Source organism: Quercus lobata, chromosome 7, assembly GCF_001633185.2.
Source record: "Quercus lobata isolate SW786 chromosome 7, ValleyOak3.0 Primary Assembly, whole genome shotgun sequence".
NCBI classification, from domain to species: Eukaryota; Viridiplantae; Streptophyta; class Magnoliopsida; order Fagales; family Fagaceae; genus Quercus; species Quercus lobata.
This window is the reverse complement of record NC_044910.1, coordinates 13,025,655-13,086,602: the sequence shown is the minus strand read 5'-3', so window position 1 is coordinate 13,086,602 and position 60,948 is coordinate 13,025,655. Positions and strand designations below refer to the sequence as shown.

Here is a 60,948-nt window from a genome sequence, read left to right as displayed (position 1 = left end):
AATATAACACAACCCATTTCAACCTGCATAATATTAAATATAACATCCATCTAGAAATTTTTTTTTTTTTTTTTTACATCCCAAAAAGCAGTTCATACACCTCAAGTCTTCAACCCACATTTAAAATAATATAGTTCAACAAAAATATAATATTCATCTATAAATAAGTTCTTTACACTCCAAAAGAAGTGCATACACTTCAACCCAAATTCAAAATAACAAAATTTAACAAAAATAAAATAGTATAGTTCAACAAAAATATAATATCCTTGGAACTCGCTAGATGCTAAGTATCAATATTGAAAGAATTTGAGCAAACAGTAAACTAATCCTGACTATGACCACGATTATCATCCATAGATTCTTTGTTGATGTCAAAATTCATAACATCTTCCACAAGCTCATCCAATTTTATTTGTGCAAGTTCTATGCTAAAATATATATATATATATATATATATATTAGTAGTTCTAGGATCTAAAAGTTTCAATTTCTAATTATATCCCTTGTAAATTTTTGTAATTACTCACTTTGCTTTTTAAATTTAAAATATATGTTGGATATAAAAGGTATTTGACAAATCTAAAATAAAATAAATATTTATTTGTTATACAAGTTAAACGGGTTGTGTTAAGTGGGTCATTTCGGGTTGACACAAATAAATTGGCGTGTCAAACGTGTCTATTGCGGGTTACACGGGTTGACCCGCTTATGCCATGTTTCTTATCGTGTCGCTTTCGGGTTGACCTGTTTATGACCCAAACCCATTAAGGCCCAACCCTAACCCGAAAAAACCCGTGTTGGGTTCGTGTCGTGTTCGCGGGTTGGGTCAAACATTGACACCCCTATATATATATATATATATATTAGAATACTCAGCTGGAGTCACATAACAAATACTGTAATACATAAAAGGTGACAGATTTAATACATAGATTGCATCTAGTTTGCATCTAGTTCGAAATAATAGAAACTAGCCAAGTATTCAAAAGTTCAAAACAAGGCCATATGAGCATTCTTTCAAGTATCAACTTCATCTTTTCTTTAAAAAATAAAAATAAACTTAAATTAAGTTTTCCATTATCAACCTTAGAGCTCCAACTTGAATTAGAAATCGAAGTTCCTAGCTACTTCTTCAGCAACCCATGTCCAGCAGACCTGCAATGGTATTGTTGCAATTTGGATTGAACTTTGCGTTTCTCCTCCTTTAGTTCCTCCACTGTTTTTGAAATGCGTTGCAACTGACACTCCTCATTTTCAATCTCACACTCCAGCATTCGTAATTCAGCTTGCAACTTCAACCTTTCAAGCTTCTTATTATCAAGAGATGTCTTCTTTGATTTGAGCAATTCAGTGGAATTTGCTAAATCAGTTTTCAGATCTTTGTAGTAAGGAATGTTATCCACAATAATCTCCCTAATTTCATCATGATGGTCACGAAGCCATTCTACATCCAGCCTTGCAGCATCAGCCAAAACTATGACATCATTAACAGAAGCTAGATGGTGCTTCTTGAGATTACTAAATGGTATTTCCTGCAGATCATGAACAACTGTGCAAACTTTCTCCAGTAAGTAACTAATCATCTTTGGAGACTCGAGCCTACAATTTCTAGCAATGTCACCATACTTCTCAATTATGGCAAGAAGAGTCGGAGCACACTCAGCACTCACACAATATGAACCCACTTGTTCAAGTGTGTTATCTGCCGAGCTTGTTGCATCAGAGCTAATGTCATAGAAGGCGCTTGTCATGTGAAAAAGCGATGGAGCCAAACTCTTACAGCTCACGTGATCTGGACTGTATGTACCCATTCCTTCATTATCTCCTTCAAGAGCAGTGTCCAGGGAAACAACAGCTGCATCTCGGACATCTTGTTCTGAAGGCGTGATGGTTAAAATGGCAGCAGCATTGGCACCGGCACCATCAGCAGTCTCCTCAGGAATGTGTGTCTCAAATGTTTTTTCCAGGGCACCTTTAAGCTCTTGGTTTGCCAATGTTATACTTCTTTCTCCTGCAACATCTACACAGATGTCATCTGAGCTCGAGGATTCTAAAGAGGTACTTGAATTTTCAAAATGTGATGCATTAATGCCATTGCAGCTAAAATAATCACCGTGTCCATCGTTATATCCTCGAGGGTCATTATCAGGGGATACAACTTCTGCACCATGGACATTTTGCTCAGAAGCCATTGATGTAAACATGGCAGGAGAATTCTCACAAGCTTCTGTAACAATGTTCCTAGAAGTTTGCACTTCAATATCTTTTCTGGTGACACCTGCTTGTTCATCGTCTATTGCACCTTCTGCTTCTTTATTTCCTTGAATTTCTTTGTCAGGAGAAATAGTTTCTGCATCACAGAAATTCCGTTCGTAGAAACAATTCAAATAAAGAAGCAAAGATAGCTCATGTTTAAGTAGAGCAAAAACACGCTCCAAAAAAAAAAAAAAATAAAAAAAAGAAACAAGAAAGAAAAAAGCAAGACACATTACCCTGATTCAATGTGGCAGCATTCGAACCCCTTGGTGAAACAGCTCTCTCCCCAAGGAATGTTAGGGAATTGTTGCTATGCATATTTCTTCTCTTCCGCTTACTCAACACCTTTGGGGTCAAACTGGTTTCACTTCCTTTACGCATTGGCAATTTGATCTTCAGCCCCTTCATTTCTGCCTGGTTGTCTATATATTTCCAAATTTAAATAGTCAAAACAAGTAGGATTCTTGGAAAGAAAAACACAAACAAGTCAAGTTACATGGTCAAGGCAAAGTGTCTAGCTTAGGGTGAGATACTTTCCAAGTAGAATTCTTGGAGAGAAAGAGATATGTACACAAGCAAAAAGATTTGTTTAAGAGACAAGTATAAATAAGTTGAAGTAACCTTCAAATGATGCACTGAATTGAATTTGGGGCCTAGTCATTTTAGGTTTATAGTTATTACCAAACTATAAGATTGCAGATGAAAAACGTTCCAGTTCTGAGTTAAAACCCAAGAAGAAAAGATGGGAAAGTGAGGGGAAATAGTTAAAATTTTCCTGGAAATTTATTATTTATTCTACAACACACAATCCCGTTAACAGTTTTGTGTCTTCGCTATTCATATACAGCAAGAGACTAATGATCAGGCCTTGGACAGAGGGGGGGTAATTTTTAAAATTTTTTTTTTTTGAGTGATAGAGGGAGTGATTGTTAACTATACTGAATTACAAACAACTCATTTTTGTAATATTATTATTATTATTATTATGCTCACATCCAAAGTTGAAACTTCTACCCTGATATGCTTAACAGTTAAAAACTATCATTCAAACAAGCAGAAGGCTCCCTAATTAATTATTGTTTCATCCAACAAAATACAAATTTTGTCTTTATTGGAGTTTCAGACCCAAGTGCAGAATGTTGGAGGAAGAAGGATCACCTGAATCTGCCTCACTGTCCTTCCATATATTTTTTGATTTTTCTTTTTCACGATTTATTGATTGTATACGTGCACTTCTCCGGGATGGGATAGAACTCCAGTTTGCACGCCTAGATACTTTTGGACTTATCATATACTCTTCACCAGAGCTTTCCTGCATTTGTTGCAAGTGATGACTGGGAACAATAAAACAACAACAACAACAAAAAAAGAATATAAGTAACAGGCAATTCCATAATAAGAATGAACAGGAGGTGTTGGAGGAAGGACTAACGAACTAATTACAGTGGTATACCTACACCCTGCACAGACACTTACTATATTAAAATACATATGTGTTGATAGCCTTTCGCAAAAATCCCCTTTCTTTCTATCTACTAAATACAATGTTTTTCAGGCCAAACAATAACAAGGTATAACAAGATGGAATAATCTAAGTTGCTTACCTTCAATAAGTGCATCAGGTCTTTCAAAGGGATTTGGCAAGCGTTTGATATACATAGAATGCTTAATGAGTATGCTTTGAATTGTGCTTCAAACAAGATAATTTTTTTTTTTAATTCCAATGATATTGTTTAATATTTTGAAAAAAATGTCCTTCCAAAATTTTTACATTAGCTACAAGTCCATCTCCTTTAAGATTGCAGGAGGAAACACAATAGAGCAATGCAGTTCTGTGAAATGATATTAATTGGGCGTTATGCAACTTAATAATGCATTGCAGCAACCTGATATCTGAGTAAATCCAAGATTTGGAGTATCTGTTGTTGTAATTACATTTAGACAAACTATGGCCTAAAAACAACAAAAAACAAGTAAGCACAGTATATTGTACTCTGTCATCATACTAAGCCACACAATGGGGGTTACTCCTCACCCTCCCCATATCCCTTCCCTATAATGACAATATCTATTAATCATTAAACAAATAGCTTAAAAATCTTCAGCCAAAAATAAGATCTAGAGCAAGAAAGGAAAAAAAAAAAAAAAATCCCTGAATAGCAACTGAAATTAAGGGATGGAAAATTAAAAGATGCAATAGTATAATAGAAAGTTTTTTTGTTATTGTAAATTAAAACAGTTTATGATTTCACCACTTCCATCTTAAACACTTTCCCAAATCTTCCATATTAAACACTCTTTCATTCCTCAAGATAGTTCTTGGGGTTGGAGTCTTGGAGAGCTATTCTTAAACTTCAAGAGGAGGCAAGGAAGCCTTTGAGCTATGAAATTGGTGATGGCAGCAAATTTATTCTTTGGCATGATTCATGACATCCTGATGGAGTACCACTTACAGAAATATGGGTACAGCTGTACAGGGTCATATACGAGGCTGCCAGCATCTATGAAGCTAGAGTTAGCTCAGTCCTTAAAAATAAACTATGGTCCTGGAATCCTATCAGATCAGATAGTTGGTGAGCATTCACGGGAAGCTGCACCTTGTTGTTTTGAAGGAAGATGATAGAGCACTATGGGCCAATTCCTACAAATTTGATTTTTCTGGCAAATAAAGCAGAGTGGTGGCAGTTAGTGTGGTTTAAGTTAAGCCATTCCTAGACACTCCTTTGCTGGATGGATGGCTATTCTTGATAATCTTCCAACCAAAGCTAGGATGCTGCAATGGGGATTTTCAGTAAATGGTTTATGTGTTTACTACTTTACTGCAAGTCTAGCCTTGAGTCTAGAGAGCATTTTGATGAACCTAGGTACATGCTACTCCTCTATCTCTAAATAATATTTTACATTTTCTTTTTGATTGCCTCTTAATAATGGTCCATTTGTAAACAAGGTTAGCATAATTTTTTACACATAACCTTTGTTAATCCTATCTATTACAAAAATGTATTTCAGAGTGAAAATAAATAGTGTTTTGTTGGAAAATTAAAATCTTGAGAAAGGTGGAAGCTTTTTTTATTTTTTTATTTTCTTTGAAACGAGTGTATTTTCAAGTGAACCTATATTAAGCACAGTATATATTGCATCATTGACACCATGTAAATGCTCAAAATAATGAATAGTTTACATGGCGTCAATAATGCAAGAATGAAAGATAATTATGTTAGTCCTCAAAACTGTAAATTACCAACCAAAAGAAGAAGAAGAAGAAGAAGAAGAAGAAAGGTAATGTACACATACCATATTCACATCAAATCATTTAGCTCTGTTTGGTGATTGAGAAAACTCAGCAAGAACAAAGAAAGTTACAAGACATAAAATTTAAAGTTGTCTTATGTCTTCTGGGATTTATAAGGGGCAAAAAAAATTCCCCATATCAACAGATCCGAAATATTTGGAACCCCAATATGAAAGGTTTTTCCTTTCTTTGGTTTCAAGTAACAAAACAATCTAGACATACCCAACTAAAAGATTTCCTTCCTTTTCCTTTCCTTTTCCAAAATTTTAAAGCAACCCAAACCATCAGAAGTTCATACACATCAGACATCACACACACACACATGTATATGCAAGAGAATGAACAGAAACAGTGGAAACAGAAGTGAAACAAGAAAAGATTGAATTTTTTTCTCTTACTGGCTTTGTCTTCCTAGTGTCCCCTTTGACCAGTACCATACACGGTTTGCTAAACCAGAGAGAGTGAGTGTGAGGGAGTAGTTTTACAAGAGAAGAAAGTTTGTCTCTTTGGTTTAGAATGTGTGAATTCTGTGTATGGGACTTCTTTTTTATTTGGGTCTCAGAAAAAAGCTTCTCATGTGGTTTGAATGAGGAAATAACAGCCAATGAGTACAGGGCATTTGTTATGCCAAGTAGCACAAGGGGTACTCTATCTCTCTCTGAGTCTGAGATTTTGATTCTTACTGATTTTTTTTTTTAATGAAAGCTATTCTTAACGTTAAGCATTTCAATTTTATCCCACTTTTTTTGCCTATTTGTTATATGAAATTACTGAATTCTCAAAAAAAGAAAAGAAAATGAAAACCAAAGTTTTTTTTTTTTTTCGGGTTCTTTCTATAGATAGAAGTTGATGAAGACAGTCATCTTCTACAAAGCTTGCCATGCCAGCACAGTTTTGGAATGAATTTTCTGCTGAAAGGCCACGCCCTTGACACGCGGAAAGAAAAGGTGGAGATTTTAAGGGTCTTTTTGTATTTGTCTCTGGTTTTTGCATGGTGGGAGGGTTTAACTTTTTTTTTTTTTTTTTGTGATTAGACCAAGACACCAATCAGTTTTTGATGTAGGCGGGGATTGAACCCCAGATCTCTTATACAACTATTAGAGACTCTACCAGTTGAGCTAACTGAAATCTACATTTTTTTTTTGAGAGAGAGTTTCAACTTATGACGTCCGCTCCTGATAATAGCTATTTATCATTAGACCAAGACATCAATCAATTTTTGGTGTAGGTAGGGATTGAATTCCAGATCTCTTATTCAACCATTAGAGACTCTACCAGTTGAACTAACTGGAACCCATAGTGATCATTGAAGTTTGAACTGCAGTTATTTGAGGAAAATAATAAATAAATAAATAATGCATTAATTTCCAGCAAGTTTATATATATACTTTTATTTTTCTAGACTAATTTTTAATTTTGTAGGTAAGAGCAAAGTATAAAGATAATTATTATTTCTAATTCCATTGTGAAATGTTTCATGTAATACTTACACTTTTGTATCAGATGCCCACATTTTATATATGATGTGAAAGATAGTCGACATTGTTGAATGTGAAAGTGTAAACAACCAAAACTCATCATTAAAATAATTAGCCTAAACCTTTTATTTCAAAAATCATTTATAAGAATGAGATAAGATTGATGAGCTTTATCTCTCCCTCCCCTACTATTTATTAGTATTATTTGTTATTATATATTCCTTTAGGGTTGTTTTTTTTTTTTTTTTTCCCTTCAAATATCATAAGATTTGAATCTATGATTCTATTATTAATAATATATTCTTCTATATATATATATATATATATTATTTAGATTAAATTTAAACCCTCGTTCTTTATTCACTAGATTTATTTGAACTAATGGAAACCCATTGAGAAAAGATTTTACTATTCTGATATGCAAAACTATATTAGTTAAAAAAAAATTGCGGGATTAAAAAGAGTGATAGTGTTTCAAAACCATCAAAGTGTTTCATTTTCATAACTAGAGTCCATTTGGGAACAGCTTATTTAGTTGAAACTAAAAACTTTTTGTTGAAAGTATTGTAAATAAAACTAAAAGGTAGCTAAAATAGTACAGAAAGACCCAATCAAAATGTTTCATTTTTATACTTGGAGTCCGTTTTAGAATAGCTTATTTAGTTGAAACTGAAAACTTTTTGCTAAAAGTATTGTGAATAAAGCTAAAAGGTAGCTGAAATAATACAGGGGGCTAAAGTTGCAAATAAAAACACTCATCAAGAAGAAAAGAAAGTGGGACTATTTGCCAAAATGGACAGAACTAGTTTTATTGCGAGCCAAAATTGTTTTGCAGACCTTATAATTAGTACACAATATATCCTCACAAATAACTTGCCCAGGTCCCATGCAATACCAAGTAACCTACTTTGAGTACAAGAACCAATGACTCATACAAAGTCAAATGGCCCTCTTGAAAATATTCCAATAGAAGGGTTACACAAGAAATCCTGTGGTTATTTTCCGGAATTGTTATCTATAGAACCCAACAACTTAATTGTATCCTAGAGAAAAATTTGTAATAACCCTTTAGCAACAATAGTGTGGGGGCAAATATTTTTTAAGGATAACAATTTTGTGTCTCCAAGTTATCTTTTCTATTTGTCTTTTGTGTTATCCTTGTTCTTCCTTTATTACTTTGTGTATTATTCCCAACAGTCTTAGACAATATTCCCTACGATGGAAGGAACAAGTGATGTTTCAGCACTGAAGATGTTGAATCATGAGTTGGTGAAATTGGATCGCTTTGATGGAACCAATTTCTCTTGGTGGAAAGACAAGGTGATATTCCCATCCATTTGAAACAACTCCAATCATTCAGGAGAGACATGTGAATCTTGTTGATCTTAAGGATTCCTTCATTCTTAGCTGTTTTGAAGGACGTGGCTGGGATAAACTCCTTGGTGAACTCTCCAGAGTCTGTGAACCTTTGATTAGAGAGTTCTATGTAAATGCATTACTCAAAGAGGTTCACATAGAATGCTGGGTTAGAGGACGTGCATTCTGACATGAAGGACATTGATGATATACTTGGACTTGAAGAACAAGATCATGAAGGGTTCATTCCGTTCATGGACAGAATGGTCTCTCTAGAATCTATGCAACTCCGCATTGGTGGCTATAGGAAAGGAAGATGCCTCAACACAACCTCCTTTCCTTTGGATTTGAGATGCCTTGCCTATATCATGATGTTCAACTTGTATCTGGTAAGGAAGTTGTCAACCATCAACCATGCTAGAGCCATATTCCTCATGGAGCTTCGTGAGAAAATCTACATTGACATTGGTGCACACTTGTACAACATCATTGTCGAAGCCACAAAGACAACCGCAAGGTCAAAGCTTGTTGTTCCAAGTCTTATAATGAGGATTCTTCATGAAAATGGTGTGGAGACTCCACAAAACATAAGCCTAATGACTCCATCTCCTTTCTTTAACACTCAAACAATCCTAGGAAGTAGGATTCAAATTCCTGGAGATGAACAAGCTGAAGAGCCTGAAAAGGCACCTCTTGTTGATACAAAGACTGAAGCGGAAGGACAACAACTTACTCCAAGACATGGTGGTGGTCGAGGTAGGAGTGGAGCATCATCGTCTTCATCAGCTTCTCCCGATGCTTTTCAGATCATACTTGAGAGGATTGATGGCCTTCGGGATGTAGCAATTGAACACTCCAACAGCTTTATAGCTATCCAGGACCAAATTAACTTGTTGGCTACCGAGTTTGATAGCTTTACTCACCAACCTTAGCCCTTTGGCCATTTTGGTCAAAAAGGGGGAGTAGTATTGGGTAGCTCTTGATGGGGTGCTTATTTTGAAGGGGAGAACATGGCATTAGTTTTCATAGCACTTATGGTTTTTACAGTTTTTATGGTTTTCATAGCACCTTAATTTAGTACTCTATTGGTTTTAGTACTTTGGTTTTAAAAGATATTTTGTGTTATGAATACTTGGATGTTTTAGCTATTTTGACTATGCTTATTATGTACCTTTGCTTATGTAGCTTAGTACTTTTAGTTAATATTTTGCATTTTCTTTAGTACTCTTGTGCCCTTGTTGGATCTTGTATCCTTGATGCAATTGCTTTAGTGTTCTTGTATCGGTTGGGTGTTGGGCATGAAAATGATATTTTGCATTGAGCTTACTTGCTTGTATGTCCAGAAGTTCATTCATCGTGTGAATGTTCATTGTAGCCAATATTTATAGTGATTGTCCTTGTATGGTCAAGTTATGTTTCATTGTCATATTCATACTTGCTTGATTGTATTGTGCTTGCTCCATATGCATTCTAAGTTTTCCACTTACAATGAACTTAATGAGTGCATTTTATAATATTTTTTTCAAGAGACTTGTTTGTATGATTCAAGAGCTTCACAGATCTAGAATTAGGTGTGAGTGAGTTTTGGCAACTATTTCCAACTCATATTTTTAAGTCTAGAGTCTATTTTAGGATTTTGTCACAGAATAGCCAAAGGGAGAGATTGTAAAGTTGATTTTATTCAACTATGTGTTGGCTTTATTCCTTGCCAAATTTGCTTGTAATTCAACATTTAAAAACCCTGTGTTTAGGTGGGAATAATATAAGGGTTGTGTGTGAGAGAGTGTGAAGAATTGATCAAGTGTGTGCATCAAGAGGCAACTCGCAAGTGGTGACTTGCCAGAATCTAGAACACGTGTGGAGCATGTAGAAAGTTGAAGGGTCAGGACAGCTGGATCACTACAGGACAAAAAGTAAAGTCTAGCCTTTATATTAACTAGTGACTAGAACTTGCGACTCATCCCAGTCATGAAGTGACTCACCAATGCACCCTGTTTTGCTGAAAACTAATTTTTCACATTCCATCTCATACCCTATTGGATGTTCACTTGGTGTGAAAAACACTAGTGAATGTTTAGACCCCCAATCTCAAAAATACCAACATAAGCTTATATTCAAACAATGTATATGCGGAATGATAAATAAAAGCTATACCCAAACAATTAAACTACTTTAAACCATAATTTAATCACAACACAAGATAACACCAGCATGTGTTCTTGAAGAAGAAACTGAAGAACTCGACGAAAAACTTCTCCGCCGCCTTCCAAGCGGTAAAATAATCGACTAGAAATTAGTTGGGATATATGAATAGCAATAAACCCTCTAAGCCTAATCTACCTGATGAACCTAAGCCCTCCAAGCTTCTTGCTCTAATAGGGTTAAGCCTAACCTTGTCTTTTGTAGCTTACTGGATCTCGCAATAAACCCATTGCATCAACCAAATGAATTGGTCCTCTTTAAACTCCTTCCCAAGCACCAAATAACCTTTTCACTTATATGAATATGGTGAGGTAAGGATTTCGCTAAAGCTCCTTTCAAGGGTATGTCAATGGAAATAGTGAGAGTAGAGAAATTTAAAGAATCAAAAGTATAAGATTGTGGATTGATGATGCCGAAAAACCACCAGTAAGCTGCACAGTCCTCACATACTCGGAACAACACCTGCACAACACAAAAAGAGAAGACCTCACGAGAGCACCGGAGTGGCGCCGGCCAAATATCCTCCGAAGGTCAAGTTAGAATTTCTCACAACTTTAGAATGCCAAAGCGGGTAAATTATGCGTACCTTGATTTGTAAGGTTCTTGGGTTTTTATAGTGGTAGGGGATCGACCTCCTTTCCTTGGGCTAGAAGTCTTTTCCTTATAGGAGTCTTCATAAGCGTATTTGGCGAAACCCTTTCCTTGTAGGAGTCCTTTTGGGTAGCACTAAACGTGAAACGCAAAATATTTCCTTATATATGTAAACGTGGGGACCAAGCTAAGCTACGTCAGGGTCGTCAGCTCCACCTAATCCCCTCAACTTTCTTGTTGTCAGCTACCCGTACCTTTTACCTAAGGTCATCCCATCAGCTATGAGGCGCGCTACATGGCCTCTTTAACGTCGTCGTTTTCCAATGAATCCTAACGGGCTTAATTGGACTACCATTTTATACCTTATCAAGGGAGAGTACTATTATTGTAATTTTTCCCCTTATCATGAATGAATCGATCTTGTTGTTCTCTAGGGTTTATCTCTCAAAATTCTCTCTAGAATCTCTCTACATTTTTTGCGTATAAGGGTATTTATAGTAGGGTATGAAAAGGAATGTGAAAAGTCATTTTTCTGCAAAACAAGAGGCTTTGGCGAGTGACTCGCACCTGGGATGAGTCACGAGTTCCAGTCGCCAAGAAACAGAATGGCTAGACTGTACTTTTTGTCCTGTAGTAATCACCTATATTAACCCTTCAACTTCCTGCATGCTTCACACATGTGACACTTCTGGCGAGTCACCACTCGCAAGTTAGTCACGAGAATGCTCTTGAATGCATATACTTGATCAATTCTTCACAGTCTCTCGCACACAACCTTTACATTATTCCCACCTAAATACAGAGTTTCTAATTTGGTGTTTAACTTATGACTATATTTTTTATTTTGATACTTCTTTTTCTTATTTTATTTTTTATTTCTCTCTCGAAAAAGGTGATTACTCTCTCTCTCTCTCTCGCTCTTTATATATATATATATATATATATATATATATTATTTATTCTTTTTTGATGAATCATTGTATTTTTGTATATAATACTATTTTGAGTTAATACGATTTGGTAGTGTGCTTGATTTTTTAAATTTTCTGTCACAAGTCTTCTCTCTCCCTCTTTTAGCTTTTGTTTGATTTTTTTTTTTTTTTTTGACATAATACTTAGTTATTTTAGAAGTGAGCTTTTGAATTTATATCAAAATACAATGTTGGCTATGTATTTGAATGTATTTATCAACTATTAAAATTAAACCTCCCAAGATGAATACGTATAGAAAATATTTTAAGGGGAAATTACAGTAAACCCACTTGTGGTTTGTCCCATTTTCACGTTACCTACCTGTGATTTAAAACTTAACACTTTGCCCACCTGAACTTCAATCCGTTTGCTCTTCGTTACCCACCTCACCCTCAGACGATAGAAAAACAACCTCTTATTAAAAATCAGAACTTAACATTGATAAAAAACACAAACCATTGAATCTTTTCCTCACGAGCTCTAGAAACACGAAAAACCCTTGTATTGAGTTGGGGTTTTGATTTTTCTAATCGTGGTGCATAACACTTTCATGTGAGGGTGAGGTTTTGACTTTGGGTTGTCTTGAGGCATTGAATATTCGAAGATACATCATCACCAGGTACAAAATTTCTATTTTATATGGGTTGGGGTTTCAACTTTTGATGGTAGTTTTGATTCATAGGAAACTTGATTCATGTGAAGTTGATAAGCGATGCCTTCTTCGAGTGGAAATTACTTAGGTTCAAGTGGGCATATGTGTACATATGAGACTTATGTGTTGAGAACAAGTTTGACAGTGGATAATTTTGGGAGAAGGTTTGTGGGTTGTAGCCGATATAAGGAAAGTATAGTTTTTACTTAATCTAGTTGACTTAAGTGAGTTTGGAATGTGATGTGTTCAATTTAATTTATGAACAGGTTGGTCCCAAGTGCCCTTTCTTTTAATGGATTAATAATCTCACTTATATGCATGAGAATGAAGCTGCCCCTTTGTTGCAACAAAAGCTGCATTTACTGTAGAGTGAGTTGCAACTTGCAAATGAAAGGGAAAAAGCAGCTACCTAAATAGCAGCAGAAACTACCCAAATGGTAGGAATTACTCAAGAAAGGGCAGCAAAAGCCACTAAGAGGGAGAGAAAGTTTCAAGTTTCTGTTAAAGCCAAGGAGATAGCAATGAGAGCTTTAGAGCAAGAGAGAAAGTGCAGAATTGCACTAATTCTGTCATGGTTTTTTTTTTTTTTTTTGGTTATGTTGTTTTCATGTTTTGGCTCAAGTGAGAATGTTGGAATGATGAAATTGAGTCTACCTAGTGGGTTGTAAAGTATAGGCAAGTCCTCAATTGTATTGTAATAAAAATATGTAAGATGGTAGATGCTGTTGGCTTGAAACCACTTAATAATATAAGCTTTTTAAAGATAAAGTGTTATTTATGTTAAATGTTGTTGGTGTTTTTGTTTAAAGTGAATTGGTAACTTGTGACTTGTTGTTTTGTTGGATGCTGTGAGCTGTGTAGGTTTGTGCATAAAGTGCATTGCGTGAAGATAACTGTGTTGAAAGTGAATTGTTTAAAGTGCATTGTGCAAAGTGTTTATGTTGAAAGTACATGACAACCATCTTTCAACTTGCAAGCAAAGACAACAAATGCACACATAAACTTGCTATTCAACATATAAGATACTCCAATAAATGCACATATAAGATACTCCAAGAAAAGACAACAAATGCACACATAAACTTGCCATTCAAAAGTGACTGTTATATTCAATACATACACACATAAACAAACCTATATATATTCAACTGCAATAATCAACCACATAACAACAACTAGTCAAAATAATAATTTTGAACATCTGCCATTAAGTTGGGAAATTGTATACACATTTAAGGTGGCATTGAATAGTCTTTCATCAACAATCAGTAAATATAGGGCATTTGGTACATCAACAACCAAAATAGTTGCACCTGCCCTTATTTACAAAACTTACAAAAATACAAATAAATCCCAACAGTGTTTTAACAGCATATATAATCAACAATTATCTGCCCTGCCATTGTCTACAAATTACATATAACCCTAACACTACATAACACAAAACCATATTGCCCTAACACTACATATACATAACAACAATATTGTCTTGATATAGGCTTCATTTATTGCCCCTGCCCCTACCTCTCCCACCACAGCTGACCTTTCCACCTCTTGTTTTACATTTCTATGTCCTAGCTGCATTACCCCTTCCTTTCAAAGCAGCTCCTCTGGTAGCAGGTGGTCTTGTGGGCTACAAAGTACAAGAATTCACATGTTAGCTACCAGTATCACAGTTTTATGAATAAAACATCAAACATAAAACTACAGTACCTGTGATAATGGTGCTCTAGTGTCCCATGTTTCTGCAGGGGTGTGTGGTGTTGTCTAGCTTGAAGAGAACCAATGAGCTCATCTAACTGTACCTGAAGTCTGAAGAGTTCCACTGACTTGGTTATTGTGACTATGGAGTCTGAGCTGGTGGCTGTGACCCTGCTGTCTAGTTGGATGAGGCCATAATGTAAGCCTGATGTGTTGGTAGGGGCTGAGATGATGCTAAGGATTGAGATGAGGATAGGGCTTAGGATGCAGATTGGGCCTGTGATGAAAATGGGGCTTGGAATCTTTGTCTGCATATAGAAGGCTTTCCACTTGCCTGCAACCAAATATGAGCATGTTTACAGTGTCAGTTATTGGCATTTTGCATATGATAAAAAAAATTTGTATAAATTTACAGATTTCTCTTTCTACAATCTCTTCCTTCTCTCCTATGGCGTCTCACCAGTGACATTGGCCTTGCATCCCCTTGCATTATTCCCTTTCTTTTGACACATTCCACACCTCATTGGCTTGTTTGCTCTAGACACCTTATATGGGTTCCTTGGCTCATCAGCATTTCTCTTCCACTTTATGGGTGGTCTGCCTAATGGCTTATAGATAGTAGGTGCAACAGGCTTAGGTTGGCCATTTGAGATCTACTCAGATTGGCTAGGCATGGGTGTCTTGTATGTCTCCACAAAAGCATCCTTGTAGTAGCATGGATGGGTGTAATCCTCTAGTTTCTTACAATTAACAAAAATGCTACAACTCCATGCTTGTAAAGGATTCTTGTCAAGTCCCATACTCTACAACTGCATGTCCTCCCTACCAAGTCCACCACATGCCTTTCCCTCTCATTGTCAACTTCATACACAAACCTCCCAGATGGCATTACACAAAAGTTCTTAGACTCTAATTTCAACTTCTCCAATTTGTCCTGTATGCTTGGACACAACTTGCCACCATACTTTTCTACGCCAATCTTCTTTATATACATCTTACTTATAAACCTAACTCTAATCCACTCTAGCATCGATAATATTGGATATTGGCTTGTCTCTAGCCTTTACAATCATAGAGTTAAAACTCTCACTCAGATTGTTTACCAGACAATCTATCAAAGCCCTTGGAAAAAAGTGGGATTTGGACCACTATCCAGGCTCTATATCTACAAGGTACTTTCAAGTTTCTTCATCCAAACTCTTAAGATGCTCCATCCTCCTATCAAAATCTCTGATTGATGTTGTGCTAGCACACCTCCACAATACACTCTTCAACTCCATGCTTTTGTGGTTAACTTTGAAGTTGTTGTATATATGTTTCACACAATACCTGTGTTCTACAATTGGGAATGGAGTCTCCATTGTAAGCAAAAGGCCCTAAGTATTGCAAGCAAGTAAGCATTCAATATCAGTAAGTAAGTATGTAAGCATTCAAGTAAGCAACTATACAAGTAAGCATTCAAGTAAGTAATGAAGTCATAAACATGAGCTAGATGATAATACCTTCTGCCTGTCACTGATGAATACTAGATTAAGATCCTCTGGCTCGCCAATGTCATCTGCAAACTGCTCCAAGAACCAAATCCAGCTGTCCTTGTTCTCTTGCTCAACCACATCCATTGCCACTGGGAATATATTGTCATTTTCATCCTTGGCAGTGACAGACAATAATTTCCCACCAAACCTACCCTTCAAGTGGCATTCATCCAACCCAACAAAGGGTCTACAACCACCTAGAAAGCTAACTTTCTGAGCATTGTACCTAATGTACATCCTTTTAAACTTGGGTTCTGCATTCTCATTTTCTATCTCTGTTTGCAGTATCACCTTGCTTCCTACATCTGTCCTCCTTATCATTTCTGCATAATCTCTAAGTAAGCCATACAGAGCCTCTTCATTCCCAATGATCAAACCTTTAGTTGCCTTCCTTGATCTATACATACACCTGAGACCTCCCAGTTAGGATTCTTACTAAAATCCTCCAAATACCTATTTGCCACATAAACTGATGTAACTTGCCCATTTTGAAATGTTAAGGGGTAGGTACACTTAGGATTAAGTGTCTTGATTTCAAATATGCAATCTCCAGTCACCATTAAGGCATAACACCTCCATCCACAGTTGTTCTTACAATGTACATAAATCTTTTTCTTCTCATTCAACTTCCACTTGATATCAATGTGATGCTGAATCACATACTCCCTTAAAGCCTTCCTAAAAACCTTGGAGTGTGGAAACTTCATCCCTTTTACCAACTGAACATTTGTCATATCAGTCCTCTCATTGAATTTTGGGTTGTCAGACCTCTGCTCATCATCAGAACCATCCATACTTGCAATATTATCCTTTAAAGCTAGTTCAGCCCACTCTTCATCTAAATCTATGTTTGGAGGTGGAACATTGCTTGGCTAAGGTGTATCTGTGTTTGGCTAAGGTGTATTAGTGTTTGGCTGAGGTGTATCAGTGGTTGGTTGAGGTGGAACAGTATTAGGCTCGGATGGAACTCTGTGAGGTGGAGAAGACTCACCAAAAATATCATCAACAAAGTTTTCTCCTTCCAGACCTTCATTCAAACAATCAAACTCCTCCTCTACCCCCATACTAGGATCACCCCCTATAGCAGCCCCTGTAGCAGCTCCTACACCAACTCCTGCACAACCCCTGCCCCCCCTGTAGCAGCCCCTGCACCACCCCCTGCATCAACCCCTTGACCAACACCATCAGGAACTTCAACTGCAAGTGGAGCTTGACCACTCTCCACATACAATATGATGGTGTCTCTTGGCCCTCCCTCATTAAGCTTACACATGAACACCACATCCTTATCATCTTCTATGAGCCTCAAGTCTTGCTCTAAGTTACCCCCAGGAGCTAAATAATGAACCCTAGATGGTTCATCAATCTCCAATTCTCACATATACCTTCTATTTCAAAATAACTAAGCCTATCAAGATCCCTATACACTATTTCAACTTTCCCACCAAAGTATTCTAAACTTGGGTTCCACAGAAAAGTACCCCATAATGAACCTCAAATTTCACTTCCTTATCATCCATCTGCAATAACAAATAACCATTTGATATGTACACAATTAACAATTAAAGAATTGTAAACAACAAACACATAAAAAGTAAACATTTGTATGTTTCTGTTTTGTTTTTGGGATGCAACACACACATTAGAGGGACCACATTTTCTGATTCGCTTTTGTTTCTGTTTTACTAATAAGCACATGCAAACACTAAAATTTAAACCTAACAGAAGCTTGGGTCTACGGTGAGACATAATGACCACGACAAACAAAATGGCCATAAACAAACACAAATCCAAACAATAGGTGGTCACATTTTTCATAAACATCAACAAACACAGCCAATATTTTCATTTCGTTACATGTAACATTGACCATTGACTGATTACTCAAAAAACTATAGAACAACCACAAGCCCAAATTAAAAACCCAAATAGTGACTGATTTCTTACCAAGATTTTCGCCCCTCGAACAACCCGTTGCTCGTCTAGGTTTATACTTGCAGCATGATTTCAATATCAGATACAGAATGGGATTTTTCGTGTTTCTAGGGCTTGTGAGGAAAAGATTCAATGGTTCGTGTTTTTATTCGTGTTATATTTTGATTTTTAATAAAATGGTGTTTTTCTAACGTTTGAGGGTGAGGTGGGTAACGAAAAGCAAACGGATTGAAGTTCAAGTGGGCAAAGTGTTAAAGTTTTAAACCACGGATAGGCAAAGTGAAAACAGGCCAAACCACAGGTGAGTTTACTATAATTTCCCTATATTTTAATTTTAACTTTTCATTGATTTATTATTTAGTTATAACATCAAAATTAATGTAAATGAATATGTAAAGTTAAAACTGTCTAAGAATTTTTAGAGCCAATATATTTATATATTAAATATTGTCAAAAAATTAAAAGTAAAAAATAAATAATAAAAGAATAATAATGTGGCCAATGATGTGACGGATGAGAAGGCTCAACAAGAGCGTAGTAACAAAAATACGATATAAAGATCCAGTTAAAGACAATTAAATCTTAATAAATAAAAGTGTATGTAGTCAAAAAATAATTTTAATCATGTTCTCTTTCTGTTTTTATACATATTATTTTCTTTCATTTCGATAGGTGAAGTGTTCAATTTTAGATATAAAGTCTGCTTTTTTCCTACATATTATTTTAAATATTAAATTTATAATATGGTATAGTCTCTTAGGAATGTCTAAGAAATATGCAATTCCTATCTCATGTATCTATATTAGTAAATAAAACTCAATCAATAGTTCGAAACTAGTCCTACAATAAGGAAAATTATAAATATAGTAATCTATTTTTAAGAGAATGAAAATTTTGAATAAAATATTTGAAACCCAAATAGTTTAGTTGTACAAGAAAAACAAATTAGGAAAATATAACGAACGATAACATAATTTATCAAAATATGGACTGCCTAAAAAATGAATAATATCAATCAAATAAATCCAAATAATAAAATGAAGATATATTTTTTGAGATAGATAAATGAAAAATTATTTTAAATATTATTTTCCACAAAATTTATAAAAAAAATTTTATTTAATATCATAACTAAAATAAAATTATCTATTTCCATGCATCGCATGGGCCTGCGACTAATCTATATAATACTAAATGCTGAAACGTAGCAATTAATGTTGCTATGCTCACATTGAGCCATGTCAGCAACCATGTCATTACCATATTTTTTTCTTGAATTTCTCCCATAATTTTAAAATAATTTTTCTAAATTTTAAAATACTAAAAAAATGACAATAATTCTCAGCCTTCTCTCCAATATAAAGCCCAATCTTTATAGCCTTAATTCCACAATAAAGCTCAAGCCCAAGCCCAAGCCCAAGCTTGTCTCACGGTTTCAAATTCCCTTTCTGTCTCCTAACCTTTTGGTTTACTATGTTTCACGATTTCTGTCTCCCCACTTTTTAAACGGCAACCCTTCATCAGCGTTAAATTTTTAACGGTTTCAATTCCTCAACGACAACCCTTCAGCTTTTGCTAACGCTAGCTTGTAACAGCAGTCTCTCTGTCTTCCCTCCTTTGTCTCTTCCTCTCCTTAAAATATATTAATACTAACAAAAGGTGGATGATTCAGTTCAGGTATCTGTGCTCCATTCTTGTGACTGCCTCTTTCGTGCTGTGATATATAGATGATTGTTATGTTGATTTTTCTTTGTATTTGATTTTTTTTAAGATGTTGAATTTTTGATTGCGGGGTTTTTTAATTGGAGCTCTATCTCTTTTGTATTGTGGGTCATATATGGGTTAGTGTGATTCTGATTTCTTCGTGTAGTGCTGTTGTGTAGATACGCCAACTGGGTTTTTTAATTGGAGTTCTACCTCTTTTGTGTTGTGGGTCATATATGGGTTTATGTAGATATTGTTTAATGAGAGAGGCTGAATAGTTTGCAGACTTATTTCCCATATGATATGAGCGGTTGCCCCAAATTAATAAAAAGTGAATTAGAGTGGTCCAAAATTTCCCATATTCGATGTTTCAGTATTGACGCTATTAAAATTCGTCCCTAGCTGCGCAGGTTGGTCCAAGACAGATCCCGGCCATAAGTTTTCTCATATTGAATCAACCAAACAATTATCAAAGATTGCCAAATTCACTTTCAGTTTCTCTCTCTCTCTCTCTCTCTCTTAAATTTCCAGTTATACTTTAAGAAGTAATAATAAAATAGAATGTTCTGTTCTCTTCAGCTATAAATGATCGAAATTCAAGAGCTGCATGTGATGACAAACCAAAAAAGAGAAGCTCCAGATTTGTTTGCGCAATGGTAATACAAAAACAATGTGGTTAGTCCATCTTCTACTCTCTCTTTTCTTTTATAGATTTCTTAATTTTTTTCCCTGTTTATTTCCAAGTGTAATTCCCAAATTTTGAATGTGCCTGTAGGGTTATTTGATGATTATCCAATTGGGGAGTGGTGAGAAATTTTTTTACCTGCAAACAAGTTCAGGTATTTAAATTTCTCCTTCTGCCAAAGTCATTATTTTCTTTCTCAGCATAACACAATGCAAGACTTATGCAATGATATATTTCTCTAGCTTAGATTATTGGGAGAATTTATGTGAAACAATCTTGGACAATATTAAGGGTCTACTTAGATCCATAGGAAATTTTAGGAAACATATGCATAATTTTTCAGATCTAAAAAATTTTCATTTGCCCAAACTCAAACACTAAAAAAAAACCTCATACAGTCTAAGTTTCATAGACTACAAAAAATCCTTTTTTACAAATTCCTGATGCAATATGCTATTCTTGATATAAAGTATGCATAATAAAAGAACACCAAAATCAGCTTAAAATTATGCAGGGCAAGGATTCTATTATTATAAAGAAAACAAACTTTTCCTTATCCTAGCTGCCTTGACTAAGTTAAGTAGGAAGTATCATATTCTTTTTTCCTTTTCTTGTCTTGGATTTTTCCATTTTGCATGATAAGCAATGTCTATAATTTTGTTTATCAAAAGCAAAAAAAAAGAAAAAGAAAAAAAAAGTCTCTAATTTCATTGTTTTTCTATTTCATTTTTCCATCTACTCTACTTAATAGAGTGGAGAGTGGCCCCATTTATGATGACTCAATTCTTGATAGAGCCTTATGCAGGAATTGGAGTCTCAATTCTAATATCCCTTTAAGTCCAAGTAATGGAATGGATTGGATTCATCTGTATAGTTTTGTACAAGTGATTTTGCTGTAATTTGGGTTTTCATTTGTTGTAACAGTATCAGTCTTTGTGTTGTATATGGAGGTTGCAATTTGCAGCTTAAGCTGCAATATGCTATACAGAATGATGCAGAGCTTGCTCTGCTGTCTGGTTGTTTGGCTTACGCCAATGTTTTTTTTTTTTTTTTTTTTTGTTAGATAGGGATTAATTTAAAGATTTTGGGTTTATTTACATTGCATGCATTATGTGAGCCTAGATTTTTGGGTTGGGTCTTCTCCTGTGTGATTTCAATGACTATTTGTGTAGGTATGTGTAAGTATTTTCTGTCACTTTTGTGTGTAAGTATTAGGGTTGGGTCTTATCCTGTGTGATTTCAACGAACATGGAGTTTAAAAGTATAACTTTTTCTGTCATTTGTCAACCACTTTGTTTTATGGCCATTGAAATTGTTGTATAACTTAATATGGTCCTTTGAATTGAATCTGTTGTGGACCTATTTTTACGTGTAATTTAATAATTTTGTAGAATTTGAGTTTGATTCATTTCTATTTGTTTAAAAGATTCAGTTTTTGGAAATTCTGAGAATTGGGGTTTTATATATCAATTTTTTTTTTTTTGAGATGTGGATTTGTTTATAAATCAATTATAGGATGCTGGGTCTTGTATATTAATATTTGAATTGTTGTAATCTAAGACTTTTTAGGGATTTTTATAGGTTTGGTGTCATCGGGAAGATGGGTTTGATTGAATAAAGAAAGGGGCTATTTGGCACAATATATGTGAATTCATAAGATTTTAGCAATAATTATGTTTTGTTTGGTTTTTGAGATAAGGTTGGAATAGAAAATTAATTTGGGTTTTTTACTGTGGTTTGATTTTGATGGTCAATGTAACAGAACCTTGTGCTATTAGGGAGCTTGGTACAACTTTTCATTTTAGTCCTAGAGTGGTTGTATAGCTTGGGGATTGAAACAAAATAAGTAGTAAGATTAAAGATTTTGTTTTGTTTTTTTCCAAGCTTTTTTCTCATCAACCAGAGAGTTGTTGTAATTTGATTCAATGGACCACCTTATGCTGGTTGATGACACATTGGGCGATAGTTTGGATTTAGAAGTTGATGACTTAATTAAACTGTGACGACATAGTGGATAAAGATGTGAGTGATGAAGAGATTGAAGCAGAAGAATTGGAAAGGTGAATGTGGAAGGATCGTATCAAACTCAAGAGGCTTAAGGAAAGACAGAAGATTGCAGCCTAACAAGCTGCAGAGAAGCAGAAGCCCAAGCAGACCACTGAGATCAGGCTCGGAGGAAGTAGAGCATAGGATGGGATTCTCAAGTATATGCTAAAGTTGATGGAAGTTTGTAAAAACCAAGCAGACCACTGAGATCAAGGTCGGAGGAAGTAGAGCATAGGATGGGATTCTGAAGAATATGCTAAAGCTGATGGAAGTTTGCAAAGCTCTCAGCTTTGTCTTTGGTATAATTCCTAAGAAGGGTAAGCCAGTTAGTGGTGCTTCTGACAACATTAGAGCTTGGTGGAAAGAAAAGGTGTAGTTTGATAAGAATGGGCCAGCAGCCATAGCCAAGTATGAAGCGAAATGCCTTGCCATGAGTGAGGCAGAAAATAATTAGAATGGGAACTCTAAAAGCATTCTCCAAGACTTGCAAGATTCTACTCTTGGGTCACTTTTGTCTTCTTAAATGCAACACTATGACCCCCCTCAAAGGAAGTACTTGCTAGAAAAGGGAGCTCCGCCACCTTGGTGGCCAACTAGAAATGAAGATTGGTGGGTAAAGTTAGGGCTACCCCATGGTCAAAGACCTATTTATAAGAAGCCACATGATTTGAAGAAGATGATGAAGAAAGTTGGAGTATTAACATGCTGGATCTAAATAACACATGCTGCAATCTTATAAAAAAAAAGTTGTGCACATCACTTTCAAGGATTTTGCAATCACATGCTGCTAAATGCAAATTAAACTTGAAATGTCATATTTACATGTTTGCATGTACCAAAATAAAAATGTCACCTTAAGTTTGATTGCTCATATGAATATTTATTCTTGATGTGCTGCTACTTTAAAGTTTAAAGTAGTGAGAAGGGAATTTGAATTGTGCATGTCAATCTATAGAACAAATGGGGTTTGATGGATAGCTTAGTGATATTGTTATGTTCTGGTCTTTTGTAGGACGGTTGAATAATAAAAGTGATTGACTTTGCATGAATTGTAGAAGGATTCACATTTCTAAGATATTTCTGAATGCATTTTTTAAAAAAAAAACTATTTGCTTTGTCTTTGCCCATTAAACAATAAGTTAGATAAGAGTTGCACTTATCAAGTTAAAAAAAAGAAAAAGAAAAAAAAGATCAAGAGCTGTATATTGAGAAATTGATTCTTTCTATCTTTGATCTTAAAAAAAAAAGAATAAGATTCAATTCCAATTGCATTAACAAATTCTATTATTTTATATGGATTGTAAATAATATAAAATGTCTTTTTTAATGAATGTTTTATGAATTATTATTTATATTAGTTTAAAATATTATTGATTGATGATTATGAAAGGGGGTTTTTTATTTTTGCTTTGTTTTATGCTTTGTCAATGGGTATCATGACAACAATCTAAAATCGACCTACCTTTGCAAGTAGAAAATTTGAATGGAAAAACATTTGTCTTCCAAATATAATTAAATGAATATAATCTCAAGTTTGGATGGGAATTCTACATAGTTAAGAAAGTTTTTGACTTTGTTATAGAAACTGACAAACACATTTAAGCTTGAGAAGTGCATATATTTTTAATATAGCAAAATTACAAATTTGATATCTAACTTCTACATGTCGTAATACATTTCTCAACGTGTTTTATTGACGAGCTTATATTAGTGGTACTTCAAAAGAATGTAAGAACAACAAAGGAAGAAAGATACAAAAAGTACTTTAAAGTTGTCTTTCAATTTATTGGAAATTGAAATTTTAGCATTTATTGGATATTTGAGGATGTAGAGGATTAAAATCCTAATTTTAATTTTAATTTGATTTATATTTTCCATTTCGTGATTTTATGTTTCATATCAAGGATAGGAATCCTAATGTGAGATCAAAGATGAAGTTCTATATATAATCTATATGGTTCTCATAATTATTCAAACTATCTCAGCTTTGGTATGATTAAGTACTTCCACGTACATTATTGCTATCTGAAAAAGAATCAATGTTAAAATCAAATTGGAGTACCTCAGAACTTGTTAACTGGTCATGGTGAACATCCATAGGGTTTTCCCATAACCAGGAAGCAGATAGGTCCCTCATTTTCACCCTACTAATTCGAATAGCACCAGACGTATCACTGTATGTCACAATGATGTCAATATCCTGTATGAAATGTATAAAAATAAGCATCACTGCTATCTACTGAGAGAGGGGAAAAAACTCTATGAATTACCTGTTCATCTGGATAATTGCTGACTCCAGTAGCAGAAGCAGTATCTTGCACCTGCTTAGCAAAGATTTGCCCATACAATCAACAGATGTAAAAAAATTTAAAATGTAATTTTTTTTTTTTTACAGAGCTAATTATTCTAAAATCATAAAAGAGGATGAAGGTCTGTTTGAAGAAGATGATGAAGAAAGTTGGAGTATTAACATGCTGGATTTGAATGAATGCAATCACATGCTGCAATCTTATTAAAAAAAAAGTTGTGCACATCACTTTCAAGGATTCTGCAATCATATGCTACTGAATGCAAATTAAACTTGAAATTTCATATTTACATGTTTGTACGTACCAAATTAAAAATGTCGTCTTAAGTTTGATTGCTCATATAAATATTTATTCTTAATGTGCTACTACTTTAAAGTAGTGAGAAGGGAATTTGAATTGTGCATGTCAATCTATAGAACAAATGGGTTTTGATGGATAGCTTAGTGATATTGTTATGTTCTGGTCTTTTGTAGGACGGATGAATAATAAAACACTGCATAGTGATTGACTTTGCATGGATTGGAGAAGGATTCGCATTTCTAAGATATTTCTGAATGCATTTAAAAAAAAAAAAAACTATTTGCTTTGTCTTTTCCCATTAAACAATAAGTTAGATAAGAGTTGCACTTATCAAGTTAAAAAAAAAGGATAAAGAGCTGCATATTGAGAAATTGATTCTTTCTATCTTTGATCTTAAAAAAAGAATCAGATTCAATTCTGGTTGCATTAACAAATTCTATTATTTTATATGGATTGTAAATAATATAAAATGTCTTTTTTAATGAATGTTTTATGAATAATTATTTATATTAGTTTAAAATATTATTGATTGATGATTGTGAAAGGGGGTTTTTTATTTTTGCTTTGTTTTATGCTTTGTCAATGGGTATCATGACAACAATCTAAAATCAACCTACCTTTGCAAGTAAAAAATTTGAATGGAAAAACATTTGTTTTCCAAATATAATTGAATGAATATAATCTCAAGTTTGGATGGGAATTCTACATAGATAAGAAAGTTTTTGACTCTGTTATAGAAATTGACAAAAACATTTAGCTTGAGAAGTGCATTTTTTTTAATATAGCAAAATTACAAATTTAATATCTAACTTCTACATGACGTAGTACATTTCTCAACATGTTTTATTGAAAAACTTATATTAGTGGTACTTCAAATGAATGTAAGAACAACAAAGGAAGAAGATACAAAAAGTACTTTAAAGTTGTCTTTCAATTTATTGGAAATTGATATTTTAGCATTTATTAGATATTTGAGGATGCAGAGGATTGAAATCCTAATGTGGTCTGTACTCTGCTGTAGGAAGAGATGTTACTGAACGACCGTTGTAGAGAATTATTTGTAGCCAATTTTTTTTTTTTTGGCTGAAGATTATTTGTATCCATCTACTCCCTAAGGTAAATTCAACATATATATATATATATATATATATATATATATATATAATATAGGGCCTGTTTGGTACATATGTTTAAACAACAGTTTTCAATTTTTTTTAGACATACGTGGGTGAAAAAGTGTGTAAAAATACATGTAATGTTGTTTAAAAACTAAAAATATGTGTTTAAACTTGCGTACTAAATGGAGTTTAATAGCTTTAATCTATGAAGTTTCATACCCTACAAAGTAGAAACATTATTGAGATTCATCCTATGAACTTATCTTATTATATATTTGTTTGAACTTTGAACTCGTTACAAAAGATCCTCCTTACAACCCATTGAAGGTTTATCTCTCTATTGTTACTTCTACCTTACAAAATGCTTTTATACATTGGACATTTTAATATGAATAATGCTTTCATTGCTTTTTAATTATTACACTTAGTGTTAGCTCGAAGATATGGAAAGCAAGCAAGGTAATATGATTGTGAAATTGGATATGAGTAATGTTAATGATTGGATTAAATGAGATTTCTGTTTTTCAATCCCTACCTACATATATCATTAGTTGCTTCATGGTGACATTTGGATTGTGTAAAGATCTACAACGTATAATATGTTCATATTAGTGGGGGCAATAGCGCAAGATGAAAATCTCATTAATTGAATTAGTTGGGAGAAGGTTTGTAGGCCTAAGGAGTGTGGACAATTGGGTTTTTCGAGATATGGAAGGATTTAACACTTAAGATATGGAAGGACGAAAAAAAAAAAAAAAAAGATCTTCAAAGGGTTATTGGGTTATAGACAACCAAATAAAAATAAAATCGTAAAAATTTAGTTCACAATCATATTCTACATTCTATTTTTATATTATGATTGCAAGTCATTTTTGAGAGAGTGATAATGTCCCATAGAAGATGAGTAAATATATTTAGATGAAATGCGTGTCTTGTAGAGCTTGTATGATATGATCCAAAACTATGTGCAACTAGTTGCTAACCCGTGCAATGCACAGGAAAATTACTAAATATGAAATCTAATGAATGCAAAATACCATTTAAGTTAAAAGACAAATATTAGTGAATGTCGATCCTTACCTGTTTGTGTTACATCTAGAGTTTCATATCTAAATTATTACAATACTACTTGTAGCAACTAGAGCTCACAATATAAGTATATTATATGAGGCCAAAACTTATATTATCTTCAAACTTCCCTTAGCCTTACAGAGTCCCTAACAAAAAAATTTTTGTATTGAATTTTATTTCAGAGGACTTATTCAAAATTATTTGAATTAAACCTCACAAATTAGAAAGAAAAAATAAATAACATTACAACATTGTAGCTGATTAATGTATACCAATTTAACACGATAAATTACTATCAGTAATTTAGAAAGCAAAAATTAACAAAATTAAAGTTGTTACCGATTTCACCTAAAACTTTTCATATTCTAAAGTTGTCAATCACCTATTAACAAATAACTATTAATATAAAATATTCATTAATTACTTCAATACCGCAAGTTGTTTATATTGTAAAAAATTTGAGAGAGTGACACAGCAAGCATCTTAAACTCTTTCTTGCTTGGATCCTATAAAACAATATATATATATATATATATATATAGAGAGAGAGAGAGAGAGAGAGAGAGAGAGAGCGATGGAGACAGTACATGCCATTAAAGAGACAACCAATTATGATAGTGTTGGAGGCAAAGTAAAAGATTAAAAAAATTGAAGAAGCAAGCGGTTTGGCTAACATACTAGCTAGTTAATTTATATCAAAAGATAAAAAAAATCTTACAATAAAATAGAATACGTAAGTAAATAAATATATGTGATACAATCAGATAAATAAAAGGTTTGTCAAGATGATCAAGTTTGACAATGAAGAATATGCAACAACTATTGATGAGGGTAATCTCTATCTTAAACTTGTGATAATGATGAAGATGCAACAACTACTAATTATGCAGATCTAACATAATCTTATTTTGGGAAAATTATTAGGTACTTCCGGAGTACCATAAATGCGTACTCCCCTTTTCACATGAATGGTGGGTCCCACCATGAATTTAATTAGTGGGACCCACCATTCATGTGAGAGTAGGGAGTATGCATTTATGATACTCTGTGAGTACACAATAATTTTCCCCTTATTTTGATTCAACTACAACAAAAAAAACAATAATTACCATAAAAAGATTATATAAAAAAAAAATCTTTTATAATATAGTCAAGAGTACAATCAAAGCAAATAGAAGGAATTTTTAATCTATTTCAATGATGAAGGAGGGAAATTGAAGCCTAATCCAGGAAGTAGAAATCAATGACTTGAGAGCCTATTTTCGTGGAGTAAAAGTTTACAAGCACAAGGCCCAATTGGAGAAGTGGAAAATACTTGGACTTTTGAACTTTGAAGGCCACTTAGATGGATTTCTGATTTCAAATTGGTAGTTGGTATGTTTCAATTAAACTTAGGTCTGGTTGATTGGAGAGGTGAAAAAGTAGGATGATAGCAAATTGTGGGAAGATAGAAAAAATTTAATTTTTTCTTATGTGTGTTTGGTTGGAAGGATGGAAAAAAAAAATTTGGTTGAGAGAAAAAATGAGAGGATGAAAAATAAAATTAGTATAAATTTACAATTATATCTTCATTAAATAAAACAAAAAGTAACACATTTTTTTAGTAAGAAAATTGTGTATGGACACTTCAATTTTTTTTAAAGGAGCACAAGCCAAAGGAAGATGAGCACAAAAATAAAATAAAATAATGAGAAGTACTGGAAAAGGCACAAAAAGAAATACAAAAACAAAAAAAAAAAAAAAAAAAAAGGAAAAAAAAATGCAAAACAAATAGACAGAATTCTTTTTTTTTTTTTTTAATAACCACAAAAAAAAAGCCAAAATTGGCAACAAAACAACAAACCCATGTGCCCTTACACATGGGTATTTTGTCTACTTCATACAGTGAGAGTTTTCCTCTTAGTTTTCTCCCCATTTTGGGAAGAAAACATTTTGGTGGGGCCAAGGAGAAAACTCCCAAGCCCCATCAATTTTTTCTCCTTTCCTCTCTCCAACCAAACACCTATCAAAAATATTTTTTACCCACTTATCTCTCCTACATTTTCCATCCTTTATAAAATCTTTCCAACCAAATGGACCCTTAATATATTCAGGTAACAAGACTTGTGTTGCCACATGTTCACAGAGAAAATGGACCCTCGACAAATCTATTTAGTATTGGTTTACTTTTTTGGGAAATCCTAACTTTCAATAATCCTGCATCTTGATAATCGTACTTACTGTTACTGATAGGTAATAATGCACATTCAAAATCATGACTTCAAATTACATTGTTCTTTGTTTTTGGTAAGTGTGAGTATTATGTGTGATAGTGTGTCAAATAAACTATGCTTTATTTTTTATATGCAATGCAACATCGTCAAAGCCATGTAACTTAACTAACATCTCTTGGGTGTTTTCAATAAAGATTTTCAAGATTCAAACTCCCCCTCCCATTATGCCTGGCAAAAAATCAAAAAATAAAAAATAAAAAATAAAAATGCAATGTGATGTCAATTTCTTGAGTTAATGATATATTTATACTTTATACCCGATAAGTTTGGGACGATTCTAAATTGATCCATTGTATTTCAAAACTTACAATTTTCCCTCTCGAATACAGTATGTCATATTTGCCGTTAATTTGCCAAAAACGTCATTTCATTTTTCTATTTCTATGTCCAAAATGACGTCTTTTACAGATGGCTTATGGAAAGATGCTAATAACTCAATTACCACTTAAGTTCATGCACCGTCCAACTCTGTGCCTGTGGTGCTTGAATCCCTGCATGCTGTATAAGGTTATAATGGACTTCTCCAGCACTCTCAAACAGCAATCTCTGTCTAATTCAGTTTTCATTTTCTCTCTTTTTTCTTTTCTTTTTTTTTTCTTTTTTTTTTAATTTAAATTCTTTAATTAAATATAGAAAAAGATAAATTCATTTTTACATAGAAAGATGTTTGGTAAGTTAGTTTAAACAAATAATTTGGGTATAAAATTCATCAGGTTTGACATTTTTTTTTTAAGTTACTTTTTTCACTTACACACTCACATCAATCAGGTGGGACTTTGCATTTTCACAATATTTACATAATTACTACTGTATTCAGGTGGGACTTTGCATTTTCACAATATTTACATAATTACTACTGTACTCATTCTCTATGAAATTAAAAATATTAAAAACTATGTTTTCATTTTTCGTATTCAAATTCGACTTTTTAAGATATTGAAAATGAAAATTGAGTATAAATTCTTAATCCAACCAAGTTTTTTTTAAGGTAGGTCCAATTGAAACTGAAAATAAAAACAAAAAACACTACTTTTTTTTTTTTTTTTTTTTTATGGGAAATAAGAGAGTTTTATAAAGAAGCGGATGAAAACAAAGCACCCTAAAATACAAAAGATTCAATACATGATGGAGTTTCTTCTATCCAAGGAACAAAATTATCAATTCGCGTGATGTGTCAAAGTGTGTGCTGCCCCGTTTTCATGTAGCCTAACAGGTCATTAACTTTCACACAGGACAACACTACCATTAAGTTTTCCATCAACTCTTTTTTAGAAAGTGGAATATCACCAACAACATTTATTAGAAGCTCTTGTAATTTCCATGTCAAAGATGACAAAGAAGGTCCATAACAAAATTTAATTATGAGGCTAAAGCCTCCATGAACTCTGCATCGTCTGCCATAGCCTCCAATATCTCAGACGAAAGACAAGCTTCAAAATCCATGCTTCCTTCTTCTACCCCAGGAAACACGGTTAACTTTCCATCAAATTTATTGCCAACGCCACTTCGCACAGCAATAGGCCTTCCCCAGAAAAAGTCATTACCGTACACATTGAATCGCGGCGAGCTTCCTGTCAGCAATGCATTACTTGCTATTCCACTGAGTGTTGGTATGTTTGGGGCTTTTACCCAATCCTCTATAAACTTCTTCACCTCTTCTGCTGTTTGAGAAGCAATCTTCTTATTTATCTGCCAAGCCACCCATCCTAGCCCGTGTTCAAGAAGATTGTCTACGGTAGCTATTACTTTCCCAAATAAAACCGCATTTCCTAAGTATTCTTCTGGTAATGGTGGTTGTATTCTTTGCCTCATTCCCACAATTACGCGGTAATGAACCTGTTGATTAGCACTACAACGCCTATTGCGAACCACAGATCGCCAAAGAACACCAAGGACTGCTTGAAGGGACGAGATATTGTTGGTGCCCATTTCTGCATTAGCTTTTGCTTTGAGTTGTGCAATTTTCTTCTTTGAAAAATGAAAAACTTTTTGTTTGAGAGGTGGGGGAATGGACTTCTCATTAGAGATTTCATTGGGATGGAAAGGTACATGAATGGGGAAATCGATAATACCATCAAAGAAACAGCGTTGGAAAATTGGAGGAGATTGTGATGTGGGACTATTGTTACCTCTAGATATTTCAGACCAAGTGTTAAAGAAATGCCAGAATGAACTGCCATCCACTACACTGTGGTTTGCAGTGCAACCGATGAAGATACCATCAGCAAGCTCAGTAACTTGCACAGCCAACAATGGCTTGGAAATGCCTTCGTAGTTCAATACGCCATTCAACAGAAAGAAGGAGTTGACAATGTCTGGAACATATATGGGATCATGGATATCTGCCACAGTGAGATCATCTACCATTGCATGAACAAACTGGGCTCCAAGATTATTGCAGTCAACAAAGAAAGATCTGGTTTTGTCATCATCGTTTTCTACCATGACAAGGCGACCAGCAAGAGGGTAGAATATATCTAATGTGCGGGTCAGAGAGGTTTTTAGGTGATCAATCACGCTACTACCCTTTAGTTCTTTTTCTTGTGAAGGTGTAGGTTTGAAGAAAAGGATACCCTTTTGGATATGATCAACTAAGAGCAGCTGGAGATCCCATGGAGTTAACTCAATCCTTCGAGTTAACTCGTTGGGACTCGCTGCTGACTGAACGGTACTTGTGGAAATGAAGCGAATGTGTGTCATGATCTTTGCTTCAGAGTTCAAAGTTCAAACTACTAGTACTAGATGAGTGCATATGCAAACATTGAAAACAGAGTGGCTATTTAAAATTTTGAAGGAGCTTTATGAGAACCATACATACAAAGCCTGTTTGATTCTCACTGCAAAGAAATGGCAAAATGGACTGCAACAAGCAATTGCACCGATCCCAATCCTATCATCATCAAAGTTGTGGAGCCCATCCTGGACTTAGCCATTGGTTTCTGTGACCCGTTCCCATGTGAAAACTGAAATCTTGTATTGCGATAAGCTCATATCTTCGACAGAATAGCTGTCTTCCCTTTTCTATTTTTTAATCCTACTTTTGAATCTTCACAATTAATTCACCGAATCCTTCATGACACGATAGACTTTGGTTATTTTCTGCCAGTACATTCCACCTTAGAGCACTAGTATTGAAAAATGCTAAAGCCATATTTAAGGCATTTTTGACATTTTAGAGAACAAAAACACTTGCATCATGTTGATGATTGCAGGTACCTGTTGCTGCAACTGCCTCTCAAGTTAGGATTCTACATTGTTACCACGAGGCAAACGCTTGCGCTAACGCTTTGGCTCGGATGGAAGCTGCTGGTGATGGTGGAGATTGTCTTTTTGTTTCCCCTCCCCTTACTGTTATCCCTCTTTTGAATTTTGATTTCCTGGGCAAGCACCGTGATAGGCTTGGCCCCTCTGTTTGTAGAACTTTTATTTCTTAATGCAATTGCTCCGTATTTACCAAAAAAAAAAAAAAAACACTTGCATCAAATAATGCTAAACCACACTATTGCAAAATTTTTTGCAATAGTGCTATAGTACAATTCTAAACTTAGAATTATATTGTAGCACAATGGTAAAAGAAAAAAAAAAAATTTTATTCCACCCTTTTCCCTCCGAAATTTCTCTCTCCACTATCACAGTACTTCAGTTCTCTTCTCTCTCTTCTTTCTTCTGTTTCTCCATCTGCTCTCTCCTCTCTTCAGCTCTCTCCTCTCTTCAGACCCAAACAACATACTACTCCCAACATGAACATCAACATCACACACCATGCTCCATCGCTGAAGCTCAACCGATTCACCCTCACCCATCTCCATTGCCGACGCTTCTCACAGCGTCTCATCTCAGACCCATCTCCATTGCCAAAGCTTCACACAACGTCTCATCTCAGACCCATCTCCAAATCCCTTTACCGATTCACCCTTACCCTCAACCGATTTAATCAGACCCATCTCCAAATCCCTTTACCGATTCACCCTCACCCTCACTCATCTCATAAACCCAACACTCTAGATAGTACCCATTTAACTCTTCACTCTATCACTCTCTCTTCAAACCGACACTCAAGGTTCAACTAAGCTCCGTCGGTGTGGGGGATTCAGCTCCATCGGTGTTGGTGCTAACTGTAAGGTGGGTTTTGATCAATGTATTAGAGTTTTTTTGTTTGTGTTTCTTTTCTCTCTCTGCAAGAAAAAGAGGGATTCAGCTTGTGTTTGTGTTTGAGTTTTGATCAAATAATTGTTGTTGATGTTTGCAGAGATTCAACTTCATCAACAAGGGGTTTTCGCTCTCTGGCACGGGATTAGCATCATCAAAAAGTTTGCTCAGGTTCATCTTCCATACCAGTAAGTTTCCCTCTCTATCTATTTCTCTCGCTTCTCTCGCTTCACTTTGTTTCTGTTCCCCTTTGGATGGATGAAATGGGAATATTCCTGATAATTTTGTGATTAAAGTAACTGAATTTGTATAGAGGTTAAGGCATGCTTTGTATTGGACCTTAGCAATGCGTTAAGCTGAATTTTTTATATAAGTTTTTAGTTTAACTGGGAAAGAATGAAAATTTAGTATGTGGGTATGGTTCAGGATACTGTTGTTAATTTGTAGATACTAAAATGGGAACTTTTTGACAAGTTTGTGATAAAAATAACTGATATTTGTAACTTATTCTGAAGAAAAAAGATGTAACTGAATTTTGAATAGATGTTAGGGCATGCTCTGTTTTGGAGCTTAACTCTGTCTTGAGTTGAATTTTGGATATGTAAGTTTCTATTGAATTGGGAAAGGATTAAAAATTAGTGGTTGGATATGGTTCAGACTAGCATTGTAAATTTTTAGATGCTAAAATGGAAATAATTCCGGCAATTTTGTGATAAAAGTAACTAAACTTGTTTAGGGGTTAGGGCACACTTTCTTTTGGAGCCTTTTTATTTTTATATTTATAGTTTTTTGATAAGCAGAAATATGGGTTGGAGGCTTAGAGCTTTGCTCTTTGTTGAGCTGAATTTTGGATATAGTAAGCTTGTAGTTGAATTGGGAAAGGGTGGCAAATTAGTGGTTGGATATGGTTTAGGATGATTTTGTTAAGATTTGGATCCCGAAATGAAAATATTTCTGACAATTTTCTGATAAAAGTAACTGAATTTGCTAGGGATGGTAGAATGGTATGCTGTGTAGAAAGTGCCTAAAGGGTCAGGACTTAGGAGATATAATAAGGCTCATTCAATATTAAGAGCATTAATAGATTATATGCTATGAGTTAGCTTCTTTCTGAGGTAGGCCTTGAGCATTCTCTTCAAGGTTCAACTAATTATATGAGTAGTTTCTAATTGCTGATGATACTAGGTGCACCTATGAGACAGATAGAGGAGTATAATATAAAGGATAACTATTCTATAAAGACATTGGCATATACCCAATCACACATAATTTCATATTCAATAGCAGATTGAGAATAATTTTTTTTAATAAAGAAATCATGGATTGATTTCTTCACTGCTCATTTAAGAAGTAATCAATTTCAAAAAAATTACTTTTAAAGAATGAGATTATTATTTTTTGGATTGGTATGATAGGATTTCGACTTATGGGGTTTGCTCTATATTCTTTACCATTGTGCCAAGACATGGATTGGTTTTTGGTGTATGCAAGATGCTTTAAATATAAAAATATTGATGCATGAGCTTGCTATAATATAGATGCATTGTGCAAGAATTTCAGATATTGGTTACTCCATAGAGTACACCTTGTAGAGTATTAACTTCAATTGTGGGTTGGAAATAGCTTACCTTGGAAAGTCTCCTGTGGTTGAATCCCACCTAAACCAAAAAGGAATCCATTGTTGTCTTGGGCTAATGATAGAAAGCAATTATTATGAAACAAATGTCATAGGTTCAATTCTTGTATCTTTTTTTTTTTTTTTTTTCTTTAGACTTCAATCAGATTGAAAGTGTTGTTAGAAATATAGCTTCAATACATGGGTAGCTACTAAAGTACAGTACGCACGAGTAATCAGATTGACAGTGTTGTTAGATTGACAGTGTAGCTTCAATACATGGTTAGCTTCAGATTGACAGTGTTGTTAGAAATCAGATTGACAGTGTTTTTTTTTTAAAAAAAAACTGAAGTACAGTACACAAGTAGATTCTAAGATGCACAGCTACCCAAAAACAAAAAACAAGCAAACGGATCTTTTCAGGTTCTATGTGTGTGTGTGTGTGTGTGTGGATCATTAAAGTTGACAGGTTGAATACATTGATATTTGGCAGGTTCTTTGTGTCTTGCCCCTTGGCCAGCTTCCAGATCTTATCAGAGTTTACTGTTTAATGGAAGTGTAATTTTCCATCTTTCCAAAGTGTATTATACTCTCCTATTTTTACGGTTTTAGGTGGTGCCATTTGCTGTACTTTGCGTAGGTGGTTCTAAATTATTCTTGAAAGTTACAGTGGTGGTTGTTCCTTGTTTTCTGGTATCACCTACCATTAAGGACCGAAAACAAATTTTAAATTAGGACTAGTATTCGTTCAATTCCTTTGCTGAATTATGGTGCTGTATTGTCCTAAGACTTGAGATTTTTCACTGTTTTGGGATGAAAGTTTGATCTGGCTGTACATGAGGTAATGTGCAAAACAGCTATCCAAAAGAATTGTATATAGTTAGTTAGGCAACGTTTGAAACAACAAAAGGAAAGTAGCATCTCGAGTTTTAGAAACTCGAGATCCATATTACAGAAAGGCCACATAGTTCTCGAGTCTTTAAGACTCGAGTTTCATGCGAAAAAAATTTCACCTATAGTGGCGTTTTTAGGCCTTTCAGTGACGTTTTAAAGCCCTATAGCAGCGTTTTCCTGGAAATTTTTTTTTCGTAAGTACAGATTTATGGAGTCCTATAGTGGCATTTTTAAGCCCTATAGTGACGTTTTATAGACCTATAGCGGCGTTTTTATTCAATTTATGGAAATCGACTCTTTAAAACTCGATTTTCAGCTTATTTTTTTTCCACTTTAAACTAATCCACTTACAAATCGAGACTTAAAAACTCGATTTTTATCTTGGAACTCGAGTTTTAGACACTCGAGATGCTAGTTTTCAAAATTGTTTTGAAACTTGACAATTAACTAAATTTTTTAATATTTATTGTTATTTAGAAAAAAAATTCGGCTGTACATTGATTTTAAGTTATATCTATCTCCCTTTTCCATGGGAAACATTTGAAAGTTGAATTACTGAATAGTTTTCTACCAACATGTACTAGTCTCCTCATGAGTTTCCAGCGTATTATAAAATCAAATCAGGTATTCAATGAAAATTATCAAATGCATCTTGGCTAGTTGGTGAAGAAAGTGAACTGAACCTTATGTTGATTGTGAATCTCTTGATCACACGATTTGAAGTCATAGATCAAGTTATATTATGAAAATTTTCTTACTTGCGTGGAGAGTAACATGCTATTTATTTTATTTAGTCATATGTTGGGTTTCTATTTCTTCAGAGAAGAAGCAATGTGTGAACTGGCTAATGTTACCTTTGGAATAGTCATAAGTTTGGAAAAAAAATTATAGTTGGAAAGCCCAGGAAAATGTTACCGTTGGAATAGATCCTTAGCTAAAACAAAGTGATGATGTGAAAGAAATAATAAAGAAAGATTAAAAAATAGTATTATAATGAAAAAGTAAAATAATAGAGTTTTTAGATGTAGAGTGTATTGTAAAATGGTATGGTATAATTGATAAAGTAACTTTTTGAGATGGTAAAATAGGATAGCATAGCATTCTTTGATGCTGATAATTTATGTAGTAAAATTTCTTTATTTTAAAATTATTTAATAAAATATTTTTATTTTTGAAACTCAATTTTAATAAAATTGAGTTTTATGTAAAATTTAAGCGTAAAATTTAAATTTATGTAAAATTTAAGTGTAAAATTGAGTTTTACACAAAATTAAGTTTTATGTAAAATTATGTTGTAAAATGTTATTGTAACGTCGAGTTTCACTTAAATTTTAAATAAAATTTAAGTGTCAAATTATACATAGAACTTGATATTGCTAATTTCAAGTTTTAACTGTAACTTGATTTTGTTAAAATCAAATTTAAAAAACATGAACATTTTGCTAAATAATTTCAATAAGAACTCTTTCCATCAAGTTCAATATGGACGAAAGAGACTGGGTCGGTAGTACTATGGAAGGTTGATTAACTTATTGGGACTGACTTCCAAATTACAAGCAGCACGGTTTCGCCATCAATTGGCTTGGGAACTGGGTTTTCAAGTTAACATATGTTTAACATTTTCTATTTGGTTGTCATCTCAAATGTGGAATTGCAAGGAACTACAGGAACTTTATTTGCCAGGGGATGATAGTGTAAAATCAGCATCAACTCAAGGCCTAGGCCTTGGGCCCCCTTTTTGCCCAAAATTTTTTTAAAAGGTTTTAAGGGCCTCAACCTCATTAAAGTAACAATAGGCCTCAAAATTGGAAAAAATAAATGTAGAATGATAACTAATTTTTTGAAAGAAAACAATGTGCATGTGTTTCACATTCTTTCCCCATCTTCAAGGTCACAAACACTACAAAAAAATATAAGTTATAAGAGCATCCACAGCAGTGGATCTATAATTTTAGTTATTTAGCAACACTAAAATTATTTTATCTATTTTACCTATACATATGCTGTAGTAGTGGATCTATTTTAGCTTTCAACATAATAAAATAATATAAACATTACAATAAAATATTATAACCACTACAATAAAATACTATATATCAATACCAAAAAAACCCACAGCACCGACCACAACCACCTCTACCATCAACCATAGCCATAGCCACAGCCACAACCACCACCACCACCACCACCAATCCATAGTAGGGAAAAAAAAAAACTCAAATCTCCAATCTTTTTCCTCAGCCACAGCCACAACCACCACTACCACCACCACCACAATAGGGAAAAAAAAAAAAAAAAAAAACCCAAAGCTTGGATCGATGGAAAAACCCACAAAACCCACGATGAGGAAGGCAACGGCGGCATCGACAATGAAACCCAGAGAAACCCAGAGCTTGGATCAACGATCGACGATGAAACCCAGCGGCGGCTTAGGGCTTGGGCAGGAGACGTTGAGGCTGGCAGAGACGTGGGTCGGAGACGTTGAGAGAGAGAGGCACAGACTGGGCGATGGGGCCTGGGGAGATCGGCGATGGGGCTTGGGGTGGGTCGGCAGAACAGATCGGCGATGAGGGAGCTGGCCGGCGAGCTGAGGGATGAGGGAGATGAGGGAGCTGGCTGGTGAGCTAGAGAGAAATTTCTCATATGGGAGCTTGAGAGTGATGAGAGAGAGGACAGTGAGATGAAGAATAAAAGAATGAAAAAAATAAATAACCCAGTATTATTTTAATCCGGGGGGTTGAATAAATTTTTTTTTTTAGATGACTGCTACAGTGCACATTTATAGATAGATGTGCACTACAGCAGTTCAACTAAAAATTATTGCTATACCTCCATTGCTGCGTGGCCCTTTTTGGTATTTTGGTGGAGCTAAAATAGCATTATAGCTATTTAGCTCCACTGTTACAAATGCTCTAACAGTGGTCTTTTTTGTATCACTTACAAAAAATGCTACTATAATGGGTTTATTGTAGCAGATTTTCAAATGCTACTATAAGTCTCTTTGTAGCAGTGGTTTTTTTGTAACCGCTATAATTTTTTTTTTTTTTTACACCGGTTTCCCAACTGCTACAATATACATTACTTTTTGTGCTTCTATAGGTGATTTCTAAATACAAAATTACAATTTTTTTATTTTTTATTTTTGCAACGGTTTCCCAACTACTACAATATACTTAATTTTTTGTGCTTCTATAGGTGTTTTCTAAATACAAAACTACAAAGTTTAGTCTTTTTTTTTTTTTTTTTTTTTTGTATACTCCTGAGTAGAAAACTAATACCCTAATGAGATTATCATACACCTAAAATACTCAAAATCACACAAATACCCCTCGAATTATAAAATGACCAAAATATCTCTAGAATGTCCATAACTAGAGAACTATTTTTAAAATTTTCAAAATGAACAATATACCCGTGGACCTCCAAATTTACAAAATACATTAGGAATGATTACAATGAACAAAAAAAAAAAAAATCCCTAAAATCACTAAATGATAAAAATTCCCCCCCAAACCATTGTACTACTATTATCTATTGGTTTAAATTGTGAAGATGTTTATCCTCATCAATCTTAGTGTGATGTCAAACACCTATTGAGAAGACCATAATTTCCTAACTCATTTTAGTGACATGTAATATATATATGTGTGTGTGTGGGGGGGGGGGGGGAATAATATTTTAGTATTTATTCTATGTGATTAGAAAGATTACTAACAGAGTAAATATGTTTATTTTGTTATATTATTTATTTTAAGCATAATGAGATTTTAATAACATTTTTCTAAGATTTATACTAGAAACAATTGAATTTTTTTATGTGTGAGAAACAATTGGTTTGAAATATGGTATTCTTGCTCAACTTAAGTTGGTTTTGCAACAACTGAAACAATGTCCAACCAAAAGGAAAAAAATAAATTTAGTTACACACAATCAAGAATGTAACAAAAAATAATAATAATTAAATGATATTTGCATTTTCTTTAGTAGGCATGAAACATGCTTGTCTATATTAGCTACTATATCATGCAATTTTCAATTTTGAAAACACACACACACACACATATATATATATATATAGTATAATCAAATCACTACAATATTCTTACTGTCTTTCTATTTTGTATATAAAATAACTAGATATTACAATTTTTTTACTGGAAAAATTATTGAAATAATTTTTTTATACATCGATTGTGGGGGTGGGGGATTTGAACCTTGCACGTCTCTGTTAGAATGGCAACCAGTCAAGTTATAAGATTCTTGGCTAAAATTATTGAAATATTGGAAAAAACTACTAATAAGTTTCCCCGCCCATCGTGCGGGAACTCAGCTAGCACTAAAAAAATGAGAAGAGCATAAAGTCCAAGCTATTGGACCAGGTATAATGCTATTTATGTATTAGTCTAATAAAAATTTTGAAACTAAAATGGCTCATACACCTTGGCAAAAACTTTAGTCCTAGTAGCTGCAAAAATATTGTTTTGAATCCACAATTTAAAAACTCACACTAACAAAGTAAATATTGCAAGCAATATTATTGGTTCAAATCCAAAATGGTCACTAGACACATTACAATAAAAACAATATAGATTGGTACTCAAGCAATGATAAACTAATTAGGCAAGCTACAATGAAACAATTTTCTCCCTTGAAAGCATTAATCACCAAGAATCAGTAAAACAATGAAACACGTTCCCTCTCATGACTAGTAATCTTCTTCAAACTCAGAATCACCCATAAAATTCTCTTCATCAAGTGGAAGGGGTGTATCAAGTATCAACTATGGTTCCATCCACATCACTTCGAGCCCAATTTAGGTCGTCACTCGCATTATTAGGTGGATTTGCAATACTGTATCATATGGCTCATTATCACAATAAATGTCTACATCATTATCACTCAAATCGCCATTACCAACGTCGAACACATCCCTTGGTTTAGTTTTGACAACAACAAGCCAATCCTTGTCTCTTTCATCTTCAACATAATATACTTGTGAAGCTTGAGATGCCAAAATAAACGGGTCATCTGTCATTCTCTTCCCAACATGTATTAAATGTGAAAAATTGACAAGGGGGAACCCAAATTCATCTATCTTATATCTCCTACCTGTATCAACGTCAACCCAATCACATTTGAATAATATGTATCTCAAATTTTCATAATAATTCAATTCAATTATGTCAGACAGAACACCGTAGTAGGTAATGCCTCCTTTTGTTGCTACACTGACTCCATTGTTTTGAGTTTTCTTATTTTCCTCATAATCTTTAGTTAGGAATTTAGTACCATTGACAACATATCATTTCATCCATCTAGCTTCAATATTCGGTCCTTCAGCAAGCCATCTAACTTTATCAGTAAGTTTCACCTTCTCAGTATTACTCATGGCCACAACCTAAAATTATATATGATATATCAATATGAGCTAAGTAACCCTTATACTACTTCTTTTGTATGCTAAAAATTATTAGCAATTAATTACTTACATAATTTTGAAACCAGTCACAAAACTCATCTATATGGATCTTATTAATAACTCCTTCTGGTACGCGACGTGGACGTATTCTGCTCTTTATTCGTTCCTTATGTAACCTATATAAACAAATGTAGCATGTGTTATTATTAAGAGTTATCATTTGATTAACATGCTTAAATATGAATCATATTTATCAATATTACTTACTCGCAAAATGGAATAATTTCATTGCCATTGAATAGAACATAACGATGTGCTTGTACCCATTCGGTTGAATCAAGTTGAATATTCAACATTGCTCCTGTAGCATCATCAGTGTTTCTAATGGGTTTAGTGAATACTGTCTCAACGGATTCCAAATATCATGAGCAGAATATTAAGCACTCTTCTGTAATGTATCCCTCAACAATAGAGGCCTCTGGATGAGCTCTATTACGCACATAAGACTTAAGTCTTAAGAGATACCTATTTAGAAACAGAAGATCAATAGTGGAATAATGGATTTCATTGAAAAATTTAAATAATTATGACTTTCCTCTCAATGGGATACATCCACTAATAATGGACTAGTCCAGCAATTTTTGCTTCAGTGGCCAAATAGAGGACTAAATGAACCATGACAGTAAAGAAAGAAGGAGGGCATATTTTTTCCAATTCACATAATTTCATTGCAATTTGAGATTCAAGTTTCTCAAGATCTTCTACTTGTAGGACTTTGGAACATACTTCTCTGAAGTAACAAGATAAATCTATTAAAGCCATACTGACTTTCTTTGGTAAAGCTCCTCTTATTGCTATTGGAAGAAGTTGTTGCATTATAAGGTGACTATCATGACTCTTCAATAGAAATCAAACATAATTAAAATCCTAAATTATTTCACATAAAAATAAAAAAAAATTGTTATGAATTATTACGAATGTGCTAAATAATCATTGAAATCAACGATTTCTTAACAATTTGTAAGAGAGATATTAATAAAACCAAAATACAAAAGCTATAATAGCAATTTTGTATCTCAAAAAGTAAGAAGTACAATTTTTAAACAAAAAATATATAAAAATTTAAAAACTTTGTATTTAATGAATATTTAAATATTAAAAAATTTACTAAAATTTAACATCTTATGCTCCAAATTGTATAAAGTCAATTTTGAATAAAATAAAAAAGAACATAATTGAAATCCTAAATTGATTCACATGAAAAATTGTTATGAATTGTTATGAATTTGCTAAATAATCATTGAAATCACTTATTTCTTAACAATGTGTAAAAGAGATATTAATAAAACCAAAATACAAAAACTATAATAGCAATTTTGTATCTCAAAATGTAAGAAGAAAAATTTTTAAACAATAAATATATAAAAAGTTGAATACTTAGTTTTTAATGAATATTTAAATATTAAAAAATTTACCAAAATTTATCGCCTTAGGCTCCAAAATGTATTACATCGGTTTTGAATAAAATAAAAAAATACACCTTTAAAAAATAATAATGTTTTAGCATACCAATCTATATTTAAAATTATATATATATATATATATATATATAAGTTGAAACATCGCATTTATTGTTACTACGTTTTTGTTTTTTTTTTTGAGAAAGAACTTATGAATTTCATTAACGTAAATGAGTTACATCTAACTGTAAAAACTGAACAATATGGGATGGAACATCCTCCATCCAAACTTGAAAATCTAGTATGCGTAAAGCATATTTGGCCAGATTATGAGCTACACTATTGCCATTTCTCTTAACATGAGAATACAATACTCTTCTAAATTTTTTTCCATACTCTTTCACATCTTCAACCAGCAGACCCCACTGCAGTAAGTTTTGTTCTTGTGCCTTCAACGCTTGAATTAAGTTCAACGCATCACCTTCAAGGACAATATTCTGGAAGCCCAGCTCATGTGCAAAGGATAGAGCCTTTAATGCAGCCAAAGCTTCCATGTCTGCTGCCTTGAACGTTTGATTTAGTTTCTCTGCACAGGACGCCAAAACAGCACCCTCCGAGTCTCGAATCACCACTCCCACACCAGACATCCTTGAGGATTCAGCATTTGCTCTATCAAAGTTAATTTTAACAAAACCGTTTGGCGGTGCCGTCCATCTATTTCCTCCCCTGCCGCTGCACTTCACTTGAACCTCTGAAACTTGCACGTCAGTTCGGTATTGCACCAGACTGGTCCGTGCAATTGCAGCAACCTGATGAAGCGGGCTGGACTACAGCATTAACCGTGCTCTGTTCCTCTGATTCCATACTCCCCACGCCGTAAATGCTAGAAGTTCTAGTGATTTCCCTTCATCAATCATCCATAGCAGCAGCTCCTTGACAGTGACAAAGCCAACCTCATACCGGAATCCCCACATACTTTGATCTGACCACACTACATCCAGTTCCGGGCATAACCATAATGCGTGAAGCGGGTCCTCCACAGCATTTTTACACCTCTCACATGTTAGGTCTTCAAGGATTTTTCTTCTCATCAAAGATTGTTTGGTTGGCAAAGCAAAGCAGCAAGCTCTCCACAGAAAATTTTTCACCTTTGGGGGGGCTCGCATCTCCCAAATTTTTTTCCACAGCCGCTTCTCATCGATTGGTGGTGTTTGCAGATTTGATTCCATTTCCGCCTCCTGTTTTAGAAATCTATACCCCGACTTACAAGTATAATTACCTGTTGGAGAATACGGCCAATAAAGAGTATCCTCTGCTGCATTACGGCTGAGTGGGATTTTCTTAATTAAGTCTGCATCTTCAGTCACAAACAGCCCATCTACCAACTCTTCATTCCACCTTCTTGTGACTGGATCAAAGAGAGTAGCTACGGTATGATCCTCAAAGCTCTCCAAGGGACAAATTGGCAGCTGCGTTGGGTGTTTTCTTGGCAACCAACGTTGCTACCAAATGTTTATTTTTTCTCCATTACCTATCCTCCATAAAGCCCCTCTTTGAATGATGTCTCTACCTCTAAGGATACTTTTCCAAGCATATGACCCCATCCTAGAGTCGGTAGCCTCCATAATTGTTGAATTTGGGAAGAAACGAGCCTTAAATACTTTGTAAAAAAGTGATGATTTATCATACAATAGCCTCCAAGCTTGCTTTGCCAACAGTGAGTCATTGAACATAGCAAGGTCTCGGAAGCCCATACCTCCAATAGTTTTCGATTTTGTCATTTCCTCCCATTTAATCCAATGGATTTTTCTTCGATCACCTCTTTGACCCCACCAAAATTTCTTGATTAAAGACTCAATCTCATTGCACAAACCCACTAGCAATTTGAAACACCCCATAGTGTAGGTAGGGATGGCTTGTATGACTGCCTTAAGGAGTACTTCTCTCCCCGCTTGCGAAAGCAATTTAGCTTCCCACCCTTGAAGCTTCCGCCAAACCTTCTCTTTTATGTAATTAAAACTTGCTTTTTTACCTTTGCCAACCAAGGAGGGCAGCCCAAGGTATTTTTCATAGTGCAAGATTTCAGGGACTCCAATGGCCACTTTTATTCCATGCTTCTCCTCCTCTGGTACAAACTTACTAAAGAACAGTGAGGTTTTACTTCTATTCGTTTTTTGTCCTGAAGCTTCCTCATACTCCTTAAGGATATTCAAAACTTTCCCACACTCCTCCATTGTTGCCCTACAAAAAATCAAACTATCATCTGCAAAGAGCAGATGCGTTAGTTTTGGACCCCTCCTACAAAGGGAGTATCCAGGGATTTCACCTTGTAAATCAACCTTTTTAATTAAGCCATTCAATCCTTCCGTACAAAGAAGAAATAGGAAAGGAGAGAGTGGGTCTCCTTGCCTAATGCTCCTTGTAGGAAAAATCATCCCACATGGATCGCCATTCACCAACACCGAATATGATACAGTTTTCACACAACCCATGACAAGATTTATCCATCTCTCCCTAAAACCCATCTTTCTCATTATCCCCTCCAAATACGACCAGTCCACCCTATCATACGCTTTACTCATATCCAATTTTAATGCCATATACCCATAGTTACCTCCCCTAAAGTTTTGTAAGCTGTGTAATGTTTCAAAGGCTACCAGAATATTGTCAGAAATCAAACGACCTTTAGTGAAAGCTGATTGGTGTTCAGTGATAATAGATGGAAGTATTTTTTTAGGCGATTTGCAAGAACTTTAGAGAAAATTTTGTAAAGGACATTACAAAGACTAATGGGGCGAAACTGGTGGGGAAATTCAGGGGAGTGTAATTTCGGCACAAGAGTAATAAAAGTATGGTTCAGATTGGTTGGTATTGTACTTGAATTTAACCAAGACAGAATGGAAGAGGTGACATCCTGGTTCACTGTGCTCCAAAAATGTTGGTAGAAGAGCGGGGGCATACCATCCGGGCCAGGAGCTTTAAGGGGCGCCATTTGTTTTAGGGCAATGGCAACTTCACTTGCCTCAAACTCACGACACAAATCACCATTCATCTCTTCATCAATCAGTGGTTGAACACAATCCAGCGCCCTAGTGGATACAATCCCCTCTGAAGTAGTAAACAGAGACTTAAAATAGTTGACCATCACTTCACCAATTTCTTCATGTCTGGTTCTCCATACTCCTGCCTCATCTCTGATACCCTGCAATGAATTTTTCCGGAATCTCCTAGTAGCACAACAATGGAAATATTTAGAGTTTTTGTCCCCTTCATTAGCCCATAGGATTCTAGACCTTTGAGCCCACATCGTGGCTTCCCTATCTTGCATCACCTCAATCTCTTTTTTAATCTGCCTGACCCTAAAATTATTTCCACTCACCATGGCTACCCTTTCTTCATTGGCTAGGGATTTTTTCAATCGGTTCAACTCCATCCTAACATTACCAAAAACATTTTTCTCCCATATCCCCAACTCTTTTCCACACTTATCAATTTTACTCAAAATATTACTCTCTACACTTCCATCACTTCCACTACCCCAAGCCGAAACCACCACTTCCTCACATCCCGAATTTGAAAGCCACATTTGTTCGAACCTAAATTTTTTTTTTCCAAATTGGAGGAATCAAACCCGATGGGGAAATGAATAATGGGATATGATCCGATGAAGTGCAAGACAAGTGGTACACCCTTGAACCTCCAAACATCATGAACCAACTATTATTAACCAAACACCTATCAAGAGTCTCCCAAATTGAAATCCCGCTTTCAAAGTGTTTGCTCCATGTAAATTTAGGTCCCTCAAAACCCAAATCCATGAAGCCACATTCATCAATCACCTCCCTAAACTGCTGCATTAGATAATAAGGTCTTCTAGCTCCTCCTAGTTTCTCCTCTTGTTTTATAATCTCATTAAAATCTCCGAGACAAAGCCAAGGCTTTTCAGGTTGTGAGTTTAGAGCTCTTAATTTGGCCCAAGCTTCATGTCTTCTTGCTGTATCAGGTTCCCCATAAAACCCAGTTAATCTCCACTCATTATCCGTGTTTTTATTAATCACCACATCAATATAGCGTCTATCTGAATCTTCCACCATCAAATTAACTGATGCTTTCCAATACAGAACTAATCCACCACTTCTTCCCACCCTTGGCACGACCCATCTATGCTCAAAACCAATACTTCTCTATACAAATTCTAGCCTTGCATCATCTGTAAGTGTCTCGGCTAAAAACACCACAGAGGGATCTTTTGCCTGAATAAAATCACCGAGCTCCCTCACTGTACGTAGGTTCCCAAGCCCACGATAGTTCCACGCTAAACAACTCATTGCCCTTGGCGGGGCTGACCATCAGCTCCCGCCACTACAAAGAATTTTTCATCATCATTGACAACTACTTGGAGACGTTTTGATGAACCTGCCATAAGGGATACCTCAGATGCCGCCATTCTTTTTTTTCCTTGCACCTTAACTTGTGCTGCCGTGTTACTCTTTGGCTTAGGTCTTTCTCTACGTGTCCAAGTACGTGCTGCCCTTGAAGATTGGAGATTGTGAACACCAATATCATTAGTATCACGTGACAACTTAAGTGAAGGTGTGCCACTTAAATTATCACGTGCACTAGGGTTAGAGAGGCCACTTGGATTAGGGTTTTTGTTGTGAGCTTTCCTGCCTGAATCCAATATCTTAGCCGCCCCAAATTCTGCTGCCAGACATAACTCCTCATTACACGCCACTTCCTCAATTTCAGTTTCCTTAGGGGGAGTAAATACTCCAATAATATCATCCTTTAATTTATTTTGGTCAACCGTATCTTCCCTCATAACTCTTCCTCCTTCATTACTCTTTAAAGACACCACGTCCTCATCTTCAATGCCCTCATTAGTGCTCCCATTATTGTTAACCGTTACCTCTTGTATCTGATCCGTTACACCTTTGCTGCCTGAATCAGAGTTCTGGCCTGAATTACTTGCCTCCGGTGTACCTGATCTGGCCTTCTTCTTCGCTGCATAGAACCCAGGGACAGTGATAGTATTACATCTAGCAGGAACAAAAGGCAGTGCTCGCAAGTATGGCCCAAACTCGCGTTGTTCTGGTTTGAGTGTACCCTCACTATCAATCCACAGATCACAATCTCGATCATCATGAGTAAGTCTCCCACACCAATAGCATATGTTAGGTAGTCTTTCGTACTTGAACGCTATCCATACTTGCTTCCCTCCTTCACCTATAGACACTAGTCTTCCACGGCACAAAGGTAGTGACAAATCAATGGACACCTGAATACGAACAAAATGACCATCGTCAAAAAATTTTGGGTTCATTGGCACGTAAACCTCCCCCAAGACACTGCCAATTTTCTTCGCCGCCTCTATTGTCATATACTTAATCGGAAGCCCATGGAGTTGAACCCACAGTTTCGTCTTCTCAAATTTTATATCTTGAAGAGAGGATTCATTTTCGTAACGATTCATGACCACTATATGTTTGTCAAACGTCCACGGCTCACCTTCTAAAATTCTATCCACATCTTCCATGTTGTCAAAGATGAATAGAATTTTATGGTCTCCAAAGCTCTGAATCTTGAACCCATTCTTGGCTTTCCATAGCGGGTTAAACATCTTCGCTATGACCTCCGTATTGATTGCTTGCCTAGTCAAAAACTTGGTAGCAATAGAAAATTTCTGACTTCTATCATCATCAAGTAGGCAGCAGCCCGGTCCCTCTCTATCCGATAGAGTGAGCTTATTCCAAGACTGAGCCAAATCGTCCATTCTCTCACTCGCTCAATACTGTTTCCCCACCCCCAGAAAAGAACCCAACAAGCCTAGGAATAACAGTGCTACTCCTAGGATACAACGCACCTTCAAAGAAGGGACTCACCAATTCTACTGTGGAAAGAAATTAGAGAGAGACCTAACTTCTAGACTCACAGAGAAACCGTTTTTGATCTCGATGTTCACTTTCTGAATTTTTTGGTCATGACTTATTTACTACAATTCCTACTACGTTTTTGTTGAGTCGCATCAGCGGGAAAAAGAGTCAATTGTATGGGAAATACTTCAGGAAGTTATGCAGGGGCACCCCATATTGCTGAATAGAGCACCTACTCTGCATAGATTAGGCATACAGGCATTCCACCCCATTTTAGTGGAAGGGCGCGCTATTTTTTTACATCCATTAGTTTGTAAGGGATTCAATGCAGATTTTGATGGGGATCAAATGGCGGTTCATGTACCTTTATCTTTGGAGGCTCAAGTGGAGGCTCGTTTACTTATGTTTTCTCATATGAATCTATTGTCTCCATCTATTGGGAATCCAATTTCCCTACCAACCCAAGATATGCTTATATGTCATCATTTTCTTTCCATCATTTTTAAAAAGTATATACATAAATATTAATGTATACAATAAATTTAGCTACTTTGTCATTGTGCCACAATGTCCGCTTATTTTCAACATCTTTTTTTTTTCTTTTTTTAAACTTTTTTTCTCCCTATTCTTAAAAATAAAATATAAAAAAAAGTTTTAAAAAAAAAAAAAAAAAAAAAAACCTCTTCTTCTCTCTATTAGTCCACATCTACTATTACACTTTTTCCAACTCTTCATTCCCTCTTTGCCTCTCTACTACTCTTTACTTGACCATTAAAATTCTTTTATCATTTTCTCTTTCTTATATTTTGACTCTTCTTTTATACATCTTATTTTTTATAAATTTGATATAATTTTTTTCCATACAAAAATTGTGAGTACCCTCTCTCTCTCTCTCTCTCTCTTTGGATTTTTGTTCTAAGTTAGTTTGATGTTTTTTTTTTTTTTTTCCCATCACAAATCCCTCTTATAGCTTTGGTTGAATTTTGGTTTGGGTTAATACTTAGTATGTTCTAGAAATAGGAATTTGAGTTTATATCAAAACAAAATATACATGGCTATGAATTCGAATGTGCCTACCAATTGTTTGAGTAATAATTTATTATAAAGTCTATATTTTATTCCTATGGTTTCATTTTAATTTTGGTTAAGATAATTGTAAGAACACGTTTTGCAGCCTAAGCCCAAAATGTATGGGATCTCGGCCTAGTGAACCCAGTACAATAAATTTGTAGAAAGTGGGTCAAAGAACTAGGCCCTAATGAATTGGGCAACGACTAGTATGGATTTAAAGGACGATCAAACAAAAACAAGAAGCACTGATTTGAATGAATTCACTGTCCGAGGAGGTAAGTTTCCATATAAATCAATTAAATCGATTACAAGTATAATTTTGATTGCTATAGTGTTCTCTATCTCTCTTTCGATCCCCTTTCCATAAAGAAACTCTTACAATATATAGTTCCCTTTGGACGATCTTGATCCTACACTTGTTGATCATTTGATCCTCCACTTGAGTGCTTGTCCCATCAGACACCCTTTCTGGCCTTTTGTGAATTGTGGTTGCCAAGGCAACACTATTCGAGGGTCTTCTCCACATAAATGCGGCCAGAAAATTAGCTACAAGGCATTCAATGTGGTGGTAGCAACTTTCCCTTAGATATTTTTGAGTTCCCATCCTTCTTGTATGTTCATGATGCACGTCCCTACCACTAGAGCTTCCTGGAAGGTCACCCTGACTATCGGGATATATATTTGAGCTATACTTAGCATGTCCGAGGAGATATTCTTCCTCGGACTGCCCTCCCATTCACATGTCACTCATGAGACTTTAAGCTTAAACCATCCACTACTATTCGTTCGTCCTCGAATCACTCATGCCCTCGGCCAAGGCCCAAGGCCCAATTTTGGATTTAGGCCCTCAACCCTACAATAGCCCCTCAAACTCCAATTTTTTCCCTTTCGTCCGAGGAGAAAAGTGGGGTTTTGATTTTTTAAGAGTTAACATTATTTAATCCTTTGATTTACACATGTGGGAGTGCCGTTTTGTGCGCTTCATAATTACTACTGATGCTTCGAAACTTGCGAGGCATCATTAATTGCTCCAGGCAGCGCTTTGTCCCCCACGCTGCACTTTGTTCCCCACATCCAACGATGAGGCACAGATCCAACGGTTGACCTTTCTCTTGGAATTTTGAGCAGGATAACTCCCACCCAATTTCATTCTTTATATAAAATCTCGAGGGAAATAACTTTCCCTTCATTTCACAAACCTTCAAGCTCTCTAGAGATTCCAAGCATTTCAACTCGCAAAATTCTCTAAGTTCCTAAGCTTCTCTAACTTTTTTTCCTTAAGAAATCTGTGAAAGATTTCTTCTAAAGGTTCAGGGATTAACACACGTACTTGCTTGTGTAAGTCTCTACTTCTTTATATTTCTTTCTCCTCGGCCTTCTTTCTTTAATTAATGAATAGGCTTCTCTTTCCACCTCTTGTGTCTTTACTTTATATGTTTTCAAGCCTACTATTTTTGCAAGTAGAATTGAACTATTGCCACTCTTTCTTTAGTAAAAAGGCTAACAATAGCACGTTGCTAATAATTCAAGTAATTTGACCAAGTAATAGAAATAAAGAGCTTTATCACATACTTGTATTGAGAATTGAATCCTTTGCAATGAAGATTGAATCTAATAGAGATGAATGATGTATTTTGCAAAAGATAAAAGGGGCAGGCAACCTTCTTCCTGCTCTATAATTAGATAAATAGTTAATGACTTTAACTCACTTAAAGCTAGTAATCTGAGGAGTTGAGTGTGATCTTGGATTTGTTTTAACACTTAGTGAAAGACAAATAAATATCCTAGTGTTAATTTTCCCTAAGTATGTGATCTGAGGGACCAGTCATGACTAGGATTCTGTTTAACACTTAGTAAGAATGAGTAGGTGTCATTGAGTGTAAATTTTCCCAAAGCATGTGGTCCAAGGAGCCAAACATGTCTAAGGTTCTGTTTAATCACTCAGAAAGATGTCTTAGAGTGTTAATTTCCCCAAAGCATGTGGTCCGAGGAGCCAGGCATGTCTAAGGTTCTATCTAATCACTTAGAAATATGTTTTAGAGTGTTAATTTCCCCAAAGCATGTGGTCCGAGGAGCCAGGTATGTCTAAGGTTCTGCTTAATCACTTAGAAAGATATCTTAGAGTGTTAATTTCCCCAAAGCATGCGGTTCGAGGAGCCAGGCATGTCTAAGGTTCTATTTAATCACTTAGAAAGATGTCTTAATGGGAGGCACGATGTGTTTACACAAAAGATAAACATATGATAAAGGAAACTTTCATTATTGATACTAGTCACTAACCCGTGCGATGCATGGGAAAGCTATTGTGTACGAAGATTGAAACAATTCTTTGTTTCTTCATCTTTGATCTCACATTAGGATTCCTATCCTTGATATGAAACATAAAATCTCGAAATGGAAAATATAAATCAAATTAAAATTAAAATTAGGATTTCAATCTTCTACATCCTCAAATATCCAATAAATGCTAAAATATCAATTTCCAATAAATTGAAAGACAACTTTAAAGTCCTTTTTGTATCTTTCTTCCTTTGTTGTTCTTACATTCTTTTCAAGTACCACTAATATAAGCTCGTCAATAAAACACGTTGAGAAATGTATTACGACATGTAGAAGTTAGATATCAAATTTGTAATTTTGCTATATTAAAAATATATGCACTTCTCAAGCTTAAATGTGTTTGTCAGTTTCTATAACAAAGTCAAAAACTTTCTTAACTATGTAGAATTCCCATCCAAACTTGAGATTATATTCATTTAATTATATTTGGAAAACAAATGTTTTCCCATTCAAATTTTCTACTTACAAAGGTAGGTCGATTTTAGATTGTTTTCATGATACCCATTGACAAAGCATAAAACAAAGCAAAAATAAAAAACCCCCTTTCATAATCATCAATCAATAATATTTTAAACTAATATAAATAATAATTCATAAAACATTCATTAAAAAAGACATTTTATATTATTTACAATCCATATAAAATAATAGAATTTGTTAATGCAATTGGAATTGAATCTTATTCTTTTTTTTTTAAGATCAAAGATAGAAAGAATCAATTTCTCAATATACAGCTCTTGATCTTTTTTTTCTTTTTCTTTTTTTTAACTTGATAAGTGCAACTCTTATCTAACTTATTGTTTAATGGGCAAAGACAAAGCAAATAGTTTTTTTTTTAAAAAATGCATTCAGAAATATCTTAGAAATGTGAATCCTTCTACAATTCATGCAAAGTCAATCACTTTTATTATTCAACCGTCCTACAAAAGACCAGAACATAACAATATCACTAAGCTATCCATCAAACCCCATTTGTTCTATAGATTGACATGCACAATTCAAATTCCCTTCTCACTACTTTAAACTTTAAAGTAGCAGCACATCAAGAATAAATATTCATATGAGCAATCAAACTTAAGGTGACATTTTTATTTTGGTATGTGCAAAAATGTAAATATGACATTTCAAGTTTAATTTGCATTCAACAGCATGTGATTGCAAAATCCTTGAAAGTGATGTGTACAACTTTTTTTTATATAAGATTGCAGCATGTGATTGCATTCATTTAGATCCAGCATGTTAATACTCCAACTTTCTTCATCATCTTCTTCAAATCATGTGGCTTCTTATAAGGAGGTCTTTGACCATGGGGTAGCCCTAACTTTACCCACCAATCTTCATTTCTAGTTGGCCACCAAGGTGGCAGAGCTCCCTTTTCTAGCAAGTAATTCCTTTGAGGGGGGTCATAGTGTTGCATTTAAGAAGACAAAAGTGACCAAAGAGTAGAATCTTGCAAGTCCTGGAGAAAGCTTTTAGAGTTCCCATTCTGATTATTTTTTGCCTCACTCATGGCAAGGCATTTTGCTTCATACTTGGCTATGGCTGCTGGCCCATTCTTATCAAACTTCACCTTTTCTTTCCACCAAGCTCTAATGTTGTCAGAAGCACCACTAACTAGCTTACCCTTCTTAGGAATTATACCAAAGACAAAGCTAAGAGCTTTGCAAACTTCCATAAGCTTTAGCATATTCTTGAGAATCCCATCCTATGCTCTACTTCCTCCGAGCCTGATCTCAGTGGTTTGCTTGGTTTTTGCAAACTTCCATCAGCTTTAGCATATACTTAAGAATCCCATCCTATGCTCTACTTCCTCCGAGCCTGATCTTAGTGGTCTGCTTGGTTTTTGCAAACTTCCATCAGCTTTAGTATATACTTGATTATCCCATCCTATGCTCTACTTCCTCCGAGCCTGATCTCAGTGGTCTGCTTGGGCTTCTGCTTCTCTGCAGCTTGTCAGGCTGCAATCTTCTGTCTTTCCTTAAGCCTCTTGAGTTTGATACGATCCTTCCACATTCACCTTTCCAATTCTTCTGCTTCAATCTCTTCATCACTCACATCTTTATCCACTATGTCGTCACACTTTAATAAAGTCATCAACTTCTAAATCCAAACTGTCGTCCAATGTGTCATCAACCAGCATAAGGTGGTCCATTGAATCAAATTACAACAACTCTCTGGTTGATGACCAAAAACCATGGAAAAAAACAAAAACAAAAAAAAATCTTTAATCTTACTACTTATTTTGTTTCAATCTCCAAGCTATACAACCACTCTAGGACTAAAACGAAAAGTTGTACCAAGCTCCCTAATAGCACAAGGTTCTGTTACATTGACCATCAAAATCAAACCACAGTCAAAAACCCAAATTAATTTTCTATTCCAACCTTATCTAAAAAACCAAACAAAACATAATTATTGATAAAATCTTATGAATTCACATATATTGTGCCAAATAGCCCCTTTCTTTATTCAATCAAACCCATCTTCGCAATGACACCAAACCTATAAAAATCCCTAAAAAGTCTTAGATTACAACAATTCAAATATTAATATACAAGACCCAGCATCCTATAATAGATTTATAAACAAATCCACATCTCAAAAAAAAAATTGATATATAAAACCCCAATTCTCAGAATTTCCAAAAAACAAAGTGGTTGACAAATGACAGAAAAAGTTATACTGTTACACTACATGTTCGTTGAAATCACGCAGGATAAGACCCAACCCAAATACTTACACACAAAAGTGACAGAAAATTCTTACACATACCTACACAAATAGTCATTGAAATCACACAAGAGAAGACCCAACCCAAAAATCTAGGCTCACATAATGCATGCAACGTAAATAAACTCAAAATCTTTAAATTAATCCCTATCTAACAAAAAAAAAAAAAAAAAAATTGGCGCAAGCCAAACAACCAGACAACAGAACAAGCTCTGCATCATTCTGTATAGCATATTGCAGCTTAAGCTGCAACTTGCAACCTCCATATACAACACAAAGACTGATACTTTTACAGCAAATGAAAAGCCAAATTACAGCAAAATCACTTGTACAAAACTATACAGATGAATCCAGTCCATTCCATTACTTGGACTTAAGGGATATTAGAATTGAGACTCCAATTCCTACATAAGGCTCTATCAAGAATTGAGTCATCATAAATGGGGCCACTCTCCACTCTATTAAGTAGAGTAGATGGAAAAATGAAATAGTAAAACAATGAAATTAGAGACTTTTTTTTTTTTTGCTTTTGATAAACAAAATTATAGACATTACTTATCATGCAAAATGGAAAAATCCAAGACAAGAAAAGGAAAAAAGAACATGATACTTCGTACTTAACTTAGTCAAGGCAGCTAGGATAAGGAAAAGTTTGTTTTCTTTATAATAACAGAATCCTTGCCCTGCATAATTTTAAGCTGATTTTGGTGTTCTTTTATTATGCATACTTTACATCAAGAATAGCATATTGCATCAAGAATTTGTAAAAAAAGATTTTTTTTAGTCTATGAAACTTAGACTGTATGAGGTTTTTTTTGAGTGTTTGAGTTTGGGCAAATGAAAATTTTATAGATCTGAAAAATTATGCATATGTTTCCTAAAATTTCCTATGGATCTAAGTAGACCCTTAATATTGTCCAAGATTTTTTCACATAAATTCTCCCAATAATCTAAGCTAGACAAATATATCATTGCATAAGTCTTGCATTGTGTTATGCTGAGAAAGAAAATAATGACTTTGGCAGAAGGAGAAATTTAAATACCTGAACTTGTTTGTAGGTAAAAAAATTTCTCACCACTCCCCAATTGGATAATCATCAAATAACCCTACAGGCACATTCAAAATTTGGGAATTACACTTGGAAATAAACAGGGGAAAAAAAATCTATAAAAGAAAAGAGAGAGTAGAAGATGGACTAACCACATTGTTTTTGTATTACCATTGCGCAAACAAATCTGGAGCTTCTCTTATTTGGTTTGTCATCACATGCAGCTCTTGAATTTCGATCATTTGCAGCTGAAGAGAACAGAACATTCTATTTTATTATTACTTCTTAAAGTATAACTGGAAATTTAAGAGAGAGAGAGAGAGAAAAACTGAAAGTGAATTTGGCAATCTTTGATAATTGTTTGGTTGATTCAATATGAGAAAACTTATGGCCGGGATCTGTCTTGGACCAACCTGCACAGCTAGGGATGAATTTTAATAGCGTTAATACCGAAACATCGAATATGGGAAATTTTGGACCACTCTAATTCACTTTTTATTAATTTGGGGCAACCGCTCGTATCATATGGGAAATAAGTCTGCAAACTATTCAGCCTCTCTCATTAAACAATATCTACATAAACCCATATATGACCCACAACACAAAAGAGGTAGAACTCAAATTAAAAAACCCAGTTGGCGTATCCACACAACAGCACTACACGAAGAAATCAGAATCACACTAACCCATATATGACCCACAATACAAAAGAGATAGAGCTCCAATTAAAAAACCCAGCAATCAAAAATTCAACATCCTAAAAAAAATCAAATACAAAGAAAAATCAACATAACAATCATCTATATCACAGCACGAAAGAGGCTATTAGATTTAATACATAGATTGCATATAGTTTGCAGCTAGTTTGAAATAATAGAAACTAGCCAAGTATTCAAAAGTTCAGAACAAGGCCATATGAGCATTCTTCCAAGTACCAACTTCATCTTTTCTTTAAAAAATAAAAATAAACTTAAATTAAGTTTTCCATGATCAACCTTAGAGCTCCAACTTGAATTATTAATCGAGGTTCCTAGCTACTTCTTCAGAAGTAGCTAGGAACCTCATTAACAGAAGTTAGATGATGCTTCTTGAGCTTACTAAACGGTAATTCCTGCAGATCGTAAACAGCTGTGCAAACTTTCTCCAGTAAGTAATTAATCATCTTAGGAGACTCGAGCCTACAATTTCTAGCAATGTCACCATACTTCTCAATTATGGCAAGAAGAGTCGGAGCACACACAGCACTCACACAATATGAACCCACTTGTTCAAGTGTGTTATTTGCCGAGCTTGTTGCATCAGGGCTAATGTCATAGAAGGCGCTTGTCATGTGAAAAAGCGATGGAACTCTTACAGCTCATGCGATCTGGAGTGTATGTACCCATTCCTTCATTATCTCCTCAAGAGCAGTGTCCAGGGAAACGACAGCTGCATCTCGGACATCTTGTTCTGAAGGCATGACGGTTAAAATGGCAGCAGCATTGGCACCGGCACCATCAGCAGTCTCCTCAGGAATGTGTGTCTCAAATGTTTTTTCCAGGGCACCTTTAAGCTTTTGGTTTGCCAATATTACACTTCTTTCTCCTGCAAAATCTACACAGAGGTCATCTGAGCTCGAGGATTCTAAAGCGGTACTTGAATTTTCAAAAAGTGATGCATTAATGCCATAGCAGCTAAAATAATCACCGTGTCCATCGTTATATCCATGAGGGTCATTATCAGGGGATACAACTTCTACACCATGGACATTTTGTTCAGAAGCCGTTGATGTAAACATGGCAGGAGAATTCTCACAAGCTTCTGTAGCAATGTTCCTAGAAGTTTGCACTTCAATATCTTTTCTGGTGACACCCGCTTGTTCATCGTCTATTGCACCTTCCGCTTCTTTATTTCCTTGAATTTCTTTGTCAGGAGAAACAGTTTCTGCATCACAGAAATTCCGTTCGTAGAAATAATTCAAATAGAGAAGCAAAGATAGCTCATGTTTAAGTAGAGCAAAAAAACACTCCAAAAAGGGAGAAAAAAAGAAAAGAAAAAAAGAAACAAGAAAGAAAATTTGATTGTCCTTAAGAATAAACTATGGTCCTGGAATCCTATCAGATCAGATCAGTTGGTGAGCATTCACAGGAAGCTGCACCTGGTTGTTTTGAAGGAAGATGATAGAGCACTATGGGCCAATTCCTACAAATTTGATTTTGCTGGCAAATAAAGCCGAGTGGTGGCAGTTAGTGTGGTTTAACTTAAGCCATTCCTAATGCTAGACACTCCTTTGCTGGATGGATGGCTATTCTTAATAATCTTCCAACCAAAGCTAGGATGCTGCAATGGGGACTTTCAGTAAATGGTTTATGTGTTTACTACTTTACTGCAGGTCTAGCCTTGACTCTAGAGAACATTTTGATGAACCTAGCTACATGCTACTCCTCTATCTCTAAATAATATTTTACATTTTCTTTTTGATTGCCTCTTAATAATGATCCATTAGTAAACAAGGTTAGCATAATTTTTTACACATAACCTTTGTTAATCCTATCTATTACAAAAATATATTTCAAAGTGAAAATAAATAGCGTTTTGTTGGAAAATTAAAATCTTGAGAAAGGTGGAAGCTTTTATTTTATTTTCTTTGAAACGAGTGTATTTTCAAGTGACCCTATATTAAGCACAATGTTGCATCATTGACACCATGTAAATGCTCAAAATAATGAATAGTTTACATGGCGTCAATAATGCAAGTATGAAAGATAATTACGTTAGTCCTCAAAACTGTAAATTACCAACAAAAAAGAAGAAGAAGAAAGATAATCGTACACATGCCACATTCACATCAAATCATTTAGCCCTGTTTGGTGACTAGGAAAACACAGTAAGAACAAAGAAAGTTACAAGACATAAAATTTAAAGTTGTCTTATGTCTTCTGGATTTATAAGGGGCAAAAAAAATTCCCCATATCAGCAGATCTGAAATATTTGGAACCCCAATATCAAAGGTTTTTCCTTTCTTGGGTTTCAAGTAACAAAACAGTCTAAACATGCCCAACTAAAAAATTTCCTTCCTTTTCCTTTCCTTTCCCAAATTTTTAAAGCAACCCAAACCATCAAAAGTTCATACACATCACACACACACACAAACATACACACATGTATATGCAAGAGAATACACAGAAACAGTGGAAACAGAAGTGAAACAAGAAAAGATTGAATTTTTTTTTCTTACTGGCTTTGTCTTCCTAGTGTCCCTTCTGACCAGTACCATACACGGTTTGCTAAACCAGAGAGAGTGAGTGAGAGGGAGTAGTTTTACAAGAGAAGAAAGTTTGTTTCTTTGGTTTAGGATGTATAAATTCTGTGTGTAGGACTTCTTTTTTATTTGGGTCTCAGAAAAAAGCTTCTCATGTGGTTTGAACGAGGAAATAACAGCCAATGAGTACAGGGCATTTGTTATGCCAAGTAGCACAAGGGGTACTCTCTCTCTCTCTTTGAGTCTGAGATTTTGATTCTTACTAATTTTTTTTTTAATGAAAGCTATTCTTAACGTTAAGCATTTCAATTTAATCTCACTGTTTTTATCAGAGTGTGTAGACTTATTGCCTATTTGTTATATGAAATTACTGAATTCTCAAAAAAAAAAAAAAATTTGAAAATGAAAACCAAAGTTTTTTTTTTTGGTTCTTTCTATCGATAGAAATTCATGAAGACAGTCATCTTCTACAAAGCTTGCCATGCCATCACAGTTTTGGAATGAATTTTCAGCTGAAAGGCAACGCCCTTGGCACGTGGAAAGAAAAGGTGAAGATTTTAAGGGTCTTTTTGTATTTGTCTCTGGTTTTTGCATGGTGGGAGGGTTTAAATTTTTTATTTTTTATTTTTTTTGTGATCATTGAAGTTTGAACTGCAGTTATTTGAGGAAAATAATAAATAAATAATGCATTAATTTCCAGCGAGTTTATATTTATACTTTTATTTTTCTAGACTAATTTTTAATTTTGTAGGTAAGAGCAAAGTATAAAGCTAATTATTATTTCTAATTCCATTGTGAAATGTTTCATGTAATACTTACACTTTTGTATCAGATGCCCACATTTGATAAATGATGTGAAAGAGAGTCGACAAAAGTGTAAACAACCAAAACTCATCTTTAAAATAATTAGCCTAAACCTTTTATTTCAAAAATCATTTATAAGAATGAGATAAGACTGATGAGTTTTACCTCTTCCTCCCCTACTATTTATTAGTATTATTTGTTATTATATATTCCTTTAGGGTTGTTTTTTTCCCCTTCAAATATCATAAGATTTAATAATATATTCTTCTAAATATATATATATATATATATATATATATATTATTTAGATTAAATTTAAACCCTAGTTCTTTGTTCACTAGATTTATTTGAACTAATGGAAACCCATTGAAAAAAGATTTTACTATTCTGGTATGCAAAACTATATTAGTTAAAAAAAATTGCGGGATTAAATAGAGTGATAATGTTTCAAAACCATCGAAGTGTTTCATTTTCATACCTAGAGTCTGTTTGTGAACAACTTATTTAGCTGAAACTGAAAACTTTTTGCTAAAAGTATTGTAAATAAAGTTAAAAGGTAGTTGAAATAGTACAGGGATATCCAATCCAAATATTTCATTTTTATACTTAGTGTGTGATTGGATTCACGTTTGCGGGCGTCTGCGTTTTAACTTTTCAGCATTTCCCTCTCTTTTTTTTTTTTTTTTTTTCACGCATTTCAGGGAGACAATTATCACTGTTCACACACTGTAGCAACACTATTCACGAACTGTAGCAACACTGTTCACACACTGTTTATGGGACCCACAATCACTTTATTCAGAAAAAATATTAAAAATAGGTCC

General features: G+C 34.6%; 4 protein-coding genes across 4 annotated transcripts; all 4 read right to left on the bottom strand.

Moving 5' to 3' along the window:
* Positions 1-962: 962 nt before the first annotated feature.
* On the bottom strand, positions 963-6,235 carry LOC115951178. The gene is made up of 4 exons (XM_031068364.1): positions 5,950-6,235; positions 3,418-3,593; positions 2,496-2,681; positions 963-2,353 (listed from the first exon to the last, which is right to left on the bottom strand). The coding sequence occupies exons 2-4, from the start codon at positions 3,575-3,577 to the stop codon at positions 1,128-1,130; spliced, it is 1,572 nt and encodes a 523-aa protein (XP_030924224.1). The 5' UTR covers positions 3,578-3,593; positions 5,950-6,235; the 3' UTR covers positions 963-1,127.
* Positions 6,236-15,681: 9,446 nt separating this feature from the next.
* Positions 15,682-16,832, bottom strand: LOC115951617. The gene is made up of 3 exons (XM_031068786.1): positions 16,492-16,832; positions 16,006-16,447; positions 15,682-15,879 (listed from the first exon to the last, which is right to left on the bottom strand). Exons 1-3 carry the CDS (start codon positions 16,830-16,832, stop codon positions 15,682-15,684), a joined length of 981 nt encoding a protein of 326 aa, XP_030924646.1.
* A 13,817-nt stretch (positions 16,833-30,649) lies between these two features.
* Positions 30,650-32,303, bottom strand: LOC115954289 (uncharacterized acetyltransferase At3g50280-like). The gene has a single exon (XM_031072203.1). The coding sequence runs from the start codon at positions 32,177-32,179 to the stop codon at positions 30,839-30,841; it is 1,341 nt and encodes a 446-aa protein (XP_030928063.1). The 5' UTR covers positions 32,180-32,303; the 3' UTR covers positions 30,650-30,838.
* An 11,540-nt stretch (positions 32,304-43,843) lies between these two features.
* Positions 43,844-46,602, bottom strand: LOC115951615. The gene is made up of 3 exons (XM_031068785.1): positions 45,978-46,602; positions 44,548-45,669; positions 43,844-44,424 (listed from the first exon to the last, which is right to left on the bottom strand). Exons 1-3 carry the CDS (start codon positions 46,600-46,602, stop codon positions 43,844-43,846), a joined length of 2,328 nt encoding a protein of 775 aa, XP_030924645.1.
* Between the last annotated feature and the right edge of the window lie 14,346 nt (positions 46,603-60,948).

Bases quoted from the DNA above. Each gene is read 5' to 3' on its own strand.
- LOC115951178 (XM_031068364.1), bottom strand. From the start codon at position 3,577: ATGCAGGAAAGCTCTGGTGAAGAGTATATGATAAGTCCAAAAGTATCT. The intron at 2,682-3,417 runs GTGATCCTTCTT...GGAAATATATAG, and splicing joins GGACAGTGAGGCAGATTCAG to ACAACCAGGCAGAAATGAAG. The intron at 2,354-2,495 runs GTAATGTGTCTT...TCTGTGATGCAG, and splicing joins TGCTGCCACATTGAATCAGG to AAACTATTTCTCCTGACAAA.
- LOC115951615 (XM_031068785.1), bottom strand. From the start codon at position 46,602: ATGTGGCTTTCAAATTCGGGATGTGAGGAAGTGGTGGTTTCGGCTTGG. The intron at 45,670-45,977 runs GTATGCCCCCGC...ATATTCTGGTAG, and splicing joins TAAAGCTCCTGGCCCGGATG to CCTTTGAAACATTACACAGC. The intron at 44,425-44,547 runs GTAATGGAGAAA...TCTTTGATCCAG, and splicing joins AGGGGCTTTATGGAGGATAG to TCACAAGAAGGTGGAATGAA.
- LOC115951617 (XM_031068786.1), bottom strand. From the start codon at position 16,832: ATGGATGGTTCTGATGATGAGCAGAGGTCTGACAACCCAAAATTCAAT. The intron at 16,448-16,491 runs GTATTTGGAGGA...GGGAGGTCTCAG, and splicing joins TCAGTTTATGTGGCAAATAG to GTGTATGTATAGATCAAGGA. The intron at 15,880-16,005 runs GTATTATCATCT...TGCAATACTTAG, and splicing joins TCATCAGTGACAGGCAGAAG to GGCCTTTTGCTTACAATGGA.
- LOC115954289 (XM_031072203.1), bottom strand. From the start codon at position 32,179: ATGACACACATTCGCTTCATTTCCACAAGTACCGTTCAGTCAGCAGCG.